Source organism: Zingiber officinale, chromosome 8A (genome assembly GCF_018446385.1).
Source record: "Zingiber officinale cultivar Zhangliang chromosome 8A, Zo_v1.1, whole genome shotgun sequence".
In the NCBI taxonomy this organism is placed as follows: domain Eukaryota; kingdom Viridiplantae; phylum Streptophyta; class Magnoliopsida; order Zingiberales; family Zingiberaceae; genus Zingiber; species Zingiber officinale.
In genome coordinates, this window is record NC_056000.1 from 1,370,490 (window position 1) to 1,434,834 (window position 64,345).

Here is a 64,345-nt window from a genome sequence, read left to right on the forward strand (position 1 = left end):
TCACTCACGGGACTTTCTCCTCTGCCCGGCTTCACTCACGGGACTTTCATTGCCTGGCTTCACTCACGGGACTTTCTCCTGCAAACTCCCTGTTTGGACTTTCCCGTGCCAAGTCTCCATACTTGGACTTTCCGCGTGTCAAGCTACCTTGGACTTTTCCCGTGCCAAGTCTCGTACCTCGGACTTTTCCGTGCCAAGTCTCCATACTTGGACTTTTCGCGTGCCAAGCTCCTGCTTGGACTTTTCCGTTGCCAAGTCTCCATACTTGGACTTTTCAGTCAAGGTCCAACCTTGACCTGGGTTGCCAATAATCTCCCAACCATCTATTCTTGTCTCACATCAAGAATACAACTCTTCCACAGTGTCAAACATCAACATGCAACTCAACTAGGTCAATCTTGACCTAAGGTTGCATCAACAATCTTCCCAAGTCAAACATCAAAATACAACTCGAGTCAAGTCAACTCGGGTCGGGTCAACCTTGACCGGTTGCACCAACAATCTCTCCTTTTGATGTTTGACAAAATCATAATCAAGTTAGGTTAACCGATAACCTAACTTAGGTTTTCAACCATCTTCCAATGTCCGATGTTCTTTCCTTGAACATTCTCTGGACATTTTCCCCGTTAACCGATAACCTAACTTGGGTTCTCGATAATTCTCCCCTTTTGACACACATCAAAGGTATTCCAATGTTCTTCCTCGAACATTCCTTGACATTCTTTCCTAGCTTAGGTTAAGCCGATAACCTAACTTGGGTTCTCTAATAATTCTCAATGAACACTCTCCCTTTTTGACACACATCAAAAAAAAGGGAATCAAGGTCAAGAGTTTCTTCTAATGAAAGTCCCATACCTTTCATTGAAACTCTTATTTTCCCTTGATACTAAGCTCAACAATCCACTTAATGATAATCCCATATCACTAATCCTCAGGAGTAAAACCCCTAAAGCCAACTCCCCTTGACCATTGCACCAATGTCTTGGAGAGTTTCAAACCTTTATAAATCTAAAAACCAAGCTGTCGGCGAAATTTCAGACATGCGGTGAATTTCAGACATTAACGCTTATCGAGACCTCCTTTGGATCGGTCACGGACCGATCCACAGCCTCTGGATCGGTCGGTGGCCGATCCAGCCCTCTGGATCGGTCCGCGACCGATCGAACCAATCACGAGTTTCGATTTTCTTCTCCGAAATTGAAACCCTAATAAATTCAGAAAATTCGAAAAATTGTGAAATTTTGAGGATACATTCCTCATAACATACATTATCATGGAAAATAGTTTTCTATGAAAATAGTTTCCATTTTCAAATCTTGATACAAAATTCGAAAACTTTGAAATAGTTCAAAGTTAAGTCATCTTTGTATCATCTTGCTCAATGAAGAATGCTATCACTAGGAAAGCTTCATCAAGGTTTTTCAAATCAATTTTAAAATGCTTTTAAAACCATTTGAATTTAGGACCATAATCTTAGGGCTAAATGTACATGACTTGTACACAAGCTTTCCCTATGATCCCTATTTTCTTGAATTAGGCTCATCTAGGTACAAAACCTATGCACCTTGATCCTAACTCATGATCCTAATATCTCACACACATCTAAAGTGTATCAAACACATCCAAGTCAATTTTGATGTGAGATATGGGTTAAGGTCAACTTAGGCTAAGTTCTCATGCATTTTCTAAACACCAATTTGATCTCAATATCAAATTATATGTTTGTCCTTAAATCAATTCAATTGATTATTAATGCAAGAGATGATGACATGGCATAAAATGGTATCATAAATGAAAACATGTGCCAATGTCATGATGTCATGGCATAAAGTTTGAAACACATGACATATAGATAACCTAAGCATTATCATGACATTTCAAATGATAATAAGATAAATATGATGTCATGGCATGGCATATGGCAACCAATCATGGTAAGTTAGCATAGATAAATATACCTAGATTACCTATCTAAGTATCCTTAACCACTTTGCTAACTTAAAATCTAACCCTAGATTGCCCAAAGTGCTCCAAGAAAATGTCAAAACCCAAATTGGCATTTCTTGATCTCTTGTTTGATTTATACCATTTAAGATTTTACAAGAGTAGCACTTCTAAGTTAAGGCCCGGACCTAAGAGAATATCAAAATCCCAATTCGATATTTCTCTAGGTTTTTCCAAATTGTGTCAATTTAAAGTAAGATTAATATATTCTTACTTTGGCACAACTTACTCTTCCAAGGAGTGAATGATAAAGATTATTCCATTTCATTTTCAAAGGTTCCCAAAAACCTTGAAAATGCTCCTTGAGTGTCAATTTCCTCAAAGTTGGGTTAACTACCCTTCTAATTGGAGTTGACACTCTCTAACCCATCTATGGGATAGAGAAGATGCTCCTAGGAACCCAATACCTATTAGAGCTCATTGGGTTCACTAAATATTCACTAGGGATAACTTCCCTAGCAACCCTCCTAATGACCCTCTTAGGCTTTGAAGCCTTGGTCATTTGGGTCTCATCAAGGTCAACTATAGGGGTGACTCCCCTTGTAACCTTGGTAATGGTCTTCCTAGCCCTAGGTTTTGTTCCATAATCGAATGGAACATTATGATAGGTGGGCTTGACCATTTGGGACTTAGGTTTGTGACCCAAACCTTTCTTGTCCTTGGACTTGGGTTTTTGACCCCTAGACCCTAGAGTCAAATCCTTAAAAGCCTTTTCTAGAGAGTCAAGTCTTGACCTCAAGACTTGATTTTCTTTCTCTAATACCTCAAGTTTTGGTTTGTCATTTTCTCTTGAGATATTCCTAGGCATGTGTCTAGTCTTTTTGGGATTTCTACCTAGGTTTTCCTTAACTTTAGAAGCGTTAATCCTAGGGTTGGTATTTCTAGTGTTATCCTTACCTAGGCTAACATGTTTAGCTCCTAAGCACATGTATTGGTTCCTAAAGTTAACATGCTTATCATTATTAACAATTGCAACAAAACTACTAGCATGAGTTTTATTAGAATTGCAATAATGAACCTTAGAGGTTACCTTAGGGTTTGCCTTAGCTCCCCCTATCGTTGTGCCCGGTCTCTTGCCCTTGTGAGGTTGCCTCCCCCTCGGACAATGGCTCCTATAGTGTCCCCTTTGCTTGCATTGGAAGCACACGATGTGCTCCTTGCCCTTGCGTTTCGGGACTCCGGCTTCCTTGACCTTTGGCGCCGGTGGAGTCTTTCTTACCCTCTTTGGACACTTACTCTTGTAATGCCCATGTTCCCTACACTCAAAGCACACAATGTGTAATTTAATTGAACTTAAATTGCTTGAGTTACCTAGGGTTGAGGGTGGAGATGAGCTTTCTTCTTCAACCCTTCCGGAGGTGGAAACTTCTTCTTCTTGCTCCGAACTTGAACAAGAGGAACTCTCCTCCTCTTTTTCCTTGGATGTTGAGTAGCCCTCAACTCCCAATTCGCTCCCTCCATGATGTGAGCTACTTGGCTCACTAGGCTCCTCTTCATGGCTTGAGGTGGAGCTCTCCTCATGGTACTTGGCCAAGTTATCCCACAACTCCTTGGCATTGTTGTATTTACCTATCTTACACAAAATATTAGTAGGTAATGAAAATTCAATTGTTTTAGTTACCTCATTGTTGATCTCGGATTTGTGAAGTTGTTCTCTTGTCCACTCCTTCTTCTCAAGTGGCTCTCCTTCTTTATCCATTGGAGGAGAAAACCCTTCTTGTACACAAAACCAGTTCAACATATTAGTCCTAAGAAAATACATCATCCTTACCTTCCAATATGCGAAGTTGTCGTTGTAGAAGGGTGGAATGGTGATGTCTTCTCCAAATTGATCCATCTCTAGCTTGTGCTCCCACGGGTGTGAATCCGATGAAGAGCGGCCTCGCTCTGATACCACTTGTTAGGATCCTTTGTACTCGGCTAGAGAGGGGGGTGTGAATAGCCGACCCCAATCGATCGTTTCTTTCTACAATGTCGAGTTAGCGCAGCGGAAATAAAACAATAGAAGCGACAAAGAAAGAAATCAAACCTCAAACTCGATGGATGTAACGAGGTTCGGAGATGAACTCCTACTCCTCGGCGTGTCCGTGAGGTGGACGAGCCCTATCAATCCGTCGGTGGATGAGTCCCCGGAGAACCGGCTAATAATATACTCCTTGTGGGTGGAGAAACCTCACCACAAAGTCTCTTGCAACAGCAAGATAAGTGTACAAGAAATACAGCAAGAAGCAAGAGCAATATGAATGTAAAAACAAACGCTAGCTTGCCTTCAATTGGTTTCCGTTTGAACTCATGGCGGAAGAAGCGGCGGCGGCGGCTGACAGTCGTAGAATGAAACTCACGCGAAGCTTCGGAGGAGCTCAACAAAGCTCAAGCACGACAGAACAGATCGTCAGCAGCAGCCCTCGACCCCTTTATACTGCGAAGAAGAAGAAACTGGCCGTTGCGTCGCAACGGCTAGAACCGATCGGCGAGGATCGGGCCTATCTTGATCGGTCCCGGACCGATCGGTTAGTGCACGAACCTTACGTGCGATGCGTGGACGATCGGACCTCGCTGGATCGGTCCACGACCGATCCACCGGTACTCTTCCTTCGCGGCGTCGTCTCTGATCGGTCCCGGGCCGATCGGGACATAACTGATCGATGCGTGGACCGATCGGCTGCTCTCTTTGCCTCGTTAACTGGCGATCGGTCACGAGACCGATCGATAATCCACAAATTCAGCACGTCCGATCGGTCACCGGACCGATCGAGGAAAGTATCTGGATCGGTCCGGTGTCCGAGCTTGGGTTTAGCCCAAACCAAGTCCCAAGACTTCAAACCAATATCCGGTCAACCTTGACCTATTGGTACTTCATCCCTAGCATCCGGTCACTCCTTGACCTGCTAAAACTCCACCCAGTGTCCGGTCAATCCTTTGACCTACTTGGACTTTCCTCAACACGGATGTCCGATCATCACGATCCATCTGGATTTTCCTGCACGCTTCACTTACGGGACTTTCACCGCTTCACTCACCGGATTTCCACACTGCCTAACATCCCGTTAGGACTTTCCCACGGCTTCACTCACGGGACTTTCACAGCTTCACTCACCAGGGACTTTCCCTTTCACCTAGCTTCACTCACTAGGATTTTCACCGGCTTCACTCACCAGATTTCCACTTTGCCTAGCTTCACTCACTAGGTCTTTCCCTGGCTTCACTCACGGGACTTTCTCCAATTGCCTGGCTTCACTCACGGGACTTTCATTGCTGGCTTCACTCACGGGACTTTCTCCTGCCGAACTCCTGTTTGGACTTTCCCGTCAAGTCTCCATACTTGGACTTTCCGCGATCAGCTACCACCTTGGACTTTTCCCCGTGCCAAGTCTCCGTGCTCGGACTTTTCCATGCAAGTCTCCATACTTGGACTTTTCGCGTGCCAAGCTCCCTGCTTGGACTTTTCCGTTTGCCAAGTCTCCATACTTGGACTTTTCAGGTCAACCAGGTCAACCTTGACCTAGGGTTGCACCAATAATCTCCCAACCATCTATTCTTGTCTCACATCAAGAATACAACTCTTCCACGAGTGTCAAACATCAACATGCAACTCAACTAGGTCAATCTTGACCTAAGGTTGCATCAACAATCTTCCCAAGTCAAACATCAAAATACAACTCGAGTCAAGTCAACTCGAGTCGGGTCAACCTTGACCTAAGGTTGCACCAACAGATAGTTTGTTAAAGGATGAAGTTATAGGAGTAGTTAGAAAAGGGGATAGAATTATAGCCCTTAAGATAATGATGGTGAAAGAAACTATGAACATAATTAGCGTATATGCACCACAGATAAAATTAGATGAAGCTACCAAATCAATGTTTTGGGAGGACTTAGATAAAATATTACAAAATATTCCACCAAATGAAATGATTTTAATAGGAGGTGATCTAAATGGGCATGTCGGAGTGAAAAATGAGGAATATGAGAGAGTACATGGGAGTTATAGGTTTGGAACGAGGAATGAGGAAGGGAAAACTATATTAGATTTTGCGATAGCATATGACCTTATATTAGCTAATACATTTTTAAGAAAAGAAAAGAACACTTAGTTACATTCAAAAGTGAGAATAATAAATCACAAATTGACTTTCTTATGATTAGGAAGAAGGATAGAAAGATTTGTAAAGATTGCAAAGTCATCCCTGGAGAAAGCTTAACTACCCAACATAGGTTAGTAGTGTTGGATATACGCCTCAAGTATAGTATCAATAGAAAGAAAATATATACGATTCCTAGAATTAAGTGGTGGAAATTAAAGGATAGGAAGCAAAATATATTTAAGGAGAAGAAAGAAGTACAAGCATTAGGTGAAATATATGGTGACTCTAATACAACATGGGATAAGATGACATCAAAATTGAAAATAGTAGCTAAGAGTGTACTCGGTGAGTCAAAGGGGCATACACCACTAAGTAAAGAATCTTGGTGGTGGAATGAGAAAGTACAAGAGAAATTGAAGGAAAAACGAATAGCTTATAAGGAATTATATATTTGTAAGAACGAGGAAAACTTAAAAAAATACATAATACCCAAGAAAGAAGCTAAGAAAGTAGTGAGTGAAGCAAAAAATAAAATTTTTGAATGATTATATTAAAAATTGGATACAAAAGAAGGGGAAAGAGACATTTATAGAATAGTTAAAGTGAGAGAAAGAAAAACAAGAGATCTTAGCCAAATAAAATGTATTAAAGATGAATGCAATAGGGTATTAGTAAACGATGGAGAAATAAAAGAGCGGTGAAAGAGGTATTTTCATCAACTTTTTAATAAAAGTTTAGTAACCAGCTCAACTTAGGTAATTTAAGTAGATCAAATGAGCATAGAAATTTTAATTTTTATCGTAAAATTCAAAATTCAGAGGTAAAACAAACTTTAAATGAGATGCACAATGGAAAAGTTGTTGGACTAAATGATATTTCGATAGAGGTATGGAAGTGCTTAGGGAAATAAGGTATTGAATGACTTACAAAATTATTTAACATGATACTAAAAATAAAAAAAATAATGTCTGATCAATGGAGGATAAGTACTCTAGTTTCCTTATATAAGAACAAGGGAGATGTACAAAATTGTGCAAACTATAGGGGTATTAAACTAATGAGTTATACTATGAAACTTTAGGAAAAAATAATAGAAAAAAGATTAAGGAAGGAGAGCACAGTGACAAAAAATCAATTTGCGTTCATACCTGGAAGATCGACAATAGAAGCTATACATCTTCTTAGACAATTAATTGAAAAATATCGAGAGCAAAAATAAAATCTATACATGGTATTCATTAACTTAGAAAAAACTTATGATAGAGTCCCAAGATAAATTATATGGAGAATTTTAAAAAAGAGAGATGTTAGCGTAACATATATTGAACAAATTAAGGATATGTATGAGGATGTAACGACCAGAGTAAAGACTTCAGGAGGAGTAACAGAAGCATTTCCAATAAAGATAGGGTTACATCAAGGATCAGCTCTAAGTCCTTATCTTTTTACACTAATTATGGATGAACTCACTATGCATATTCAAGACACAGTACCGTGGTGCATGTTATTTGTAGATGATATTGTTTTGATAGATGAAACATGTGAAGGAGTAAATGCTAAACTAGAATCTTGGATAGAAACACTAGAAGGGAAAGATTTTAAGCTTAGTAGATTAAAGACACAATATATGGAATTTAAGTTTAGAAATATTAGAAGTAATGAAACAATTGTTAAGATAGGAGAAAACCAGTTGTCCGGAACCGAGAGATTTAAATATTTAGGATCATTTTTACAAAAATATGGAGAGATTGAGAGAGATGTCTTACATAGAATACAAGCAGGATGGGTGAAATGAAGGGGAGCGTCGAGTGGTTTATGTGACCGTAAAGTACCTCTTAAACTTAAAGGTAAGTTCTATAAAATCGCAGTTAGACTTGCTATGTTTTATGGAGATGAATGTTGGGCTATGACTCGAGCACATGAGCAAAAGATGAGAGTTGTAGAGATGAGGATGTTAAGGTGGATGTGTGGATATACGAGGATGGACAAAATAAGAAATGAGAGCATTAGAGAGAAAGTCGGAGTTGAGTCTATTGAGGAAGAACTCCGAGAGACACATTTAAGATGGTATGGACATGTACTTAGACGACCAATAAATGCTCCAGTTAGGTGATGAGAAACTATATATGATAAACACACATATCAAACGAGAAGACCAAAAAAAAATTTGGTTAACAACAATAAAACAAGATAAAATTTATTTAAATATAGATGATGATATAATAAGAGATAGAGCTCAATGGCGTAAAAGGATCCATACCGCCGACCCCACCTAGTGGGAAAAGGCTTAGTTGTTGTTATTGTTGCTGTTGTATCACTTTCTCTCTTCTCATTTTATCATCATACTTTCTCTCTCCTCGTCCTCTCTCATCATTTTTTTCTCCCATCACATTTTATTTTCTCATTTTTTTTCATCATATTTTTTCTTTCATCATATTTTCTCTCTCATCATACTTTCTCTCTCCTTTATCTCTCTCATCACACTTTCTTTTCTCATTTTTTCTATCACACTTTCTCTCTTTTCATTCTCTCCCATCACATTTTTTCTCTTCTCATCCTCTCTCATCTTTCTATCTCATCCTACTCTCTTTCCTCATTTTCCTCATCATATTTTCTCTCTCTTTAATCTCTCTCATCACACACTCTCTCTCCTCATTTTCTCTCATCACACTTTGTTTCACTTCATTATCTCCAATCATATTTTCTCTCTCATCCCATTTTCTCTCATTATACTTTATCTCTCTTCATTATCTTTCATCACACTTTCTCTCTCATCTCATTTTCTCTCTCCTCATCCAGTCTTCCATGCTCTCTCCCATCATGACGGGGGCGCTCGGGACAAGCGTAGTTGCCTTTTGCCACCATACTCTCTCCCATCACACTTTCTTTCCTCATTTTCTTTTATCACACTTTCGCTCTCTTCAGTCTTTCCCATCACATTTTCTTTCTTATCATATTTTCTCATCATATTTTTCTCTTACATCTAATTTTTTCTCTTTTTTCTATAAGGATAAAAAGGAAATTTTTATTTACTCCAATAGGAAATATTCAACTTTAAAGAGAATTACAGGATTGATAGGGTCAAATCATCAAATTAAATCAAATTATTTTAAGAATTATTCTAATAATTATGTTTAAAAGAAAATTACTAGGAGTGACAATATCACATCACTAAATCAAATAAAATTAGTATTAAGATTATTAAAATAATTTTATTATAATTATTAGAATAATTCTTAATTTTTAGAATAATTCTATTATTTATTAATTGATCAATTCATCAAGTACTAGTTAAACATTATATATTATATTATTCTTTAGATAAATATTAATGAATAAAAAATTATTTTATTATTTTATTATTGTCTAGTTAATTTAATATAACATCAGAGTATAATTCTTTGTTCTTCTCGAAAAATAAGAAAAAAACTTAAATACTTTTTAGGTTTTACTCTCTCCTCCTTCATCCCTAATCTTTTCTCTCCTCCGTCGTCGCCGATTAAAAAAAAATGCACTGTGCATTTTCCTCAAGCCTCGTCCTGCTGACACTGCTTGCCACCTAGACCCGAAGTGGTCAACAAAAGTTGCCTATAAGCTTGGCGGCTTTCTTCTGAGGTGAATTTATCCTTTTCTATTCCTTTGATTTCTCTCTTCTTTCTCCCCTCTCTTCTTTCTTCCATCGAGAAGAAAAAAAAAATGATTTTCTCTCTTTTCTCTTCCTCTTTTCTTTTCTCCTTCCTCTGCTGCCAACACCAACTCTCTACTGCATCTTCTCTGTCGTCTAGCTACTGCTCCGGCCAAAGGAGGCACGACTGGCCAAGTCGTACATCACCTCTACTGTAAACCTCGCTGGCACACCTCTGCCGACCACAAGGTAGAAGTTCTTCCCTATCTCTGTCTCCTTGCTGCCAGACTTCAGCGAGCTTGTTGCTGCTGCCTAGTTTTTTGCCACTGCTAGTCAAAGGAGCATCTTCTTCACAATCTCTAGGAGTCAGCATCATCTACACGATAAATTATTTTACTTTAAATGTCAAATACTTAACGACATCAAGGAGGACAAAAATAAAATTCAGATTAATGTCAAATTTATCATATCATTAGTCATACTATAAATTAATGCTCTAGAAAATTTGATTGATCATATACTCGGGGGAAATGTCAAATTTATCTCAGAAATGAATATTTTGGCATTCAATATCCTAGATGTTTGACTCAAATTTTATTGGTGGTCTTGCAGCTTCAAGACAACCAACTGCTTCACAAGTCTATCTTAAAATCCTCTTATCTGTGTCTACTTGTGGTAAAATCCGAGAGTTTTCATCTACTGATTGGTATATTGACACTAGAGCAACTCATTATGTCACATCAGATTATAATATCCTTACAGACACAATGTTGTATAATGGCTTAGATACTATTTAAGTAGGTGATAGTTCGGGTTTATAAATTGCTAATCTTAGAAACAAATATATTCATTTATCTAATTGTACTTTTCACATGTTCAATGTCTTTCATGTTCCATCTATCACTAAAAATTTACTCTCTACGCGTCAGTTTTGTCTTGATAATAATATCATTTTTGAGTTTCATCATAATCATTATCTTATAAAAGATAAAGGAACAAATACTATTGTGTTTGATGGGAGAATCAAAAATAACCTCTACTATCTTCAAAGTTCTTCAATCAAAGCTTTGTTGGTAAACGCACAAATAAACCAGCTCAGGATGCTCAACGTGGTCATCCTTCTTTTCGCATTGTTCAATCAATTATCAATAGGTATGGTTACCTACTTCCTTTACATCCTTCCATCTCATTCATGTAGGGTCTGCATAAAATCTATAAATCATAAGCTATATTTTTCTTCATCGGATCATGTCTCATATTTTCTGCTTAAAATAATTCATTCAGATGTTTGGGGCCCTGCATCTATTTTGTCTAACAAATATTTTAAATATTATATTACTTTCATTTATCATTATAGTAAATATACTTGTCTCTATCCTATGAGAAGAAAATATGATTTATTAGATATATTTTGTACTTTTCAAAGTCAAGTTAAACGATATTTTAATCGTAAAATACTCTTTTTCATTATAATTGGGGAGGCGAATATCAAGTTCTCCATCGTCGTCTTGTCTCTTGTGAAATTGTTCATCGAGTTTCTTATCCTCACACTCCAGAACAAAATGACTCTGTTGAGAGAAAACATAGATATATGATTGAAACTGCCTTAGCTCTTTTTCATCATGCCTTAGTTCTACGTAAATTTTAGGATGAAGTTGTTAGCACTGCCGTATATCTCATAAATCAACTTCCTACTCCATCGCTTAATTATAAGTGTCATTTTGAAAAATTTTATAATCAAACTCCTGATTACATTTTCCTTCGAATTTTTTGTTGCGTATGTTATCCATAGTCACGTACCTACTTTAAACACAAACTTGTCTCTCGTGCACTATAATGTGTTTTCCTTGGTTATAGAAATTTGCACCATGGTTATTATTGCGTGCATATACTAACAGAACGAATTTATATTTTACGACATGTTACTTTTGATGAGTCTCTATTCCCTTTTTCAGTAGCTTCTTCGATCTTTCCTCCTGATACATGTATCACTTTTTTAATGTCACATAATATTATCAGAAGTGATGACATTCTATGTCCTGCTTTGGAGCTCTCTAATAACTCCCATATAAATCATCTCAAGCTGTTGATCTAATTTATGAAGCTTCACCAGTCGAAGATAATACAAGTCCATCATCAAAATCATTATGTCAGTCTCCTTCCTCTTTGCTATCAACAAGTGATTCAGATGATAATCCTCCTCGTCGCATGCTTCTCTTGAGTAACATATATGCACGATGTCCACCAATGACAACTCGACATCCTCTTCCACAAGCTCTAGTGGTGTCTTCAAAATCTATTGAGCCAACCTGTTTTACGCAAGCAAGCAAGAATCCAAATTGGCATAATGCAATGACTACAGAATTTGATGTACTTTTTCGTAATGGAGCATGGAGTCTAGTTCCGCGCACTTCCTCTATGAATCTTGTGGGCTCTAAATGGTTATTTCGTCTTAAACATCGAGTTGATGATTCTCTTGAATAGTATAAAGCTCAATTTGTAGCTAAATAATTTAGTCAAAAACCATGTATTGACTTCAATAACACTTTTAGCTCCGTCATCAAAATTACATCTGTCGAACTATTATTATTGATAGCTGTTAATTCTAATTGGCCTATATGACAATAAACATTTCAAATGCATTTCTCCATGATCATCTTGAGGAAACTGTATTTATGGAGCAACCACCTAGGTTCATTCATTCATAATTTTCGTCACATGTTTGCCAACTTAAAAAATTCTTATATGGTCTTCGACAAGTGCCTCGTGCATGGTTTCATCGACTATCAAATTGATTACAAGCTCAAAGATTTTCTGGATCAAAGACTAACTTGTCTCTATTCCACAAATATAATGATGGATCTATGCTATTTTTTCTTATTTATATTGATGACATCCTGATAACTGGTAATGATCATAAAGGTATCATAACTTTATTAAGTCTTCTCAATCAAGAATTTCTTACTTGAGATTTGGGTATTGCTCATTTTTTTTCTTGGTATTGAACTTATTTCACATGAGGAATGCTATATTCTCTCTCAGAGCAAATATATTACTAGGTTTCTCCAAAGAACCAAAATTGATGGAGCACGTTTGGTCTTTACACCAATTACTATAAATAACTCTATAACTTCATCCTCTCCTACTCTGTCTGATCCACAGATTTATTGAAGTATTTTGAAGTCTTATAATATGTCACTATCACACGCTCTGATATTATCTTTGTAGTAAATCATGCTTGTCAATTCATGAATACTCCAACTAAGCAAAACTAGGATAATGTAAAAAAAATACTTCGCTATCTCAAAGGTCCTATTTTCTATGTTCTTTTTTTTTATATCGTCAATCGTCTCGAGATTTACATACATATAGCGATGTGCATTGGGCAAGATCTCATGAAGACAAATGATATACAAGTGGATATGCAATATTTCTTGGACAAAATCTTATCTTATGAAATTCGAAAAAGCAACCTACGATATCTCGTTCAAGTACTGAAGTTGAATATAAAGTTATAGCCAATACAACGTTTGAAACTATTTGACTTCAATCACTTCTTTTTAACTACATTTTGCATCAAATATTGCACCAAAAATTTGATGCGACAATATTGGAGTAACGTATCTTACAACTAATCCAGTCTTTCATGCTCGTATAAAACATGTGAAAATTGATTTTCATTTTGTTCATGAATGTGTTGCAACTCAACAGTTATCCGTCTCTTATATTTATGTTGAAGATCAAATCGCTAATATCTTTACTAAGTCATTATCTAGACAATGTTTCAATAAGTTAGCAAGCAAACTCAATGTTAAAGATCTTACGCTAAATTTGTCGGGAGGTAAAATAGAATCTCCAATGATGCGGTGATAAAGGGGGTCCATCAAGTGCGGGTCAAAGGAAAAAGATAGCAGCCGACGTGGAGGTTAAAGTCAAGGAGGTCAACGCCAGAGGACCAACAAACCCACTAAAAGGTAGCTAAACGGAGTCCTACATTAAGGGCCGACCGGGCATATGTGTTGGATTGGATAAGTGCGATAGGGGGGGGGTGAATATCGCGCTTTTAAAACTATTCTTTTACTTTATAAAACAGAGTCATGCAGCGGAAAGTAGAATGAAAAACTCGTTCGGTTACTTGGTTCGAAGTTTAGGTTGACTCCTACTCCAAGGCCCGCGATCCTTGACTGCACTGATGGACAATACACTATAACCCTTCTTCCCGAAAACCTCAGAAAGAAGCAGTGCGTACAGATAAGCAAGATAGTAACAATCTACTATTCTACTAATAAAAGAATACAATGCAAACTAATAAACTGATATACCGACAAATGTACAAATTGAAGCTCGGTCGGTACTTTCGGACGGAGTAGCTTGAAGAGTTGTAGAAGACTTGTAGCACGAGAAGCTTGCATAGAGGAGAGCTTTGAGATGATCAGAAAGTGTTGTGCAGCCTCAGACCTCAAGCTTCTTTTTATAAGATCGTCGATGTTCGATCGACCGATCCCAAGTTCGATCAACGGAACCAGCTTTCTTCCTTCCTGGTTGAGATCCGATGCTGATTCGATCTTCGGCATTAATTGATCATTAAGGGTTCGGTCGACCGATCCCTTTGTTCGGTTGACCGAACAGACTCCTTCCCTGTTCATCGAGATTTGTCGTGATTTGCATTTATCGCGCCTGATCCTGTCCGAAAGCTGAATCAACGGACGCTAGGCACGTGGCGCTCTCCAAGCGGCTGACGTAGATCTGCTGACTATCCGCCCGGACCTCCGGTGAACCTGCACAAAAGTCGGGCCGGGAAGGGGTTCCCGGCGACGACCCTTCGACGCTCAAGTCAGGCAAAGCTCAACAAGAAAGTGGCTCCAAGAATCGTAGAATGCGTACCTCCGGCGAAGAGTGAGGGCCTTTATATAGGGCTGTGGAGAAGCGAGTGCACACACACCGAGGTGTACACGTGTCCTTCCCCATACCGTAGTGTGGGCTTGTCAGAGGAGCTTACCTGACACCATACTGCTACAGTTTGAGCACGTCTCTGATGGGATAGCGGATCCTTCTGTCGTAGGATTCTGAGTATGGCCTGCACGTAGAATATGCCCGCTGTCAGAAAAAGATGTCCCTTGTCCTTTGTCCCCTTACTCCCGACCGGGTGGCCGGCCGGCCAACCTCCGCCTTACGTCCGGCAGGACACATATAGTGGCCTACTTGGGAGATTCTTGGTAATGTGCTTTGTGGAGACTGTCAGCAGTATGCTACCTTATGTCTTCCGCCGAGCTTGCCATCCGCTCGGCCTTATCATCCTGTTCAATGAGCGCCGGGGCCCAACTTCCATCAGTTAGACACCGGTCGGCCGGCCGGACGGTCGACCCACCCTTCTCCGGTCGGGCACCTGCCCTTTGACTTCCACGTAGCGTTGACTCCCAGAACGGGGGTCCCCTGTTCTTACCGCCGGAGCACTTGCCTCCCCTTCAAGTCTAGTCAAAGGAGGCGATTAGTCCGATTGACTGGACTGCGAGTCTAGCCGGGCGGCGCCTTCGTGCCATTATCCTCCGCTCGGCCTACCGCAGGGATGGCCTTTAAGGTTAGTCAACAGCAACATTCCTTGAACCTCCTCGCACTCTGCGCCAATCTTCGACATTAAGGTTGAGCATGCGCTCATTAAATGCTTCGAATGGCTGAATGCCACGTGGCGCACTGTCGTCATCATACGACGGTGATGGCGTGGTGCTTTGATGGGATCGAAGCGGTTCGAAATGGACGGTGCGATGCACGCTTTGATTCCCGTGACCTGGATCCAATGGTGGAGGCCGCCCGGCCTCCACCCTATAAAATCTTCGTTTTCTCCTCCATCGCCTCACTCCTTCTTTCGCGTGCTCCCGATTATCCCTTGCGTTCTAGAGCTCCGGCGATCGTGTTCTCCTGCTTCCGTCAATCCCCGGTGTTCTTCCTTCGATCCTCCTTTTTCTCGTAAGGTTCTCCTCTCTTCTTTCTTGTTTCCGGTGCTTTCTTTACATTTCTTTCCCCAGTTTTCGCTCCCAGGGTACTCTTTTCGCTTGCTGTCGTCTTTCTTCTGCCTTTTTGCCTTTTCGATTTCTTCTGCTCGGATCATGGCTAGTTCTTCTCATCCTGAAGACCAGTCCCTCGGCCCATGGTACACTACCATGCAGTCACGATTTGACCAGCGTGACTTTGATATTCTGACCGATAATTTTGAAATCCCCGATGATTTTGAACTTCTTTTAGCCGGTCCCTCCGCTCGGCCACACAGGCCGCCGCGCGGAGCTTTCTGTGTCTTCCGTGACCAATTTACTACCGGTCTGTGTTTCCCTATATATCCCTTCATTATAGATGTTTGTAACTTTTTTGGTGTTCCGCTCGGCAGTCTAGTACCCAACACCTTTCACCTTCTCTGTGGTGTTGTCATTTTTTTCAAAATCCACAACATCCCCCTCTGACCGGAGGTCTTTTATTATTTCTATTACCCCAAGCAGTCCGAGCCGGGCACCTTCATGTTCCAAGCTCGGCCCGGCCTAGTCTTCTTTAATAAACTGTCTTCTTCCAATAAACATTGGAAGGAGTATTTTTTCTATATTCGTATACCCGATCAGGCCAATTTTCGGACCAAGTGGCAGGTCGACCTACCTCCCACTCCTGAGCTGAAGAAGTTCAAGACCCGACCGGACTACCTCCATGCTGTAACTATGCTAGCCGGTCTGCGACTTGACATCAATAAACTTCTTCGCGAAGGAGTGATGTACATCTTCGGCCTGAGTCCCATACGGACTCCCCTTCCGAGCAGCTTCGGTAAGAATTTAACTTGGGCATATGCTTTGATTGCTAACTGATTTCTCTTCTTTCCTTTGCAGCGGACATCGTCATGGAGTCGGTAATGACCGGCATTTTGAAGAAAAAGGCGGCAGCGCTCGAAGCCGCGGCAACCAGGGAGATGGAGGCGCTCGACATCCAGCCGGTCGGCTCACATGAAGAAGAGAGCGGGACACATGCCGGGGAGTCGGCCGCTCAGGCTTCTCTCCCAGAGCCAGCGGCTGGAGCAACCATCAGCCACGAGCCTTCCGCTCGGGGTGACGGCTCAGCTCCGGAAGAAGAGCAGCCTATCCCGAAAAGGCGCCGAGCGGAGACTCCCGTCCGCTCAGCCACGTCTGCTGTTAAACCCTCCGCCCGAGCCACCGCAAGTGCTCGCGAAAAGGCTCCGGAGGTCGAAGCCATTTCGTCCGATCGGACTCCTTCGGGATGGGACGAGCCGGCAGCCCCTATTGAGGCCATTCCAGTCAGCTCCCTTCTGCCCGTTCCTCAACCAGTCCAGCGTTCAACCATTCGATCTCAGTTTTCGACGCCAGCCTCTGATCCTCTTTCGACCGCCGATCAGACGACCCCAGGTCATGGCCGTACGATACGAGTCACTCTTCATCTTCCAACATGAAGAGTTGCTGCCAGAGGCCGACCAACCGACAGCGCCCGAGCATACCATCACTTTGAAGGGTCCCTTAGCTGAGATGTGGGCCGACGCTCGGGCACGCGTCGCTCTGATCCCCCTCCGAAATTTGGCCAATAGCCATATGCAGCAGGCCACGGGGGTAAGTTTATTTTCTCCCGAGTTTTGTATGCATTCCTTCCGATCGGCCAATAACAACTTCTTATTTTTGTCAGAGATAGGTGGAGGAGATTGCTGTCTCCAACCGCCTGGCCTTGGTAGATGAAGAACTGAGGCAACTGAAGGCGGCAGTCGGTCCGTCCGGCTCTCAAGGCCCTTCATATGCCGAGCTGCAAAAGGAGCTGAAGAAAGCTCAAGATTTGTTGGCGGCCGAGCAGAAGAAGACGACCGATCAGGCCCACGCCTTGGCCGAGTCCGAGCGACAGGTCAAGTCGCTCGACACAAAAATAACCCTGGCCACTACTCGAAAAAACACGGCCATCTCCGATCTAGAGAAAAAAAATGTGGAGGCTCGGGGCCTAGAGCAGAAAGTAAAGGAACTGAGGGACCAGCTCGATGGCGAGAAAGCAGGCCGCTAGGCTGATGCACTCAAGCATATAGACGAGCTGAAAACTTTGCAGGAGTCCCTCGCCACGTCTCAATTGGCCTTCAAAGAATACCAAGAGGCCGAGCCGAGTCGGGTAGCTGCCCTAAGACAAAGCTACATCCGCTCGCCCGAATTCTCGGAGAAAGTCTGCTAGCGGATGTACACGGCCTTTGACCTGGCTATGACCGCCACCACTCCTAAGGGTCTTCTTCCGGACTCTATTACTATTCCGGCCGGCGATCAAGTGGCGCTCCTGAACAACATTCCCAAGGACCTTTACGATTATATTGAGTAGACGTTTTTATATGTAATTAGGCCGCTCGGCCAAAAATGATCCTTTTTTGTACTTAAGCCGCTCGGTTTAAAGTTTTATTTTTAATGCAATGCTTTACTTTCGCGTACTTTGCCCCTTTGGCTAGCTAATATATGTGTTGTCCGCCCATCTATTATCACACCTCTAGCATCCGAAAGGGATTTTTACCAAGTATTTGGCGTGACCCTTCCGCTCGGCTAAATATGTAATATTCCGCTTTGATAGCAGAGATCGCTCGCTATATGCCGATGAAGTACTTTTGGGTTCTGAGCCGAGCGGAACGTAGAGACGGTCGAACGATATTGACGGCGAGTTTTTTGGACACTTGCAGTCCTTTTTATTGGTCTCATCCGCTCGGAGGGTTTATACACGCCGGCTCGTCTCTCGATATTTAACGTCGGAGCTCGACAGTCTTCCGCTCGGAGGATTTATAGACGCCGGCTCGTCTCTCGATTTTTAACGTCGGAGCTCGACGGCCTTCTGCTCGGAGGGTTTATAGACGTCGGCTCGTCTCTCGATTTTTAACGTCGGAGCTCGACGGTCTTCCGCTCGGAGGGTTTATAGACGCCGGCTCGTCTCTCGATTTTTAACGCGACGGCCTTCCGCCGGAGGGTTTATAGACGCCTCGTCTCTATTTTAACGTCTGAGCTCGATGGTCTTCCGCCGGAGGGTTTATGACGCCGCCTCTCGATTTTAACGCCGAGCTCGGCGGCCTTCCGCCGGAGGGTTTATAGACGCCTGCCCGTCTCTCGATTTTAAGCTCGATGGCCTTCCGCTCGGAGGGTTTATAGACGCCTGCCTCGTCTCGATTTTAACGCCTGAGCTCGGCGGTGTTCCGCCTTGAGGGTTTATAGACGCCTGCTCGTCTCTAACGTCGGAGCTCGACGGCCTTCCCCTCGGAGGGTTTATAGACGTCGGCTCGTCTCTCGATTTTTAACGTTGGAGCTCGACGGTCTTCCGCTCGGAGGGTTTATAGACGCCGGCTCGTCTCTCGATTTTTAACGTCGGAGCTCTAGACGCCGGCTCGTCTCTCAATTTTTAATGTCGGAGCTCGACGGCCTTCCGCTCGGAGGGTTTATAGACGTCGACTCGTCTCTCGATTTTTAACGTTGGAGCTCGACGGTCTTCCGCTCGGAGGGTTTATAGACGCCGGCTCGTCTCTCGATTTTTAACGTCGGAGCTCGACGGTCTTCCGCTCGGAGGGTTTATAGACGCCGGCTCGTCTCTCGATTTTTAACGTCGGAGCTCGACAGTCTTCCGCTCGGAGGCTAATTTTAACACTGTCATTCGGCGAAGGTATTAGCCATCCCTTAAATCATTTTTGCTTCCTGCATTACAGGGACATAGGCGACCAAAATATACACAAAAATGAGTTACATCAGTGCACCTTTCACCCAGCTCGATAAGGTTGGAGATGATTCGCGCTCCATGGTCGGTCCAGCTGTCGCCCGTCTTCATTCTCCAAATAATAAGCGCCTGAGCGGAGCTTTTCGATGATTTTAAAGGGGCCTGCCCAAGGAGCCTCCAGTTTGCCGACGTCGCCGACCGGCTTTACTTTCTACCAGACAAGGTCGCCTACCTGGAATGATCTGGGGATTACGCGTCGATTGTAGTTTTGCTTCATCCGTTGCCGGTACGCCATCAGCCGGACGGACGCCTTGGCTCGCTCCTCGTCGACCAAATCCAGCTTCATGTTCATTCGCTCGGCGTTGCCATCATCATAATTCTGGATCCGGACGGACTCGACGCCGACTTCGACAAGAATCACCGCTTCGCTGCTGTACACCAGATGGAAAGGCGTGACACCCGTTCCTTCCTTTGGGGTCGTGCGGATGTCCCATAAGACGCCAGGCATTTCATCCACCCAGCTTCCTCCCAAATGGTCGAGCCGAGCGCGCAGAATACGAAGAATTTCCCGATTGGCTACTTCGGCTTGACCATTGCTTTGAGGATACGCCACGGACGTGAAGTGTTGCTCGATGCCATAGCTTCTGCACCAATCTTCGAGTAACTTTCCTGTGAATTGCCGACCGTTGTCTGAAACAAGTCGACGGGGGATGTCGAACCGGCAGATGATATGTTGCCAGATAAATTTCTTGACCATCTGCTCGGTGATCTTGGCTAGCGGCTCGGCCTCCACCCACTTGGAAAAATAATCAACCGCCACTAATAAAAATTTCCGCTGTCCGGTCGCTATAGGAAACGGACCCACAATATTCATTCCCCATTGGTCGAACGGACAAGACACAGTAGCTGCCTTCATTTCTTCCGCCGGTCGGTGAGAGAAATTATGATACCTTTGGCAAGAAAGGCACGTCGCGACGATCCGAGCGGCGTCTGCTTGTAAAGTTGGCCAGAAGTATCCGGCCAGCAGGATTTTCTTAGCCAGCGATCGTCCGCCCGGATGCCCTCCGCAGGATCCCTGATGCACTTCTTGGAGGATGTACGCCACGTCTTCCGAGCTCACGCATTTCAACAGTGGGCGAGAGAAAGCCTTCTTGTATAGTTGGTCTCCAATGAGCGTGAACCGATCGGCTCTCCTCCTTAGTAGCTGGGCCTCATCCCGATCGGACGGTGTAGCACCCGAGCGGAGAAACTCCATGATGGGTGTCCGCCAGTCACTCGGGAACGAGAGGCCCTCCATCCGGTCGACGTGCGCCACCAAAGATACTTGTTCAACTGGCTACTGGATGGCGACCGACGTTATTGAGCTTGCGAGTTTGACTAACTCATCGGCCGCTTGGTTCTCCGCTCGGGGTATCTTCTGGATAATAACCTCTCTGAAGTCGGCCTTGAGTTTCTCGAAGGCTTGAGCGTAAAGCTTGAGCCGAGCGTTGTTGATTTCAAAAGAGCCTGAGAGTTGTTGAGCGGCCAATTGGGAGTCAGAATGTAGCATCACCCGTCCGGCCCCTACATGCCGGGCAGCCTGTAAGCCGGCTATAAGAGCCTTATACTCCGCTTCGTTATTTGTAGCTCGATAATCCAGCCGGATGGACAAGTGCGTCTTTTCTTCTTGAGGAGAGAGTAATAATACGCCAATCCCGCTTCCGAGCCGAGTGGACGATCCATCCACGAATATTTTCCACATGGCTTCGGGTTCTGGCCTTTGTACTTCGGTGACGAAATCTGCCAAGGACTGTGCCTTTATCGCCGAGCGGGGCTGGTATTTAATATCAAATTCGCTCAACTCCGTTGTCCATTTGATGAGCCGCCCTGACGCTTCTGGATTCAACAGCACTCTTCCCAATGGGTTGTTCGTCCGGACGATGACAGTATGAGCCAAGAAATAGGGGCGGAGGCGCCGAGCGGCGAGGACCAAAGCGAAAGCCAGTTTCTCGAGCCCAGTGTAGCGAGATTCAGCATCTTTTAAAATATGGCTCAGAAAATATACAAGCTCTTCTCCGCTCGCCCTTACTAGTGCCGAGCCGACGGCTTGCTCGGTTGAAGATAAGTAGATACAAAGTGGCTCACCCGCAGCTGGCTTGGCTAGTACCGGAAGAGAATTCAAATATGTCTTCAGATCTTCGAACGCCCGATCGCATTCTTCGTCCCAGTGAAACTTGGTGGCTTTGCGCAAGATTTTGAAAAAAGGCAGGCTCCGATCAGCAGTCTTGGAGATGAATCTGGATAGGGCAGCTATCCGACCGGTCAAGCGCTGCACTTCCCTCAGATTTCTTGGAGGCAGCATATCTTGTAAGGCTTTCACTTTGCTGGGATTTGCTTCAATGCCCCGCTCGGTCACTATGTAACCCAAGAAACGGTCTCCTTTTGCTCCGAACAGGCACTTCTGAGGGTTTAACTTAACGCCATATTTCCACAGCGTTCAGAAAGTTTCCTCCATATCTTTAAAGAGGTCGGCCGCTCGGATGGACTTGATAAGAATGTCATCCACATATACTTCCAGATTTCGCCCGATCTGCTCCTTGAACACTTTGTTCATCAAGCGTTGATAAGTGGCTCCCGCGTTCTTCAGTCCGAGCGGCATTACATTATAGTAGTAGGTGCCGTCGACTGTAACGAAGCTGACTTTTTCTTGATCTTCCCTGGCGAGCGGCACTTGATGATATCCTTGATAAGCGTCAAGCATGCATATCAACTCGCAGCCGGCCGTAGAGTCCACCAGTTGATCGATCCGGGGCAGGGGATAAAAATCCTTTGGGCACGCCTTGTTAAGGTCCCGGAAATTGATGCACACTCTCCACTTGTTGTCGGGCTTGGAGACAAGCACCACGTTCGCCAACCAGCTCGGAAACTAGACCTCGCGTATGTGGCCGGCCTCCAGGAGTTCTCCACCTCCGCTCGGATGATGACATTCTGTTCGGCGCTGAAATCCCTCTTTCTCTGCTTCACTGGCCGAGCATCCGGTCGGACATGGAGCTCATGTTGTGCTATACTTGGTGAAATTCCGGGCAGCTCATGCGTCGACCAGACGAAGACATCATGGTTTCTCTGGAGGCATTGGATCACTTCTGTTGGGGGATCGGTCGGCCGGCTTTAAGGGGGGTTGAATGGACGGCGCCCCCAATAACTCGCTTCCTACGTATTCGTTAGTGCGCAAGCAGAAATACAAATACTAATTACGAATACGAAAGCTAAAGACAAAGAAAAGAACTAGCAAACCAATACACGTTCGTTTAACGTGGTTCGGAGATGATGCTCCTACTCTACGGCTGTCCGTAAGGTGGACGATCCCGATCCTTCGGTGGATTAGCCCCCGGAAACTCCGGCTATCTCAAGTCGCTCCTTGTGGGTGGAGAAACCTCACCACAACACACCAAGTCCTCTTGGATTCCACAAACACTTGAGCACTTGTAAACTACTAATTAGACCTTAACCAAGTCTAATTTCGTCGCCTTGGCCGGCCATACCAAGCTCCTTCTTATAGAGCTTGGAACAAATCAGAACCTGATTTGCCCGTTACCAGTCGATTGGTCCACTGGTGCCAGCCAAACGGCTATCTCAACGGCTCACATAGCATCACCGATCGGTCCATACACCACCGATCACATGAATCGCATAAAGGCTGCCATAAAGAAACCCTAAAACTAAGATTTTACTCCGAGTACAATCTCTCATGCACTGTACCCTCACGACTCATTTGACTCTTCTTCAGCCTTGACCTCTTGCCTTCAAGCCTACTTCCTTGGCTCGTCCCTCGGATGCATCCAAGCCCGCTGCTCGTCCCCAATGCCATCCTTCGCATGCCTCAAGTCGCTTCCCTCGGCCCTTGTCCTCGCCGCCTTGTCCGGTCCCTCGGATGCTCCATCCTTCACCGGACCAAGCCGTCAACCTGAGTCATATGTGTCACCTGCAGTCCTGCACAACTCAAGTACACATATCAAATAACAAGGGTAAACCTAACTTAAACCCTTTGCCCAAACACCAAAACACATGGTCCCACGAACCATTGGGATTGCTCCAACAATCTCCCCCTTTTTGGTGTTTGACAATACGTTTAAGTTAGGGAAAACAAATAGCAAATAAACATGCTAATACAATGGACTTACGATGCCAAGGCTACACACTTGGACTTACTCCGCCGAATGGACTTACGATGCCAAGGCTACACACTTGGACTTATAATGCCGAATGGACTTACGTTGCCAAGGCTACATACTTGGCAACCGCCAAAACAATGCACCAAGCATTGGAACCTATCACAAGGCTCCCCCTACACCTATTCTCCCCAATGAGCTAGGATTTTTACAACGGGCTTTTTAAGAACCTATCCCAAGGCTCCCCCTACACCTATGCTCCCCAATGAGCTAGGATTTTTACAACGGGCTTTTTAAGAACCTATCCCAAGGCTCCCCCTACACAAAGGTACTTTCAGGTTTTCCCAACTAAACCTTACTTCTCCCCCTTTGCCTAACATCCAAAAAGTTCTCCAACAATATCCCAATTGTTGAAAATTTATCATCCAAACTGACCCTAAACTCATGTATTAATCCCCCTTGGATCCCATACATCTAAACGAGTTGACACGGTCAAGAACAGTGCTGAAAAACACTTTCAGTCTGGTATCAGTCGACTGCCCCAAGTACCAGTCGACTGCCCCCTTCGACAGAACCTTACAGAAGCATTCTGTGGTCGAAATTTACTGTTACCAGTCGACTGGTATCGACAAAATGAGCTTACAGAGGCATTCTGTACTCAAAAACACTGTTACCAGTCGACTGGTATCTGTACCAGTCGACTGGTACCCTATTTCTGAAAAAATCAACCTTTTCAGGCCAACTTCAGAAATGCACCAGAAATTCCCTAGACCTCCAAAAATCCCCAAATTTTGTGGAGAGGTCTATTGTATCATTGTCTACTTGGGAAAAATACATTACAAAATGTATCTATTACCAATCCCAAGATTGACACAAAATCCAAAACTAGCTAAATGGTTCAATTGAACCTTGACCTAAAGTCCTAGTTTTGGCTTCCTGTTGATGTATTTGCCCATACCAACCCACAATGCATCCCTAGCATTGGTTTATATGGCATCTATACATCCAAAACTAATTATCATGCTATATGACCCCAAATGTCATATTTCTTGCATGAAACACAATCCATGTGTGCCAAATCCCTAGGTTTGAGACTCAAATCCATCTCCAAACCATTTGGCACATTCCATGGCTCCTCTAGACCCCCAAGTAGAATCCACCTGAGATCCATTGGCCATGGGTCCCAAATTGACTCTTAGAGCTCCCCCTAGAGCTCTTTGCCTTAGTCACCTCCCAAGGTGACTCATCTACAATGGCTAGGCCACCTCGGTCCACCCCCGGTGACACTTGGCCTACAAACGTAACTTTCTTAACCTTGGACACCTTGTCCTTGGTTAATTTCTCCTTACCATTAAATGGCTTTCCCTTGCCATTTATTGGCTTCTCCTTACTATAGTCATATGCAACCCTAGCATAAGACTTTCCCTTAGCTTTGGAGGACTCTCCCTTGCCATGATCATTTGCTACCCTAGCACATGATCTCTCATTAGCCTTGGAGGGACTAGATCGGTATCTCAAGCCCGATCTATCATGGTTGGGTCTTTGGCTACCCAACACAATATTTAATTCCTTAGATCCAATAGTGAATCTCTTAAGGAATTTCTCCAATTGATCAAGCTTTGCCTTCAAAGCTTGATTTTCCCTTTCTAGGTTCCTAAACCTAGAGTCAACATGCCCACCATGGACATTCCTAGACCTACCCTTTCTAGGCATGTGTCTCCCCTTCTTAGGATTAATGCCTTGGGCCTCCTTAGGTCTACCATTCCTAGGTTTTTCATGAATTGGCCTCCTAGGGTTTTGATCTACATTAACCCTATTCCTATCATGATATTTAAATCCAAAATTTTGCATGGGTAAATAATGAGAATTATTCCTAGCATGCATGGAGGAATGAAAATTTGAATTGCATTTCAAATTAGGGTATACCTCCCTTACCCTTGAAGCTCCCCCTTGACTTGAGCTCTTCTTCTTCTTCTCCCACTTCTTTAGATGCTCCAACTTCTTGAACTCTCCCTTCCTCGAGCATCTTGTGTGGTAGTGTCCAAGTTCTCCACACGTGAAGCATCTAATGTGCTTCTTCTCCTTCTTCTTCCTACAACTCAAATTAGATTCTAAAGGAATTGAATTGAGTTTAGGAGATACCTTCTTCTTGCTCATTGGACACCTACTCTTGTAGTGTCCCTTCTCATTGCACCCGAAGCATACAATGTGATCTTTTGACTTTGCTTCGGTGAAGGTACTTACTAAGTTGACTTCCAAGACTTCTTCTTCACTTGTCTTGGATTCTTCCTCACCCTTTGAGGATGTCTCCTCATCCACACTAATGGATGCCATTTCTTCATCCTTCTCCTCCTTCTCCTCGGAAGTTGAGTGCTCGTCACCTTCCGGTTGCTCCCCCTCTACTTGAGCAACTAGACCCATCTCAATGGGTTCTTCTTCCTCTTGTGTAGGTTTAGGTTCTTCTTGTAGAACCATCTTCACCTTGCTCCACAACTCGTGGGCGTTCTTATACTCACCTACACCATTTATCACATGATTAGGCAAAATATCAATCAATATAGATATTACCTTTGAATTTGCCTCCGATCGTGTGGTTTGCTCTTCCGTCCAATGTCGTGATCGGAGCTTCTTTCCTTTCTTGTCTCTTGGGACTTCAAATGGTTCCTCGACAACCATCATTGTGTCCCAATCCGTCTCGAGGAAGTTCTTCATCCTCATCATCCAATACGTGATGTCCCCAAGGCTTCCTCCTTCAAATTTTGGAGGGACAATAGACCCGGCCATCTTGTGCTTCCTTGGCGGTTAGTCCAACGGAGAGCGTCCTCGCTCTGATACCACTTGTTGGGGGATCGGTCGGCCGGCTTTAAGGGGGGTTGAATGGACGGCGCCCCCAATAACTCGCTTCCAACGTATTCGTTAGTGCGCAAGCGGAAATACAAATACTAATTACGAATACGAAAGCTAAAGACAAAGAAAAGAACTAGCAAACCAATACACGTTCGTTTAACGTGGTTCGGAGATGATGCTCCTACTCCACGGCTGTCCGTAAGGTGGACGATCCCAATCCTTCGGTGGATTAGCCCCCGGAAACTCCGGCTATCTCAAGTCGCTCCTTGTGGGTAGAGAAACCTCACCACAACACACCAAGTCCTCTTGGATTCCACAAACACTTGAGCACTTGTAGACTACTAATTAGACCTTAACCAAGTCTAATTTCGTCGCCTTGGCCGGCCATACCAAGCTCCTTCTTATAGAGCTTGGAACAAATCAGAACCTGATTTGCCCGTTACCAGTCGACTGATCCTTGCACCAGTCGACTGATGTCAGCCCAACGGCTATCTCAACGGCTCTCTGCTACAGTGCATCAGTCGACTGGTCCATACACCAGTCGACTGCTACAGTAACTGCTACAGTAACTGCTACAGTGCGCTACAGTAAAACCCTAAAACTAAGATTTTACTCCGAGTACAATCTCTCATGCACTCGTACCCTCACGACTCATTTGACTCTTCTTTGCAGCCTTGACCTCTTGCCTTCAAGCCTACTTCCTTTGGCTCTCGTCCCTCGGATGCATCCAAGCCCGCGGCTCGTCCCCAATGCCATCCTTCGCGTATGCCTCGAAGTCGCTTCCCTCGGCCCTTGTCCTCGCTGCCTTGTCCACGGTCCCTCGGATGCTCCATCCTTCACCGGACCCGAAGCCGTCAACCTGAGTCATATGTGTCACCTGCAGTCCTGCACAACTCAAGTACACATATCAAATAACAAGGGTAAACCTAACTTAAACCCTTTGCCCAAACACCAAAACACATGGTCCCACGAACCATTGGGATTGCTCCAACAACTTCCTCCTTCTGGCTCGCCTCCAGATCGGACGCGATGAATGTCGTGGCCTCCGATCGGGTCGGGTGAATTTGCACTTCCTCTTTTTCTTCATAAATCAAAGAGGGTGGCTTTTCAGTGATAGCGTTCACCTCGATCCGGGGCGTCTTCCGAGCGGCATTGGCTTCTGCTCGGACCATCTCGACGTAACATCGCCGAGCTGCTAGTTGATCTCCTCGTACTTCTCCCACTTTGTCCTCGACAGGGAACTTGATCTTCTGGTGGAAGGTGGAGACGGCCGCTCGGAATTCACCGAGAGCTGGTCACCCCAATATGACGTTGTATGCCGACGGAGAGTCCACCACGACGAAGTTTGCAGTCCGCGTCCTTCTGAGCGGCTCCTCTCCCAGTGAAATAGCCAATCGGATTTGTCCGACCGGCTGAACTTCGTTGCCCGTAAACCCGTAAAGGGGGGTCGTCATGGGCAGCAGCTCGGCCCGATCAATTTGCAGTTGATCGAATGCCTTTTTGAATATGATATTGACCGAGCTTCCTGTGTCAATAAAAACGCGGTGAATAGTGTAATTGGCTATTACCGCTTTGATGAGAAGAGCGTCGTCGTGGGGAACTTCAACCCCTTCCAAGTCCCAGGGCCCGAAACTGATTTCGGATCCGCTCGCCCGTTCCTGGCTGCAGCCGACCGCATGGATCTGGAGCTGCCGGACGCTCGCCTTCCTTGCTCGGTTGGAATCTCCTCCGGTCGGACCACCAGCTATGATGTTGATTTCGCCTCAGGAAGAGTTGTTTCTATTCTCTTCTTCCCGAGTGGACGGTCTAAGCCGCTCCCTAGACATCCGAGGATTGTCTTCACGTCTTGGAGTATGCTGCCGCTCGGGAGTTTGTCTTTGTCGGCGATCAGATATAGTCCGATCGGCTCCGTGAGTTCTCTGTCGCCTATCGGACGATGGCGATCGGCGGCCGCCACTCCGGGGAACGGGATGGGCGATCAAGGGAAGACTCCGATAATCTCTGGTGTTGTGCGTGTCCGTCTGGTGGAATGAGCAAAACATAGGAGTCCATTTCTTCTTTTGCTTGGGCCGTTCAGCTGCTACTTCTTGGACATGAGATCTTGGATGATGAGAACGAATTGCCTCGGCCCGCGGTCCTCTGGGCGGCTGGTGAGCAATGTGAGGCTTCCGCTTGGCAGGAGGAGCCCTCTCAGTTGGGATTTCCTTTCTTCGTGCCGCTTGGGCTTCCTCCACGTTGATGTATTCGTTGGTCCGGTGCAGCATATGGTCGTAGTCTCAGGGTGGTTTCCGAATGAGTGATCGGAAGAAATCCCCATCCACGAGGCCTTGTGTGAAGGCATTCATCATTGTCTCCGAGGTGGCTGTTGGAATGTCCATGGCCACCTGGTTGAACCGCTAGATATAGGCTCGGAGCGATTCCCTGGGCTCTTGTTTGATGGCGAATAGGCTGACACTCGTCTTCTGTGAAGGCATTCATCATGGTCTCCGAGGTGGCTGTTGGAATGTCCATGGCCACCTGGTTGAACCGCTGGATATAGGCTCGGAGCGATTCCCTGGGCTCTTGTTTGATGGCGAATAGGCTGACACTCGTCTTTTGGTAGCGTCGACTGCTGGCGAAGTGGTGGAGGAAGGCCGTACGGAAGTCTTTGAAGCTTGTGATAGATCCGTCCGGCAACCTCCGAAGCCACCGTTGAGCCGATCCAGAGAGAGTGGTGAGGAAAACCCGACACTTCACCCCATCTGTGTATTGATGCAGGGTTGTCGTGTTATCAAACTTACCCAAATGATCATCCGGGTCGGTGGTTCCATTGTATTCATCGATCGTCGGGGGCACATAGTGCTTGGGCAGAGGGTCTCGTAGAATAGCCTCTGAAAATTGGTTGTTGATCCGCTCGGGCGATGCGTCCGCTCGGGGGGCTTTCCCTTTTCTGTTATCTCGTCTTGGCATTTCATCCGAAGAAGATCCCCGATCTTGATTAGTTGCTGCGGCTTCAGGAGTGCGGAATAGGGCTCGATGGAATGCAACGGTGGCCTGAGGTGCTTCCGCTCGGCCGCCTGATGCTGATGTTGCTTGCTGCTCTGCCCGCTCAGCTTGTGACTTTTGTCTCTGTTCCATAAGCTTGGCGGCTCTTGTCTCGATCAAAGCGTCGAGTTCCTCCGTGGAGAGCATCACCGAGTGCTGTCGTCCAGCTTCGTCCATTGCTTCCGATCGGATGCAGGAGTGTTTCCCACAGACGACGCCAAATTGATCCTGTCCGAAAGCTGAATCAACGAACGCTAGGCACGTGGCGCTCTCCAAGCGGCTGACGTAGATCTGCTGACTATCCGCCCGGACCTCCGGTGAACCTGCATAGAAATCGGGCCGGGAAGGGGTTCCCTCCGACGACCCTCCGACGCTCAAGTCAGGCAAAGCTCAACAAGAAAGTGACTCCAAGAATCGTAGAATGCGTACCTCCGGCGAAGAGTGAGGGCCTTTATATAGGGCTGTGGAGAAGCGAGTGCACACATACCGAGGTGTACACGTGTCCTTCCCCATACCGTAATGTGGGCTTGTCAGAGGAGCTTACCTGACACCATACTGCTACAGTTTGAGCACGTCTCTGATGGGACAGCGGATCCTTCTGTCGTAGGATTCTGAGTATGACCTGCACGTAGAACATGCCCGCTGTCAGAAAAAGATGTCCGTTGTCCTTTTTCCCCTTACTCCCGACCGGGCGTTCGGCTGGCCAGCCTCCGCCTTACGTCCGGCCGGACACATATAGTGGTCTACTTGGGAGATTCTTGGTAATGTGTTTTGTGGAGACTGTCAGCAGTATGCTACCTTATGTCTTCGGCCGAGCTTGCCATCCACTCAGCCTTACCATCCTGTTCAACGAGCGCCGGGGCCCAACTTCCATCAGTTAGACACCAGTCGGCCGGCCGAGCGGTCGACCCACCCTTCTCCAGTCGGCCACCTACCCTTTGACTTCCACGTGGCGTTGACTCCCAGAACGAGGGTCCCTGTTCTTACCGCCGGATCAGCACCTTTAATATTGGTCGTTCGGTCGACCGATCCTCTGGTTCGGTTGACCGATCAGTATAGCTTCCTTCTGCTTTTGATTGTTGCTGATTAAACTGGCCTGTGATGAGTCATCCTGGTTCGGTCGACCGATCCCTACATTCGGTCGACCGATCCGGCCGAACCTGCAACACAGAGTTAAACAAAGTATCCCTGCAACACAAAGGTTAGCACAGTAATATATAATGCATGAGTAATATTAGACAGTAGAACTGTCTTGATCTCAACTTGAAAATCTTCCCAGGTTCTTCAGTTAGATCAACGGCCTTAGGTTGTTCCCTTCAGGAACCCGACCTCACTGTCGCTCCTCCAGTTGTTTACCTCAACTTACCTGCCAAACATGGTCCTCCAGATATGTTTGGACTTTGCCTGCTCAGTGTCTGATCACCTGATCCACAAAGACCTTTCCTGCAATACTATATTAGCCAACAACAATAATAATGTAGAATACAATGGTAAACCTAAACCTAGATTTACTGAGATCTGTTGGTCAGGTTGATCGTGTGCGGTCGACCGAAAACCATCCGATCAACCTTGCTTGGAGTTCACTCCTCCAAGACTTCTCGTTACTTAAGGTTATCTCCTCCTAGGGTTTTCACCACTTGGCTTCACTCACCAAGATTCAGTATTCAGCTACCAAAGAATCAGGTCCTCCAAACCTATCCACCTGGCTTCCACTATATACCGAGATTTTCCTTGCCTAAGTATTCGGCTACCCAGGGATTAGGTCCTCCAGACCTATCCACCTGGCTTCAACGATCTAACGAGATTTCCCTTGCCTAGCCTGCAACTAGGACTTCCCTTGCCTAGCTTACAACTAGGACTTCCCTAGATCAAGCTTCATACTTAACATACTTAAACATATTTGTCTAACATTAAAACTTTGGAGGTCGATTGCACCAACAATATGTCTCCCGACCGACAATGGAATGAGCCAAGCGAAGGTGCATGTAGATGAACGAAGCGCTATTCCGGTCAGGCAAGAACATACTATCGAGATTCGTCGTCACCGGGAAGAGTTGCCGAGCAGAGGAGTACTTGGCTGAGCGGCTATCTCGCTCGGCCGATCGACGGGAATGCTAGCGTGTATTTGGATATACTTTTGGGAGATGACGCTGATGACACGTGGCACGGTTTATAGGTGGATCATACGACGGATAAATCGGAAAATGTGCCCACAACCAATTGGATAACGTGTCTGTGATCATGTGTCCAATGACTAATTAGAAAACGTATCCACGACCAATAGGAGAACGTGCCCACGCCTTGAAATGCACATACGTCGCCCGCCAAGGTATTATATAAAAGGTGGTTCGTACATCGGCAAGGATATGTATTTTTTACTGTTTACACTCGCACTACTGTTTTGTCTTCTTCCTTCTACTAGTGATTGACTTGAGCGTCGGATGACCAACGCCGAGGACTTCTTCCCTGACCCGACACTAACATTTCTTGTGATTGCATATCGGTGCACGGTCTACTTCCGATCAACGCAACAACCACATCCCTAGTTTTCTGTCTCCATGATTTTTGGACAGGATCATCTAGGATTGACCAGATCAAATCACTAAATCAAATTAAATTAGTATTAGGATTATTAAAATAATTTTATTAGAATAATTTTTAAAATAGTTCTTAGAATAATTTTATTATTTATTAATTGATAAATTGACAAATATTTTTTAAATATTATATATTACACTATGTTTATGTTTAGGACAAATATCAATCAACAAAAAAATTTATTTTATTATTTCTTCTTTATCATCTAATTAATTTAACACTACTAATCGAATATTACTTTTAAAAAATAATACTCGTTCTCTATTCATTTCCATTTTATAATACTATACCTTTGATTTTCATTCTTAGGAAAGAAACCAACGACACTTAATTTATCCGTACTAATCTCTCATGCATGCATGTTGCTGAAGAATTAATAAGAAAACTGGATTATTATTGATACCCAATCAGAAATTTACTGTATGAATCAATCGCGAGTTTTATATTCACTATTTTGACACTTTTTAAAGAATTTTTTTTTTTACTGTTTGATTATTTTTCTATTCGCCTGGATAGATCTTTTACTTCTCCGCTTCTCTCGTTAATGGGCCGGATGAATTGATAAAACGTGCTGCTTCAGGTTTGCTTACTAGCCAGATATGTTTGAGTAATTAATGAAATATCTCATAGATGGCCGGAAAATTGAGCTGTCTTATATACAGAGTGTCAAGTGTACAGTCCGAGTTGTAGAAGACTACATACTACTGAACAGTGAGGGATCTAGGGAGAGTGGGGTGTGTTTGAATAATCGCTTGCTCCTGAAAAATTCTATCAGTATATTACAATCCAAAGGATAGTGAGAAGGAAGACAAGCTCCAATTCATTTCTTTCAGCATCTTTTTTTTTTTTTTTTTCTAATCTAGTTCCACCACTACTACTGAGTACCCGATTGCTCGATGGAGAGAGGAGATTTGCACCGTTGTATACTCACGTACGTGTAATATTAAACCTCTCTCCATATATTTAATCACACTTTCTAGGTAAATGACTCCCTTATGTGTTGGTCATTATTCCAAAGATTAGTAGTCATTCATGATTTACCTTCTCCGTGTTGACCCTGTGACGAATTGACGGAGGCGCTGAAGACGAACGTATTCATCTTTTTTTTTACCACCAATCACACCATCGATAAATGTGCAACAATAGCAACATGTTATAATACATTTTTTTTCATTCACATTTCTAACATTACCTTCCGCAGCTGATACCGATCGAAGTCCTGATTCCCCATCAACAACTTTTCATTTGAAAAGTAGTGTACGTTTCTCTCTATATATATTTTGTTTGAAACACTGACTGAACTTACCCAAACTATTTAATGCTAAATATCGAATCTAGGAATCGATGCAGAAAGACATCACCACCTCCACTGTGCAAATTGCATGCCTTTAGAATTTGAAGTCGTTTTCTGGTTTGCCTCAATTATTCAGTATATATGCTCTCCACCTTTCTTTTATCAAGTCAAAAGGTACGTAGCTAGCTTTATTCTCCTGTCCGATTAGAATCGAATCAAATTTTGGAAGATGTATTTTTACAGGTTTCGATCTTGAAATAGACATTCTGATTCTAAATGCTCGTGACGAATTGTGTTCTCTCCTTCAGGCTCGTAGCCAATAATAATATAACTGGAAAACAGAACAAATCTTGGTGGCTTAGCTAAATCTATGGGTAAGGAAGAACAAAGGAATAAACTTTTTTTTATTTCGCTCATTGATTTGCCCATGCACAAAGAATAAAAGAATAATTTCTCCTTGCAAATTATATTATCCAGAGAAAAGTTTAAAAGAAGTGAAAAACTCATAGATAAAATAATTATGAACATCATAATTTGTAGAGTAAAAAAAATTTCTATAAATATGTCGTAATTGGGGTTCGAACTACGAGTACCTAAAAAGCAATCTAGATATCCTACCATGGCATCATGGCCCCGAGGACATAATTTGTAGAATCATGATCCTATATAGAATTGATTTAGGGTTAAAATCAGATCGATCGGGATCGGATCATAGAATCGTATGATCCTATTAACAACCTTTAAAATTTTATCATAGATAATTAATAATTAGAAAAAATATCTAAAAAAACTTATTTACATATAAATAGATAATTAATTTTACATATTACACTCAACGCCTCATATTACATTAGTACATATACAAATTTAAATTAACTAATAATTTAACTACCATTCTCACACAATAATAATATTTATATTTTCATATAATCAAATGAAAGAATATAAAATTTCTATTAACATAATAATAATAACACATTCCACCTAAATTATTAAATAATTATTAAGATCATAGTTTGTAGAATCATGATCCTACATAGAATTGAGATCAGATTATAAAGATCCTATTAACAACTTTTAAAATTTTAACATACATAATTAATAATTAAAAAATATATCTAAAAAAACTTATTTACATATAAATAGATAATTAATTTTACATATTACACTTAGTACATTTACAAATTAAAATTAACTAATAATATTTATATTTTCATATCATCATATGAAAGAATATAAAATTTCTATTAATATAATAATAATAACACATTCAAGCTCAAAAATATTTCCTTGATTTATAAGATGATCCAATTTAATGGCTAACGTACATGACAGAAGCTATTGAATCATTTGATTCAAATATGAATGCCGGAAATAATCTTTTAAAAACTGGTTGATGTCACACAATACTAGACAATAAACATCAAAAAACTCATCCATCATATTTTGAGGAAAAGAAATGACAGAATATAATTGATAAAAAACTAACTAAAAAATGATTAAACATATGTTTAAATAATTTAAAACCCTAACAAGATGAAAAAAAAAGATAATAAAAAAAAGATAAAATCTTCTGGATCTTCAAAAAGGATTTAAATGATATTTTTGGATTTAAAATAAAGTGGTTAAGGATAAACTTTGAAATTTATTAAAGATTTCTGAACGAACTTTGATTTGATATATTTTAAGTCTCCTGATTCAATCTGAGTCAAAAGTTATGACCTCTCAAAGCTTCCACCGATTCTGCTCCAATCTTGTTATGATTCTACCCATTTTGTTCTGATCTTACTAATTCTACCGATTCTGCTCCGATCCTACTGTAAAAATCGAATTTACACGATCCTGGATCGATTTGTGCTTCTGAATCGTAGGATCGTATCGGATCGCGATTTTACAAGCATGGATGGAGATAGTTCATTTTGTCCATTGCTTTCAGTGACTTCTTTAGCACATATATTGCCCCAAGGTGTAGCACAGATGATGAATATGTCATCTCTGGCATAATAGTGAGGGATTGATTCTCAAGAACTGATGATCTACGATTTATCCCATCATGTATCTATGACCTGTATTTATATATATCTCTTTTCATATCTATGAGATTGATGCGAAAGGGCCATTAAGATAGTAGATTTATTTTTTTTGAAGCACATATATTTGAATAATTAAATTAACCGATATTTTGCATAAGAAAATTTAATTTCATAGAAATTTTATTCAATATTTTGCTTCAGGACCGTATGACAATAATCAGAATAAGATATTTACAATTTAAAAGGAAAAAGAATTAAAGAATAAAATATTTTAATTTTTTGGGTTAAAATAATTTAATAGATAAATGCAAGACGAAACGGTAATTGGTGGCTGGTTTAGTGGTAACGTACGGAGAAATAAAAATAATATTTTAAATAAAGAAACGAGTTAATAAAATATCGACACGTGTGCGGCTAACAGTTGATATGCGTATTTCTCACGCCCAATGGGCCCCAGGTCACGATCGTTACGTGAATCCAGAACGAATCGACCGTCCGGCGAACTGACTGCCATTAAACCGCCTATCGACAATATACGCTACGATCTGGATCGGACGGAGAAGTTGTTCGATGAGGTGAGGGACCGACGACCTGCCCTCTATATTAGAACACGGCGGAGGTGGCCAAGGCAAACGCAAGCATCCTCCCAGATTTCTCCCTCTCCTCGCGTCTCACCCTCTGCGTTTCTCTCTCTCTCGCGCGCCAAGGTAAAATTGTTCTTCTATTTTCCTTTCTTGTGTAGATTTTTGTTGTTGTTGTTGTCGTAATTGGTTGGTTGTTGCTTTCTTGGAATGGCTGGTGGTGAGGATTCTTGATTGGTTCTAAGGTATTGATTGCAAAAGACTCGACCTTTGAGGTTGTGCTGGTTATTCGGTTTGGATGTCCGGCGGATTTTAGGTATGTAGGTTTGCAAAGGCGTCAATAAGGTGATGATTAGATAATTGGAGCAAATCTACGGTCATTGGTCACGGCTGTCTCGACGTTTATATATGATATTTTTTTCCCCTGCATGCTCGAGTGAACGGATTGTTATGTTGGTCTTGACTATGTATCTCAGTAGTCACCTTCTTATTTTTCTAGCAGTTTCCTATTTCTTCGTTTTTTGGATGAAGTCAATCTTCTTTCGTTGTTTTTAAGCTATCTTATTAAAGATTATATTTAAAAATCTGTATTTTTAAAGGAATAGCTTATATTTAAATGTCCAAGTGCAAGCTATCTCAGATTAGTGTAACAAAAATCAAATAATTGTGTTTCTTCGTAATCCATTATTTGTGATCGTCGCCCAAAAGCTTGATTTATACCAATTATTTGGAATCAATTTTCTTTTTCTTTCCCGTTTGTCTTGTAGAAGCGGAGCCTTGGCGCAATGATAAAGTTGTTGCCATGTGACCAAAAGGTCAGGGGTTCGAATCCTGGAAACAACCTCTTGCAAAAAGCAGGGTAAGGTTGTGTACAATGGATCCTTCCCCGGGACCCCGCATGACGGGAGCTTCCTGCACCGGGCTGTTTTTTTTTTTTTTTTCCTTTTGTCTTGTATTGTACTAACACATGGAATTGATTTTGTTCTTCTATTTCCTGCACGGAGCTCATCAGTTCCTTGTATGATTTTCTCTCGTCAATTTAATAATACTGAATTTGACGTTTGTTTCCTTCTGATGTTAAAAATCTGGCCAATAAGATTTTTCGTTATCATATATAAGAAGATCCTCTACTATATAAATGAAGTATTTTGGCTTCAGGTTATTTCTAGAGTCATTTTCAGAAATATTATGGTTGCCCTCTCTGATATAAATCCCTTAGCTTGTACAACTCTAATATTCCATTATGAAAATAACCACCTTTTATCAGTTGAAGCAATAAACATAAAGGAATGATAATCATTGATATACACGACGAATATAATTTATAGTTTTATAGATATAAGCAGTTTACGGTTAACTAAATATTTTATGTGGATTTGATAGTAAGCAAAGTGCTCAGAATTTGTGGCTAAAATTGGCTCTCAGATCAGCAATATCATAAGGTTCATATGGCTACATTGAGATGCATCTACAAGACTTGCCCTGTTGTTTTCTGCTTGGTTACTTGGCTTCTTTAGTTTCTGGATTTATTTTTGGAAGAATTTAGTATTAGTGTTTTGTAAATTATTCCATACAAATGTTATGTACTTGAACTATAAAAATTGCTTTCAACACAAATACATTTGTTTTAATTTCTCATTTTTTTTCTATAATTGAAGAGATGACATGAGAAAAAATAATCCTGTAGTTAATGCTGGATGCTGAGTTCAGTTTCTTTTCATGTGTATCAACAAGCTACAATTTGTCATATGGGCCTTATTGTGGCTGATGTTCCTGCAAAACATACCATATTCAACAAGCTACATTTTTTGCTTATGTAGCTCAACAACAACCTGTCTAGTCCTTGCTTAAAGTATGAGATATAATTACAATACATGCATTAATGTCTCAAACCATCTCTAAAACTGATATATTGGTATTGCTTTATATCATTTTCATGTGATTGAAATTAGTAAAGGAAACTATGCTGACCCCTGATTGCTTGTGTTGCAGCTTGCAGAACATTGTGAGGAGCTAGTCAAGGAAGTTTGTCCGGCCCACCCAAAGTCAAGAGCCAACTTTCATGTCAGATCTCAACGTACAGATTCCAACTGCCTTTGGTATGTTGAACATAGACTACTTTCCAGACAACGATATATTTTTTGATAGTTTAGGCTAGTGGTTATTTCTATTTTTTTTTTTCTTTTTAGTCCTATCTCTAATCCTTTGGATGAACTCAGAAAACGTGTTTGCTTCTGGCATCATGTTTATGATGCTTATCTACTAGGTCCTAGTTTATATCAACGAGTTTTTGAATATTATTTGCCTTGGTATAGTTGTAATCTGAAAGAGACAAATTGGTCTCATAAATAACATGCTCTATCATTGTCTATTAGATAACAAAATGCTATTATTTGGCATTTGGCTAGAGTGAATTACAATAGGAAGATCACCTTCAAATAGTTTGGTATATATTTTAACCACCTTCAAATGGTTTGGTATATTTTTTAACCTGCTAACAGGATTTCTCATGATTCTTTTATGCCATTCAGTTAATAGTTATGGCATGTATGAACTAAAAAATGAGAGTATCTGAATGGTGCTGGTGATTCTGTTACCATTGGTTGTCAGATGGGTAGTCTAACACTGTCTCCTTTTATTTCTTTGATGAGTTTTCTCCTTATCTGCAATAATTTTTTAACAATCCAACAAAAATAATTTTTTCTGCCTCTCGGACTTCTAGTGTGGCAGTGCACTGCAATATCACCCTCAAATGCTTAACTGCCACCAATCCTGATCCTCACCCAGCTTAGGAGCTTATAACTTTATTAGGTCTTATTTTAAAAATAAACTGTTAAAGTGTTTGGGTAAACTTATTACAATCAACTTAAAGATATTGATGTGTTTGGTATTATAAGATCTTTTTATTCATAAAATTACCAAAAAGGGTATAATACTATTAATAGAGGGTTTTGAGTTTTTTATTAATAGAGAATTTTGGGCGAATTTCTGCATCGGTGGAGAGAAAATTGGACAGAGGCGTTGATGGAGAAGATGACAGCGCCGGAAGAGAAGTTGGCGGAGATGGAAAGATATTATGTTTATAAAAATTTATGGAGCATAAGATGATGATTTATGAAATTATATAAGGAGATTTTAGAGAAAAATTATTAAAATAAGATTTTTTTATAAAAAGTATGGTCTTCCATACTTTTTTAAAAACAACTTATAAGCTCCAAAACAGCTTATTTTGACAGCTTATAAGTTGTTTGAAAAAAAATTTACCAAACAAATTTGAAGAGCTTATAAGCTCTAAAACAGCTTATAAGCTATTTTAGAGGGCTTATAAGCTCAGCCAAACGCCCTCTTAATCTAGGTAACATGTCTATCTTTACTGTTTATACGAGAGAGGATTTATAAATCAGTGTTACTCTTGTACTCCTGGTAATTAATTTTTTATTCAAATCTTATTAATTTTGAATTAGATAGTCGACTAGAATTTGTTTATAAACTTGTGCATGCTAATTGCTGAAGTGTAGGCAGAATAAATTTGAAGCTTGAAATGTTGAGAGAGACTTTATAAATTGAAGTTTTAAATAAGTAGAACTAAATATAGGTTATGAAATATAATTCATTTAACAATAAAAGAAGTAAGAATAAAGTTAACCTTAAAATTCATGTAAGTTGAAAGAGCTGGAATTGAAGGTCAGTTGAACAGAGAGCTAAATAAATTTACTTGACAATCAAAAAGGTTAGATGGAGAACAAAGAAAATTCAATTTAAAACAATTTAAAGGGGCTATCTTGATATGGGAGTTCGGCCTGGCGTTATGACTTGTTATTTCTTAATAGACATGTATGATAAAAGAAAAGGAAAATAGATGGATAACTTTCCTTTTCATGGGAATAACATCTAGTTCACGAATTAGAATTTGATCTGTCCCAGCTGTAGTTATTCTATAGTTAAACTAATTCCCCTAAACTTCAACAGATCCATTTGCTGAGGCAAATGCTGACGACTCTGGTACTGGAACTAAGGAGTATGTGCATGTACGCATCCAGCAGCGTAACGGAAGAAAGAGCTTGACTACTGTGCAGGGTCTAAGGAAAGAATTCAACTACCACAAGATTCTTAAAGATCTGAAAAAAGAATTCTGCTGCAATGGTACCGTCGTCCAGGATCCTGAACTAGGCCAGGTATTATTCCTTGAAACCACCACGGTACTAACTCATTTTCATTTTTCTGACTTCAACCAGATGGTAATTAAAATCCGTGCGATAATCTTGCAGGTTATTCAGCTGCAAGGCGATCAGCGTAAGAATGTCTCGAACTTTTTAATTCAGGTAATGTTTGGAATAAAATTCTCTCCGTAACTGATCGTGGTCTGTCTATTGATGAGTAATTTACGCCTGGTGCTCTTGTGCCTTCTCTGTGATCTTGATCCAGGCTGGTATAGTGAAGAAAGAACGCATCAAGATTCACGGTTTCTGAAGACTATATGCATGCATCTGCAAGTCGTGTGAAAGTATATATCTTTTCTGTATTCGTTATATAAAGAGTGCACGCGGTGACCATATAAAGAAGCTTGTGAAGGGTAACCAGTAGCCCTCCTTTGTTTAATTTCTACTGCCCGATGCGACTTGCTGGTTGCGTCCGTGTGTCTTGTGACCTTAACTTATTATGGATATATAGGCCATCACATGAAGTGATGAAACCCCATTTAGTATCTATCGTGCCTGATCTGCATTCTTATTTTGTCCCATTGTAGATCGTGTGAGACAGAATTCTGTGTGAATGTTTTTTTTTTTTTGGTTTTTTGTTAAAAGATATCAGACAATCCAAGAGGTTTTAATTAATTAATTAATTAAACAGTATTAAAACATCTAATTTATGCAGGTAAATTGAGTTTTTAGTAATAGATTAGGCACGATCCTAACGACATCACCATATGTGATATGGAAATACAGAGATTTTTTTTTAAAATTTATTTAAAGTTAAACGAAAATAATGTTTCCTTTTCTTTCAAAAATGCCCTCTCCAGTCTCCAGCTTATTTTTAGCAAATTCAAATTATAAAAGGCTTATATTTTTATAAATTATTTCCCCATTATCAATTTGGAAAATCTACTGCGCCAATCAACAAGTGTCTCACCTTCCCACGTCTCTTCCATCAGTTAGTCGTCCATCTAATCAAACTTTGAGCAGTCATTGGCCGAAAAAACCAACAGCACATTTTAAATTTCTCTTGAATTCCACATGGGCCAATAGGAAATTTACAAGAAAAAAACAACATTAATTGAGTTTATCACCTCACTTTTTTTTTTACGAAGAAAGACCAAAAAAAACACGAAAAGGTTAACTTAAACCGGATCGAGTCAACCAAAGAAACCGGTCTGACTCCAGACCGCGTCGCGTACACGTCTCATATCCCGGCCTTTGAGCGTCCGGCCGACGCCCTCCAAAACCGATGTTGCCGCGCTCCGCCGCCGCGCCCGCGCCAGGTACTCGTGCGGCGGGATCCACTCACTGTCCCCGGAATATTCCTCCTCCTCCTCCTCTTCATCGGCTTTCCTTTCTGCCGGAGAACCAGATTGGAGCCAACTCGGCCAGACCGGCACGTCCATGGGCGCCGACGCCGCTGCCCGATGCCCCTCGCGCGGCTGAGATGGGTGAGCCGCCGCAGGAGAAGTTCCCTTGCGGGCGTCCTCCAAGGCGAGGGTTAGCCCGCCGACGTACCGCCTGCCCAAGCTTCTGCGGCGGCTCCGTCCCATTCTCCGGGCCGGAGCACGGCTTCCATCGTCAGCATCAGCGTCGGAATATTCGATGTGATCCCCAGAAGCATCCTGTAATTCAGGCCACACGTCGCTCTCTTCGAGTTCGGGAATGCCTTCCGTGACGTCGCCGGAGAGCGCCGGCGCGGCGAGAATCCTCGCCGCTCCCTGTATCCTTCCCTTAGACATGCTATATCCCTCCCTCCGGAGGCTGAAGAAAGCTCCTCTTCAGGCGGTGAGTTCGGTGTGCAGAGGCGGAGAAGCACACGGCAGCAGGAGTTAGCCGGCGGCGCCGCCCATTTATAGAGCGACTGCATCGACCATTGGTGCTGTGCTCCGTCAACGAAGGGCCCCCTCCGTACGATTACCACGTAGGCACCCGACCGTGTGAGCTTCACTATTGGTCGATCCCCGGCAGCGATATATAGTTAATTACAGAAGAGAATTGTAAGTGGTTTTAATTAATGTGGGATTAGATTTGGTAGGTTAATTAGATTGCACATTGGATTACCGAGGGATTTAGATTTGAGTGGCCAACTCCAACTTGGATTTCTGCTGCCTCACTATGCGTGCTGTGTCCATCTTTGCTAGGATTACTAAATGATTCAAAAAGATTATCCCGGAACTAATCAACCTGTATTATAAGTTGTTAATTAAATTAAACAGTAAGAAACAAAATAAGAATGAGACAGAGAAACATCCGCGCGAGTCCTGTTTTTCTTTGTTTTTCTTGATCGTCGTAGTTCATTGGAATTGGAATATAGAATCCACTTTCCTGTTGCACTGAATAATTTAGCTTGTCTTCTGTGACGAATTAGGCATTTTTATTTCCTGAGCATTGCTGGGGAAGTAGCGGAACATGCCGTTGAATGTGATGGATTGGATTCTTGTGGTGCTTAATTTGCACATGTATGGAGAATGTATGTTTCAGAGTGTGGTACGAAGAAAATTCCCGTGACACGCAGAATTTGGTAGGGCATGCGTGTTTAATTCTCCCATGCTTAATTAAAGGGCGAACAGAGCAGCTCAATTATATGTAATAATTGCAAACTGGGAATTCAATTCCTCAACGGGTTTATCTTCGAATTTAGCTTTTACAGCTTCTAAAATGGGATGATAAAAAGCACAATCCATTAAATGCCATGTTGAAGAGAGAGCCAAGAATCGACCTGCGTTATGCTCGGGAGATTCACTCTGACCTCGATTTAGTCCCTCTCATCGATACTAGTATGATTTAGCTTCTGTTCTTGTTGTTTTGCTGCTAAAATATAGTTTAATGTGTTTGCTAATGGTGTCCATGCTTCAACCAAAGTGTACAATCAGTGCTTCAACAAATGCAAACCCAGCCAAAGAGCTACCGTGTTTAATTGAGCTGGACGTGATTACAAACAACTACATTTCAGCGAAGTCCCTTATTGATTGCTTATTAATCTCTAAGATACAAGGGGCTCCTGCGTGTCCCCCCACTTGTTCAATCTCTTCTTAGCCTCTGCTACCTGCAGCAAGCAGCAACAATATAATTAATTAATAGCAATTAATGAACTGATCGGCACTGTTAAGATTGATAGTTAATTACCTCCTTGTTCCAATCGGTTCGGTAGGTGACCCAAATCAGGATAAGCGTTTGCATGAAGGTACCGCCGATCATGCCTCCCCAAATCCCCTGCAAAAACAGAGTATTTTATTTATTTATAGTGAGGTGGAATCTATTGACATTTCTAGTCATTCAAATGAAAGTAAGAATTGGGATGCAAAGATCAAATTGACCTTGGCTCCTAAACCAAACTTGAAGCCGAGGAGAGAACCAAGTGGAACACCAACTACGTAGTAGCAGCCGACGTTGACGTAGGCCACAAAAGCTTGCCATCCGCATCCAACAGCGACGCCTGCGGTTCAATTTGCAAGGCCCGTGTAAGTTCGATCACAATTTGATGATGGGCGAACTGATCTTCGTTAATTACCGGATAAAACGGGTTGGATTCCGTTGAGGATAAGGGTGGTGGCGAGCAAGGGGCAGAGGTCGGAAACGGCGCGCGCCACCGTCTCCCCCTCTGTGAAGGCGTAGCTGATGTAGTCGCGGAGGGCGAGTATGATGAGCGCCGCTATCACCGATATGATGAACGACATGACCGTTACCACCACCACCGAGAACGCCGCCGACTTTGGATTGCCGGCGCCCAGCTCGTTGCTTACCCGCACACTGCGCATGACGCGTTCAACGGTTTCAAATTAATTAATGATTTATGGTGATGATCACTGTCTCACTGACCTGGCCGCCGCGTTGAATCCGACCGAGATCATGAACACCCAGCCAGAAATTGTCATGCTGCATCAACGATGAAAACAACACAAATCCAAGTCAATCCAAAGCGGTGGCTTGTTTGAATCGATCCACATTCCATGAAATTTTTAATTACCAAACGGAGAGCGAATCAAGAGCGAGTTCGGGGTTATCGAGGAGGCCGGCGATGAGAACGAGGATCTGGAAGTACCAGGTCTCCAGGCAGAGCATGACAGCGGAGGCGGACGACAGCCGGAAGAACTCCGGAAGCCCGGTGAAGGCTTGCCACGTGAACCCGGTCCAGGTGTTCCGGCACCGGCGGCTGGTGGCGATGTACACGAACTGCGCTGCCACGATGACCCACCACGAGAGACTGAGGACGAGGGAAGCCCCCAGAAGGCCCATCCCCAGCTTGTACACTGCCAGCCAGCTCACCACCAGGTGCATCACCAGCGTAGCCCCGGATATGTAGGCGCTCGGCGCCACGATGCTCTGCGCCTGCAGGAACTTCTGGATGGGAAAGTTGGCGGCGTAGGCGAAGATCTGCGGGATGAGTCCGTAGACGAATATGGACGCCGCCTTGGCGATCTCTGGCGACTCCCCCAGCAGGACAAGAATGGGGCGAGAGAAGGCGTAGATCACCGCCAGTGGAACGCCGGTGGCCATCAGCAGCACCGTCGAGCGCTGCAGGTACACACCGAGCAGCTCGTACTTGTGCGCGCCGTACGCCTGCCCGCACAGCGTCTCCACTGCGCTCCCCATTCCCAGCTGCGCAGTGACTCATTGTTAATTGCTCAAAAACAAGATAAATGGTTCCCAAATTTTACAAATTGTTGCAGTTTGGAACAGAGAAGACAGTCATCCATTGAACACGAAAGGAAAACATATAAATAAGGGCACATAATTTACTGATTGTTAAATTATGGATGAACTATACATACTGCTATATCATCTATCGCATTGGGATGATTGAATAAATAAATTGGATGTATACCTTTTGTTCTGTAAAGTAACTAATTATTAATGATGAGCACGGCGATTCAGAGGAAAAGGAATTTTGGTTAAACAATCACTTACCATGAGACCGTAGGCGAAAATCTGGATTCCGGTATTGCCGAGGGAGGCCGCGGCGAGCTCGAGGTTGCCGAGGTGGCCGGAGAAGATCTGGGTGGCCATCGACATCACGTAGTTGAGCATGTAAACCATGACGGCCGGCGCCGCCAGGTAGACGAGCAACCGTATCTCCACCAACGTGGCCATCCACATGCGGCGCGCCCTCGGCAGGGAGTCATCGCTCAGGATGCTCTCCAGATGGCCGCTCACCTCGCCCTCCGGAGGCGGCGACGTCGACTTCGGCAGAGGTACATGGTCGGAAGAGGCCAAGAGAGGGGAGGAGAGCTCGGAGGCGGCCATGCTGCAGCCGATTAGGAGAACATATCTAGCACGATCGTCTAGTCGCTAGTTGTGGGTATAAATGAATAAAGAGTTGGCAATCGCACGTATGAGAGTTCCGTGTGAGATGCGGCCGACTCCCTTTCTCTTTCCCTTTCTCTTCAATCTGTTCCGATCGATCCTGAAAATTTTAATGGGCGATAGTTGCTGAATATTCCACCCGCTAGTTAACAAAGATTGTGAGTTAATGGATGACATCAGCATTTGGCGTACGCTGCATGGAGTCAACGTCCGCCGATGTTGAATTACTCAATCAGGGACAGAAGCGAACGGTGCATGATTATCCACGTCTTGTGTCTTGACTCTCGAGGAGGAGATTCCAAGGGGCAGAGATCAAGAGATGTCCCAAGTCGTGGATGGTTTTTATAAGGTCGTCAATATTACTTGTATCGAGGTGTTTCTTCCCAAACAATTTGTTTGGACGACAAAGGCTGTGCATCGCCATTGACGTCTGAATCTAAACAACTCAAATATGATTAAGGGTGTGCATTCGATTAATTTGAATCATAAATTAATCGAATTTATCAATTTAATATTAACTAATAGAATTAAATCAAAATTTTAATTATTTTATTAAAATTGAATTAAATGAAATTAGTTATTTCAGTTAACATTAAATTAATTAAACTTATTTAAAATAATAATATAAAATTATATAAAATTAATATCAAATTAATCAAATTAATAGAATATTTACCCCTAAATATGATGACCTGCCTGTTGTGATTTAGGTCATTGGACGGACCAAAGAATTGATTCACATTATTTTATTATATGTGCTGGGTAAAGATCAATGTGTAAAGGCAACTCTTTTGTGTTTTTTTAGAGCAATTAATGTCTTATATTATTTTTTTATCTGGAAAAGAATTTCAGTATTATTATAAGAGCTACTTTGGTAGTTGCACACTTGCACTGCCTCTAATTTTTTTTTTCTTCAAAAAAAAATCTCATTTGATGTATATATCTAGTGCATTTGGAAGAAAGAAATCTGTAAACTGTAATTCCAGCAGAGAAAGAAAGTAAGAAAGAAACAGCTTCTTCCTTCACGTAATCCAATTAATGGATATATCTTAACCAGTTCTTAATCTTGTAATTCAATCCGAGAAAGAAATTAAGAAGCTTGATAATCTAAAAATAAAATACAAAATATTCATCGTAGTTGTTTTGAGTTATTTATTATACCTAGAGTACTTGATTTTTTCCAAAAGTATTATAAAATATATATAATTTTTCTTTTGAATTTTTTGATTTAATAACTCTAGATGAATAAGTTTTATTCGGATCCGAAACTGCTACACTGCATTGCAACTTGCAAGACGCCGCTTACCGGGTGTCGGATGGAAGTTTCACATCCGACCCGTAGCTTTCATTCCCCACCTGTCCTACTGGAAGAATCACTCCCCTCTCAAAACCCTAGCAGTAGTTGGAATTCAGCAAATACTTATTTCGCGCCGGCGAGATGGCGTCGTCCGTGACAGGGCTGGGTTCGGTTCTCAAGCGGAAGGATTCGATGCCGTCGGCGACGGCGACGGCGACGGCGAGGGAGGACGACCAGCTTATCATCACCCCGCTGGGGGCGGGCAATGAAGTGGGCAGATCCTGCGTCTTTATGTCCTACAGAGGAAAGAATGTCTTGGTAGAAAGCTGTAACCTTGTCTATTTTTGCTTGTATATGATGCATTCCCCACTGCCTTGATTCATTGCTTCATGCGTTTGTCGCTGTGCGGTAGAATATAGTCTGAACTTGTGTCTTGGTTCTGATTGACAGTTCGATTGCGGGATTCACCCGGGATACTCCGGGATGGCTGCGTTGCCTTATTTTGACGAGATCGACCCCTCAACCATCGATGTGCTTCTCGTCACGCAGTATGCCCTATTCCCCATTTGCAACCCCTTTTCTTAAAAAATTAAAGAAAACATGACATAAAGGTTCAATATTTGGGCGCCGTTTCTACTTTCTAGGCTATCAGAATGCACCAAATTATCAGTGTTCTCGGTTAGAGTTTATAAATAGGAAAAAAATTATTATTGCCTCTTGGTTCCCTCCTTCTATCACCTGCTGATTATCTTCTTGCAAAACACTGATTGAATAAGTCACTCCTTGCAGGTTTTCCTCGTCATTGTTTAGTAACATCACTGGCTTAGTTTAATAATGTAAATGATCAGTTTGGATGTATCTGCTGATGCCAATCTCTTTAAAACAAAGATGTTCCATTTTCATCTGATGTTAAAGTTCAATTTTGTCTCAATAGATTATGATTTTTTTTCGTTTTATGTATTTCCAAATGATGTTCATTTCCAAATATAGTTATGCTGGATATTAGATAACTCACAGCTTCTAATGAACTTGTGAGAAACTGGATCTAGGAAGTCTAATCTCATATAGTCCCTTTAAGCTCAATACTAAAAACATACATATTTTTTAGTTGTTGATTTCTGCTTATTCACTGTTGGGATCAAACTGATCTAATTTGATTGAATTTTCCTGAACTTACAGCTTTCATCTTGATCATGCTGCATCTCTTCCATATTTCTTGGAGAAGGTGATTTTTTTCTAATAAAATTCAAGCTACCTTTTGACATGAATTTGCATGCTTAGATTTTAGGAATTCTATTTACAGACTACTTTTAAAGGTCGGGTTTTCATGACACATGCTACAAAAGCTATATACAAGCTTCTTTTGTCAGATTATGTCAAAGTGAGCAAAGTTTCTGTTGAGGATATGCTATTTGATGAGCAAGACATTCTACGATCAATGGACAAAATTGAGGTATGCTTGATAAAATCATGGTCTATATTACCCCTCAAAACAATAAATATGTTAATGTTGTGACATCCATACCCTTTCTTTACCAAAAATTGGCATACATTATTGTTATCCGTGTAGAAATTGTATTTATATATTTCCACGTTGAGTACTTTGATTTAGTTGAATATTTTTTACTTCCATGAATTGCTATTGTTTTAAGGGTGTGCTTCTCTCCAGTGAAACAAATCATGAATTGTTTTAACCAAATTAAAAACAAATAATTGCAAATATGAATGAATTTAACGTAAGAAATATGGTTAGGGAAGAATGACATAAATATACCACAGATGAAAGACCTGAAAAGAAGATGAAACATCTGGGAATCTGTCTCTGAGATTTTCATGGCCTTTGTAAAATGTAAATTTCTCAGTATAACAAGAAACCGTCTTAGGTTGGCACACATATCATGTTTGAAGTGGATGAAGAGAAAGTTGCTTTAAAAAGTCATCATTTAGGCTGCTTATGCGACTGTGTTGATGGATTTGGAAAGGGACCCCATAGCATATTGGATATGTGACCCCCTCTAGGCTATGAAGTGCATATGCAGACCACATATTCAGGCTAAAAGTCTTATTTAACTCTAAACTAATTTAGATCGAACCAAATTGACTTAAATGTTAAATCCCAAGCTGCATATTTGCCTATTTGATAGCTTGTAACTTGCAAGTGCTCAAGTTGTTAACTTCAAGTGATAAACTCTTTAGATGGTAATTATATGCACATGATCTACTTAGCATTGTTAATTATTGTTTATATTGCCCCCATATTACACATACGCTCTATGCAGCTAACACTGCCTGAAAACAATTTCTGAAATCCTAGAAGTGTACATTTTCTTGTCAGTTCTTAGTTTTCATTCACACAAACTAAAGTGAAAAATGTATGAATAAAAAATGATTTGTTTTTTCCTATGTATCTGCCATTTTATGGTCGAGACTCGAGAGTAAGAACTCAAGTGCCCTAAGCATCTTTGGGATGGTATTCAGCCTTGCTGCATACAACTCTCATTCCATATTCTATGTATCTTTACTTCTGCATGAAGATAGATATTTGCAAGATCTTATATTTACTGAATATTTCTTTGGAATGATTATTACTTCCATTTCAGGTCATTGATTTTCACCAGACGCTGGAAGTCAATGGAATTCGTTTTTGGTGCTATACTGCTGGTCATGTCTTGGGTGCTGCCATGTTCATGGTTGACATTGCTGGTGTCCGGATTCTCTACACTGGAGACTACTCCCGTGAGGAGGATCGCCATCTCAGAGCTGCTGAAATCCCGCAGTTTTCTCCTGACATCTGTATCATAGAATCCACTTATGGTGTACAGTTGCACCAACCACGCCTTATTCGGGAGAAGCGATTTACTGATGTTATCCATTCAACAATCTCCCAAGGTGGTCGGGTGCTCATCCCTGCTTTTGCCCTTGGAAGAGCCCAGGAGCTGCTCCTCATCCTTGATGAGTACTGGTCAAATCATCCAGAGCTCCATAACATTCCCATATATTATGCTTCACCCCTTGCTAAAAGATGCATGGCTGTCTATCAGACCTACATAAATTCAATGAATGAGAGGATCAGGAACCAATTTGCAACTTCAAACCCCTTTGACTTCAAACATATTAATCCTTTGAAAAGCATTGAGAATTTTGATGATATTGGTCCCTCAGTTGTGATGGCGAGTCCAGGTGGTCTACAAAGTGGTCTCTCAAGGCAACTATTTGATAGATGGTGTGCAGATAAGAAAAATGCATGTGTGCTTCCTGGTTATGTTGTCGAAGGGACCTTAGCGAAAACTATCACCTATGAACCAAAAGAAGTCACACTCATGAATGGTCTCACTGCTCCTCTTAACATGCAAGTATACTATATCTCCTTTTCGGCCCATGCCGACTTTGCACAGACAAGTGCCTTCTTGAATGAGCTTATGCCACCAAACATAATCCTTGTACATGGAGAAGCCAATGAGATGGGAAGACTTAAGCAGAAGCTAATTGCTCAATTTGCTGATAAAAACATAAAGATTTTGTCACCTAAAAACTGCCAGTCAGTGGAGATGTACTTCACTTCTGAGAAAATGGCTAAGACTATTGGAAGACTAGCTGAGAAAACACCAGAAGTAGGAGAAACAGTTAGTGGCTTACTAGTCAAGAAGGGTTTCACATATCAGATAATGGCACCAGACGACCTCCATGTCTTCTCTCAGCTGTCCACTGCAAACATTACCCAGCGAATTTCTATTCCTTATTCTGGTGCCTTTTCAGTTATTAAACACAGACTAAAGCAAATTTATGAGAGTGTTGAGGCTCCTCCTGAAGAGCCTGATGTGCCTACACTAATCGTGCATGAGAGAGTGTCTATACGGCAGGAATCTGAGAACTATTTGACAATGCAGTGGTCATCTGATCCTATTAGCGATATGGTGTCTGATTCTGTCGTAGCTATGATCTTGAATATTAGTCGAGAAGGTCCAAAGGTGACGGCTGTTGCAGAAGTCGAAAAGACACAGGAGGAGACAGAGAAAATGGCTCATAAAGTAATCTACAGTTTACTTGTTTCCTTGTTTGGGGATGTCAAGGTCGGAGAGGAAGGAAAACTGATTGTCACAGTTGACGGGAATGTTGCACGGCTTGATGGAAAGAATGGTGAAGTGGAATGTGACGATGACAGTCTCAAGGAGAGGGTGAAGATAGCATTCCAGCGGATACAGAGTGCTGTGAGGCCAATTCCTCTTTCGGCATAAAGTGCCAAGCTGACCAAGATGTATTGTTTGGAAGAACTGATCATCACTTAATAGTTTAGTTTATGATTTTTCTTGCACTCGATATTACTAACCTACTCTTTAGAGTTGTATGTGGACAATATTTGATCCTTATAATTATTATTTTTTTTAAAAAAAAATTGTATGCGGATAAGTTCCACAAAAAAATTAAGACACGACGGAGTAATAACAAAAACGAAATCCGGAAAATTTATTCTTCTAGTCCTTTTGCGTATGTTCTCAGGTTCTGATACCTAACTCCGGCCATCTTCTCCACCTTAACCTGATGAACAACGTGGGCAGTCGAACACATACTGGGAAGGAACCGTCCGTTGGTTGCAGTTGCCAGTTGCTTATCCTTCTTTTTCTTCTTTACCGCTGGTGCATTTCCTTTTGCTTGGTTTTGTTTTCGTTTGGCGAAATCATGATCTAGTTTCATCCGTCGAAGGTGCTCGATCTCTCGTGACATCAACGATGCGATGGTCCCTCGAGCCCCAACCTCGACCGGATTCAGATTCGGATCCAGTGTTGGCGTTGCCATCGCCGTGAACAATGATATCCTCAAAGTGTCCGGTCTTATACAACCATGTAGAGTAGCGTAGAAACAGAAATGTGGAGTTAGGTTGTAAATTTTGTCTGCCTTTCTTTTTGTGCTCTGGCGATGCTTGTGTCTCTCTCTATTAATGGACATTTCCGTTGATTGGCGTAGACTAGTGGTGTTTCCCATGACAATTGTCGGAAGTGCAGTTGGATATTTTCTTTCCTCTCTTGCCGGAGGAGTTAAGGAACATGGTGGTTCGGATCCTCGACACAATAAAGTTTTTTTTTTTTTTTTTGTAATTTTGTGCAGATGAAGTGGGAATAAATTGGTTGGATTAATTAATAGATCTTTTACATAAACAAAAGCTTGATCCTGCAGTGTTGCCATCGTCGACATGGCTCCCGCATCTCGAGGCCGCAATCTGTCACCGCCACCGTCTTCCAACGCCTGCGGCGCCTTTCTCCATGAAATCACCAGCTGCCTACGAGCAGCTCTCCCTGTTTCATTATCCTACATCTTGACGAACCGCTCCAATGTCTCCCTTTTTTAATGCCTCCCCTAGCCCTACGCGCGGAGAACGAGGCCTTGAGCCGAGCGACTGCAGCGATTCCTGGAAACGGAGACCTCACCACCCTCATTTCAATCACCTTGCTACTGTGACGACCGTCTCCCTAGTTGCCGCCCTCAATGGCGAACTGCCGCTATCTGTTGATTCCGCTCTTCATCCTGCATTCGGCTCACACTGCGCGCTCCTCCGACCCTCTTCTTTCGCCCAAAGGCGTTAACTACGAAGGTAAATCGAGATGCTTTGCTCCTCTACTGTCAAAAATGTTCCTTTGTGTGACGGTCGAAGAATGCAGTGGCGGCTCTGATGTCGGTGAAGAGTAGGATGAGAGATGAGGCCGGGGTGATGGGTGGCTGGGACATCTACTCCGTCGACCCTTGCACGTGGTTCATGGTCGGCTGTTCCTCCGATGGATTCGTCATCTCCTTGTCTGGGTTACTCTTGTTGTTTCTCTCCTTCGTGTTTTACATTTCAGCTAGGGTTTTTGACTCTTTTGTGTTGGGAGTGCAGGGAAATGGCGAGTAATAGCTTGTCCGGGACGCTGTCGCCGAGCATTGGCAACCTAAGTCACCTGCAAACTTTGTAAGAAATACAAAAGGAAAAATAAACTAATATTTAGCATCTCAAAAAAAGTAGCGAAATGGCAAGCATTAGAGACAGACTGAATTAGATCTTTCTAATAATTGAAAAGTTGAGGAAATATAGAAGTTGCCCTTGGGCCTCATTTGCACGCAAGGCCAATTGCAAAGCTATAGCTAAGATTTTTGCTATCTTACCGAGGATCATATTTTTGCCAAAAATCACTATAATTGTTCACATGTCTCTAAATCTACAAGTAAGGATATGAATGAACTATTGGAGCATCATCAACGCTATTCTTTATCTTATACTCCTATTTTTTTACCACTCAAAGACCATTAAGCTGTTGCAGCCAAAACACCTTCATTATTTTCCTATACAAGAATATATATTGATGGTTTTTGGTTTTTAGTGGTAAAAATGACAATATGAAACCATTATTATGTTCATGATGCTCTCATGGATCCATTCATACCTTTCCCCATTGATTTTGGCCAATAGAAGGCTATCAAGGTAGTTTGGCTAAAACACTTCAATAATCAATAATCATTAATCATTCATAGTCCTAATCACAGTGACAATATGAGACAACTATTTGTGATGCTCCTAAGAGTCTATACATGGCCTTTTTTTTATTTTGATTGCTAGAGGATGATTAAGGTGTTTAAAGATTTTTCAATGGTCAAAATGACAATAAGTGACTGTCTTGCATATCACTTTTAGAATTTTACCACTAGAAGACCATTATGATGATTTAGCTACCATTGAATTTGTTGTGCTTTTAGAAAATAATTCATGCCATTGTTAATTTTAGTCACTGAAAGATCACCAAAATATTTTTTGAAAAAAAATTTAGATGCATTAAAACGATTATAGATATTTTGAGAATCAGGTGTCTTATAGTTTCCAAGTTGTGATGTGTCTTTTGGTAAGTATCAAACATTAAGTGCGCCCTTTCATAAAATGACCTTAGATTTTTATTAGAATAACTTGAGAAGAGAGGTAGATAGACAGTTCTGGCTTTACATCAAACTACACTATCTGACCAAATAATGAAAATATCTTTGATTTCAGGCTATTGCAAAATAACAAAATATCAGGTATTATTCCTCCAGAAATAGGAAAGTTGTCACAGCTGAACACCCTTGACATCTCTGGTAACCAGTTCACTGGACAAATTCCAAGTGCTCTTGGGCTTCTGTCTCAGTTAGTTTACATGTATGTGAAATTTTGAAATGTAAAGGTTCTTTATTCTTGCTGTTAATGTTTTAATTGTTATTACTTTGCTGTTCTTCAGGCGACTTAACCGGAATGGTTTGTCTGGTCCGATTCCTGAAGCAGTTGCTAATCTTTCGGGTCTCTTATTCTTGTATGTTCCTTTTCAGATTATTCTACACCTCTGTATTAATTCCCAAGTAAATCTTATGTATAGATTATTGCAGAGATGTATCATTCAATAACTTAACAGGTCCAACCCCAAAGATACTTGCAAATGATTACAGGTGAGAATGATAAATCCAGATATTATATAATTCTTATCACCTGTCATTTTGTTGCTTGAGAAGCTTTTAAAAATTAATACTACAATGAAAGTTACCTATTTTTAACTCTTCGGCCAAGTTTTCTCTAGTTAAATAAAGATTGCACTTTATGCTATGTTTAAGATAAAAAATAATGCAATTTGCTCAGTTCCCTGTTAGCTATTTAACTTTCTTATGTTTAAATATGATGTAGCATTTCTTAAGTTAGCATTGCATAACTTATTGTAAGATAAACTAAAGCTATAATTGCACGTTCCATCAAATCTTAATCTTGATGCTGATCTAGGCAACTAGATGTGGTGTTTTTTTTATTACTCCAGTTTCTCATTTTGTTTCAACCTTTGTAAGCAGTGGCTTGCAGAAATAGTGGCTTATAATCTTGTAAAAAATATTAGATGGCTGAAAATTAACCTAATTAATGAAACTACCTTGTTCCATTTACATCTTGGACTGCACTTTTGTGAGTTGGAAAGGTTGTAAGGAATAGGACGGTGGTTCAACTTACTATAGTTGATTAATTGAAGTTGTGGGTTGCTAGGAGCAATATGTACAACAAGTTTATTTTACTCATGTAATAACGATAAGAATGCTAAGATGGATGGAAAGGTTAGAAAAACTAATATCAGGGGCAATTAAGTGTAGCTCAATTAGTTGGTATAGTTTGAGAGAAAATAAACTGAGTAGTATGTACATAGTCAAAAAATGAAAAATTAATTTTATAGTTGAAGACTTGAATTTATTAGAGTGGTAGATCCTGAGAGTTCGATAAATATCCGACACAGCACTGGCCAATATAATAAAAAAATATTTTAATTAATTTGCATATTATTAATGATATACTTTGCTTAGAGCTCAATCAAGGAATAAAATTTATGTAGCCACTTTCAAAAGTTGGGGCAAACACAGTTTAGTTTGATGTTGTTGACGATGATAGGTCTGTTAGAATGTTGTTTCTGGGTTGTTTTCCTCCATTTTTCTGGCAAATATTATCAAAGATATCGCTAATGAATAATTTGTAACTCTCTCTGGAATGTATAGTCTTGCAGGTAATAAGTTACTCTGTAACACTTCTCATTTGCATGGTTGTGCACTTGTAACGCTAACAAGTAATGGTAATTCATTTTCTTATCTGGATTTATCACTTGTTGTACCATATCATAAAGATTTGAACCTGTTTTTATTCTTCCTGCAGAAACTAGAGCTTTGGAACATTCTAACAACCATCAGTTGGCAGTTGCAATCCCTTTAAGTATTGGTTGTACCTTAATATTATCTTTGCTACTGCTTGTTTTCTGGTTACGTTGCTGCAAATGGAGCATGAATTTTGCTGGAGATGGTATCTTTGAGTATTCTATTTTGTGATCATGAAGATAGACTGGTTACTCATATACTGAATTCTCTGCAGATCAAAACTATGAATTTGAAATGGGACATTTGAAGAGATTCCCTTTCCGTGAACTACAAATCGCAACAGAAAACTTTAGTGCCAAACTTGTATTAGGTCAAGGTGGGTTTGGAGTTGTTTATAAAGGCCATCTCAGAAATGGAACTGTGGTAGCAGTGAAGCGATTAAAGGATCCAAATTTTACTGGAGAAGTACAGTTCCAAACAGAAGTTGAAATGATTGGCCTAGCTCTGCACAGGAATTTACTCCGACTATATGGATTTTGCATGACCACAAATGAGAGATTGCTTGTGTATCCTTTTATGCCAAATGGGAGTGTGGCTGATCGTTTAAGAGGTCAGTAGTCTTGTTACTTTGGTTGTTTTGAGATATGGGGATATAAGGAATGATTATACAAGTCAGTAAACCACATTATCAGATGGTTTTATCGAGTTTGTAGCTTTGAATTCCTCGGGAAAAAGTTTCTAGCACCAGAATTAGTTTGGTTTCTTTCATGGAAAATGTATCTACATTATTATCACTTGACTTGCTCTAGTTGGACATGCAAGAAATATTTTGCCACACAATTATATTGTGATTATTCTTTGATGATTTGAATGATTTAGAGTATAATACTTTGCATTATGGTTAGTCAGGGATATTGTCCCTTGGTTAGAAATTTGTGCTCTTTTTCCATCCATTCATCTCAGTACATGGGTTTCATTCATCTAACCGTTTGCAGATCATTCTCATAGTAAACCATCCTTGGACTGGAACAAGAGAATGCGAATTGCAATCGGTGCTGCTAGAGGGCTCTTATATCTGCACGAACAATGTAACCCGAAAATAATTCACAGGGATGTTAAAGCTGCAAACATTCTACTTGACGAATGTTTTGAAGCGGTGGTAGGAGATTTTGGATTAGCAAAACTTCTAGATAGGAGAGAATCTCACGTCACAACTGCAGTTCGTGGCACTGTAGGACACATTGCTCCAGAGTATCTCTCTACTGGGCAGTCATCCGAGAAGACTGATGTTTATGGATTTGGCATCCTACTATTGGAATTGATCATAGGCCAAAAGACCATGAGTTCTGGAAATGGTAATTCCCAGAAAGGAATGATTCTCGACTGGGTGAGTGTATTCTGACAATTGTTTTATCCTACCTCATTTGTTCACATCATCCAATTTTAATAATGCTTGAAAATAAAATGAGATGTTTTACTGTATAAGTTTGTTATTTGACACTATTTACTATCAAAAGTATGATAATTTACCCACATTTATGCAATTTTTGCTATCCTAGTAGCTATTCTGCTACCCGTCTGGTGGTCTTTATCTATTAATTGGTGAACCAATGTCTAATGCAGATCAAGACTTTACATGAAGAGAAGAGAGACGCTGAATTGGTTGACAAGGATCTCAACGATGCTTTTAATTCTGCTCAGCTTGAAACTGCCGTGGAGGTTATTCTGCTCTGCACTTCTTCAAATCCTGCCCTTCGGCCAAAGATGTCTGAAGTTGTTAAAACACTTGAATCTATTTCTGGGCCAGCAGAACAAAGTGAAGAAACTCATGGGGAAGTAACTTGCTGTAGGTCTTGCAACTCCTCCAGAAGCTCTGATGGTGCTAATGAAGCCTCTTCTTTCATCATCGAAGCTATTGAGCTCTCAGGGCCCAGATGATTATGACACTTCCAATCAGATTTTTAGAACCAAGTGTTTCTTCTCATACATGTAGATGTAGACGGGTTTGATCATCGTGGCTACTGGAATGACTAATGAATGGAAAAAAAATGTACATGAAGATCTTACTGTATTTAGGATATAATTTAAGCCCTCTGAAAGCTGAATTCATATCGAATTTTGATGTGTACGAAGTACATGAACAACTAGTGCCTTTTTTCAATACATCTTGAGAATAGGCATTAAATTATCTCTGACTCGAGCGAGAAATGATAGGGAGTGTTGGAGAAATAAAATGTATCACAGCGTCTGCATTCACATGGCTATTTAAATCTGCAACACTACCAAGCACATTTTCTGAAAATCGGTTGCATTAGCTATAAGCTTGCATCAAGATCAAACACATATATAAGTTTAATATAGTAGCAGCAGCAGGATGGCCAGCATTTTCAGCAACTAGTTGAACTCCAGAGGACTCCTGGTTACTTTGACCCTCCTTCACTGACATCGCCTGAGTCGAATCAGAATAGGCAACACTGACATTGGTCAGCTGAAAATGGTTGTGTTCATTCACGGTTAGCTTTCCCATCTTTCTCACATGATTCTTGTGAAGGAAATTAAATCAAGCATGTCCATTATCCAGGCAATTAAGCATACTTGGAAGCACAAAGTATAACCGAACGAGATCGAGATGACTCATTCATCAGGCAGAAATCCATTGCTGTCACGGACGCAATGAAAAAGAGTCGATCTTCAAGGAACTGATTAATTGCCAATATTACTTTGATTGGAAAGAGATACAGCTACAGACTACAGTGAGCTAAATATGCTGACTACTGATAAACATTGAGAGGTAATTATTTTGCTTCTCGCCCCAAGTCCAGGAAAATAAGGAAATTAATTAATCCACATGGAACGGGCATCTAAGATTCAATCGATCACATAGGAACCTTGTTGTCAGCTTAATCATGTAGGCAATGGAATTTTAACACAATAAAAATAATGAAAGAGTTTTGGATCAAGAAAATGATAAATGGGAATAATTTCAACAATTAGCGAAAAACTATTCTTTTTGAGCTCCTCCATTCCTCAGTACGGTATACAAGGTTGAGTACTCTTTTGCTTAAGTACTGGTACTATATATATTTATGGAATCAGATGCATAAATCTGATCCATTTTATCATCATTCACAATGGAAAATAACTGGGTGGGTGATTTCAAATAAGAACGAAGAGGGCTCAATAAAGAGGCTATCTGCTTGACTTAGTAAAAACAAATACCGCCTATGGCAGAACTTACACAGCAGCAAGCTCAGTTGGTGTTGTACAAGGGAGTAAGAGAGTTTGCTCGGACATTAATACCACCCCCTCTAACGGACAAAGAGGGCCCCCTGAGTGAGTCGGCTCTGCTAACAAGATTTGTGTCGAGGAACACAACTATTACAATTATGTCATCATGAAAATGCCGACGATCAATCTTCTTAAGATCAGAGTACCTCATCTCCCCTTTTTTTGCAGCTTCTTGTAGTGCAGCTTTGACAAGCCTTCGAGCACTTCCCTGCGTGATTGGAAAGATAATTGTTTTTTTTTTCTCTCAATAGATTAGTAATTTAAAAAACTGCAGCTAAGATTGAAGTCGATATGGTGGGCAGATATTGGATATGACCTCTAACGCCGAGCATAAGATCACATGTTCTTATGTTGAAGGTTAACCTTATCAAACTCTCAAGGCTTATTACTAGCAAATGTATCTTTAAAATCTTCAAGTATCAAACTTTATAGAGGAATCCATAAGATTGACAGCAGAATTACTTCTAAAACTGTTTGATGCTTCACATCAACTTCTTTTGACAACCTGATGCTGTGCTTCAACATTACAGAACGTGTTTTATAGCCAAGGGATAACTCAAAAAATTGATGTAAAGAATATAACAGTTAAATTCTTAATAATAATAGCAGAGACATTCTTAGAAAATTTCTGGAATATTAAATATTTATATTTTTAATAATTTTATCTATCGAGGAATTTAGTTTGAAAACTTGCTCATCCTTTATATATATATATATATATTTTTATTTAATTTATCTGGCGACAAACCGTTAAAATGCTTCCGCCAAATGCGTCCATTGGGGCTGGACTCCGTCTTCTTCTCACTCCCTCCACCCTTTCCTTTTCCTCTCTCATTCCTCGATAAAAAAAAAAAAAACTCTTCTCTTGAATTACGATCGAACTAGGTCAGATCCGCAATGCCGTCCCGGATCCCTGTTCTCCCGGCGGCCGCCCTCTTGCTCCTCTGCCTAGCAGCCGGCGCGCGCGCGCAGGACTATGACAACAACGACGAGGTGACGCAACCGCCGCCCAAGGCGCAGGACAGTTGCAATGGCGCCTTCCTGACCTACAACTTCATCTCGCGCACCAAGGAGTTCCCCCGCGTCAAGAACGCCTCGGCGCAGTCATGGGCGTTCAAGGCGCAGGCCACCGTTCTCAACACCATGGCGCAGGACCTCCAGGCCTGGAGCATGTTCATTGGCTTCCAGCACGACGAGATCCTCGTGTCGGTCGGAGGAGCCGTGATCACAGACGGCACTGACTTCCCGGCGCACGTCGGGAACGGAACCACCCTGTCGGGGTACCCGCAGACGGACCTGTTGACCTCGATCGAGACGGCGGGGGACATGTCGCAGATCCAGGCTGTGGTGGACCTAACGGGGACACAGTTCGGGGTGAAGCCGCCGGGTACGCCCATGCCCCGGACGATCAAGCTGGAGAATCCCGGCTACAAGTGCCCTGCCCCCATTAAGAAAAGTAAAACATCCTCACAATCTTGTCTAAATTACAATCTCCATTAATTATTCTTTGAGGCGATCACGTTGTTGGCATTGATGTAGTGACGCAGATGTACGTGTGTTGTGTGAAAGACCCCAAATTTAAGCCCAACAAGACGGACAGCCGCCACTTCCTCCCCCGCCGGTACGGCGACCTCACCTTCGCCTACGATGTGCTGCAGGCGTACGAGAGCAACTACATGGCCCAAGTGACCATCGACAGCAACAGCCCCCTCGGCCGCCTCGACAACTGGAATCTCACCTGGGAGTGGAAGCGCGGCGAGTTCATCTACACCATGCGCGGCGCTTACACCCTCCGGAAGGACTCCTCCGACTGCTTTTACGGCCAGTCCGGGAAGTACTACCAGGGCCTCGATTTCGCCAACGTCATGAACTGCGAGACGAAGCCCACCATCGTGGACCTCCCTCCGGAGCGCGCCAAGGACAATAACATCGGCAACCTGCCTTACTGCTGCAAGAACGGCACTCTGCTCCCGCCCACCATGGACCCTTCTCAGTCCAAGGCCATCTTCCAACTGCAGGTCTACAAGATCCCGCCAGACCTCAACCGCACCACCTTATACCCGCCCACGAACTGGAAGATCAACGGCGTGCTCAACGCGAATTACGTCTGCGGCCCGCCGTTCCGGGTGAGCCCCATGGAGTTCCCCGATTCCAACGGGCTCATGTCGCTGTCGGAAGCCATCGCGAGCTGGCAGGTGGTCTGCAACGCTACCCGCCCCAAGAAGGGCGCCACCCAGTGCTGCGTCTCCTACTCCGCCTACTACAACGACTCCGTCATCCCCTGCGACACCTGCGCCTGCGGCTGCAACGACAACTCAAAATTCCGGTCCTGCGATCCTGACGGGCGTGCTCTGCTTCTGCCCCCGGAAGCTCTGCTCATCCCAGCCGAGAACCGCACGGCTAAGGCCAAGGCCTGGGCCGAGATCAAACACTACAAACTCCCCCGGCGGCTGCCCTGCCTCGACAATTGCGATGTCAGCATCAATTGGCACATCGTTTCCAACTACCGCAAGGGGTGGACGGCCAGGATCACCCTGTTCAACTGGGAAGAATACAGCTTCAAGGACTGGTTCGTGGCGGTGCAGATGGACAAGGCCTACCGCGGCTACGAGAGGGCTTACTCCTTCAACTCCACGAAGCTGATAGGCCCCGGCGTCATCAACAGGACCTTCTTCCTTCAAGGATTAGAGGGACTCAACTACCTCATCGGCGAAACGGACGGCAAGAACCCCCAGGTCGACCCGAGAGTGCCCGGCAAACAGCAATCAGTAATTTCCTTCACCAAGAAGGAGACGCCGGGGATCGACATTGTGAAGGGCGACGGGTTCCCCACCAGAGTTTACTTCAACGGAGAAGAATGCGCGCTGCCGGGGAGGATTCCGGCAGCATCTGCAGCTCGTCAACGTAGTGTTGTTAGCTCCAGGATAGTGATGCTGCTCGCTGCCGTCGTCGCTCTTCTATTGGCTTTGGATTAATATTGTTGAGCTAGGTAGCAAAACAACACGACGAAACTATGGCTTGACTCTTGAGCAGGCATGGTGGTATGTCGCCAGTGTCATATTCGATGAGATGGGAGGAATTTTAGGAACTTTTGTGGCGATCGTGTATATGACACAACGCCTCATTTTTGCAGTGGCCGGCACACAGCCACGGCTGAATGATGCATGAATACAGCTGAGCTTAGCTGAGCAAATCATTTAACGTGCGTGAAACTTCAAATCCTTTAGTTGCATCAAAGATCTATATGTCAAGCAGAAGATCTATATAGTTGTATCATCAAATTTCATGTGATGAATAGAAAAAGTCGGATTAATGAGCTTTCATATGTAATAGTCAAAGTCGAATAGTCGGCCTAGTAGAGTCTCACACTCTTGATCGATCGTGCTGATCAGATAAATTTTTTGTGAACCCCACATCCAAAGCGGACCTGACTCACGCTATACTAAACTCCCACACTCCCAATCAACCAAACATGTAGGAGCAGACTGAGTTAGTATTATTAGGCTGTTTAGTACCAGGCTGGTATGGCCCCATACGGGCGCCTGGACAAAGTTAGCACAGAGTTAATTTTATCTTGCTACTGCTTCGGTCACTTGGGTGATTCTCCAGCCATCCAGAGTTAAGCTCACCTGAATCCAACTCCGATCTTCTCTTCTTGAGCAGTCTTCAATCAACCAAACATGTAGGAGCAAACTGAGTTATTATTATTAGGCTGTTTAGTACCAGGCTGGTATGGCCCCATACGGGCACCTGGATAAAGTCAGCACAGAGTTAACTTTATCTAGCTACTGTTCCGGTCGCTTGGGTGATTCTCCAACCATCCAGAGTTAAGCTCACCTGAATCCAACTCTGATCTTCTCTCCTTGAGCAGTCTTCTATTCTGATTTTTCGTCCCTGAAAAGCGTTGCGCGCGTCCTTCTCCCTCCACCGGTGAACTCTTCCTCAGCTTCCAGTCCCTCGGATGCACCGAGTCTATCGACTCGCTTCTCATGACATCCTTCTCGTCCGCTGCGTCTTCCGCTTGATTTCTTGTGTTCCTAAGTGTTGGGGTTGCAAGGTAGTAACAAAGTCGTCCTACATTGAAAATACATGAAAAAGATTGTGGATTTATAAAAAAAAAGATATCTCCATTGGTATGAGATCTTTTAGATAAAGCCCTATATCAAAATCACAAGGACTAAGTTTCAAAGTGGACAATATCATACTATTATGGAGATATCAGAAATCTTTTAGTCCTAACAATTAGTATTAGAGCAAGGTCATAGTCTCACGTTCAAAATACATGGGAAAGATCATGAGTTTATAAAAAAAAAATATCTCTATTGGTATGAGGTCTTTTATATAGAGCCTAAGACCAAAATCATAAGGGTTTAGGTCCAAAATGAATAATATTATACTATTCTAGAAATATCAAAAATCTTTTAATTCTAATACTAAATTCCTGCACACTTAGACACAAGACATCAAAGATGTTGAGTCTAACTTAACTTGATTGATCACATTAAAACTAACCCAAGGTTATTATAATTTTCCCCTTTTTAATATGCATCAATCTAAACTCAGTTAGGGTAATAAAAAATAATAAAATAAGTGATTATTGCAAGTAAGTATAATAATTTAGTAATAAAATAATAAAAAAATTATATACCCCTAAACTTACTTCCTAATTTGTTACCCTTTGCTCACATTAAAAATAGGGGTATATATCAAATAAAATCTAAATTTTTTTTAAGAGTGATTGAAATAGTTAGCAAGTTTGAGAAAATTTTTTGAGAATTATTTTCTGAATATTCATATTTATAAAATTAAAAACTAGATTTATAAAAAAAAAGTAATTTAAAAATTATTTTAAAGTGTTAAAAATATTGATTTTTTTTTTGGTCAAAAATAATAATAATAATTTGTGAACATGATAAAAATTTCAAGTATAGAATATTTTTTAATTTAACTATAGAAAATATTTTGAATAAAGAAAATTTTTATCAAAAATAAATATTTAAAAATAATTTTATAATCATAAAAACCTGGTTGATTTTTTAAAACATTAAAAATACAATAGTAATTATCCAAAAATATCAGATTTTTTAAAATTTATCTCCAAAAAATTTTAAATTTTTAATTACTTTTTTAATAAAAAATTAATAAAAATTATATATTCGTTAAAAAATCCTAAAATTTTAATACTAACTTATTATTAATTTTTTGTAACATAGGAAAAAATTTCAATAAAAATATGAATAGAAGTATATGAAATACTTAATTTTATAAATAAAATTAAAGTAAATTAAATTTGCAACATGTAAAAAAATTTATTTAATCTAAGAATGATTTAGGAACCCAAATAAATTTTTGCCTACTGTATTAATATGATATTTTCTTGAAATATATTTTCATATCACTTTTTTAATTTGATTCTTATGAAATTTAAAATACTAGTTAAGCCTATGAGAATTTTTAAAATATTGGACATTTGAAGATGAATGATTATTTTTCTATTTGATTCTTCAACTTTTCATTTTTAACCTTTAATTTATTGAAATCTTCTAATAGACATGATTTTACTAACGTAACTCATAATTCTAAATTCTCATTTCTTGATTGTTTGTTTTTTCTTTCAAGTTTACCTGAACTTCTAAAAAGTATTTTGATAAATTTATACAATTTATTGGGAGGTAGAGAACATACCTCACTCATCGACTCGGTCTCGTTATTCGA

The 64,345-nt window shown here is 41.8% G+C and overlaps 6 protein-coding genes across 11 annotated transcripts; 4 read left to right on the top strand and 2 right to left on the bottom strand.

Annotated features, from left to right (window-relative positions):
- The first annotated feature begins 35,843 nt into the window (after positions 1 to 35,843).
- On the top strand, positions 35,844 to 40,639 carry LOC122011787 (protein translation factor SUI1 homolog 2-like). 2 transcript variants are annotated; one of them, XM_042568167.1, is made up of 6 exons: positions 35,844 to 36,058; positions 36,178 to 36,248; positions 37,925 to 38,031; positions 39,902 to 40,107; positions 40,201 to 40,254; positions 40,358 to 40,639. In XM_042568167.1, exons 3-6 carry the CDS (start codon positions 37,995 to 37,997, stop codon positions 40,400 to 40,402), a joined length of 342 nt encoding a protein of 113 aa, XP_042424101.1. In that variant the 5' UTR covers positions 35,844 to 36,058; positions 36,178 to 36,248; positions 37,925 to 37,994; the 3' UTR covers positions 40,403 to 40,639. The 2 variants fall into 2 exon arrangements, with proteins under 2 accessions (XP_042424101.1, XP_042424100.1); XM_042568166.1 differs by lacking the exon at positions 36,178 to 36,248 and having other exon boundaries at positions 35,845 to 36,058.
- A 646-nt stretch (positions 40,640 to 41,285) lies between these two features.
- LOC122009466 lies at positions 41,286 to 41,870 on the bottom strand. Its single transcript, XM_042565636.1, has one exon. The coding sequence runs from the start codon at positions 41,868 to 41,870 to the stop codon at positions 41,286 to 41,288; it is 585 nt and encodes a 194-aa protein (XP_042421570.1).
- Positions 41,871 to 43,007: 1,137 nt separating this feature from the next.
- On the bottom strand, positions 43,008 to 45,520 carry LOC122011790 (protein DETOXIFICATION 40-like). Its single transcript, XM_042568175.1, has 7 exons — positions 45,040 to 45,520; positions 44,099 to 44,730; positions 43,951 to 44,007; positions 43,643 to 43,881; positions 43,449 to 43,567; positions 43,258 to 43,344; positions 43,008 to 43,177 (listed from the first exon to the last, which is right to left on the bottom strand). The coding sequence occupies exons 1-7, from the start codon at positions 45,373 to 45,375 to the stop codon at positions 43,115 to 43,117; spliced, it is 1,533 nt and encodes a 510-aa protein (XP_042424109.1). The 5' UTR covers positions 45,376 to 45,520; the 3' UTR covers positions 43,008 to 43,114.
- A 1,306-nt stretch (positions 45,521 to 46,826) lies between these two features.
- On the top strand, positions 46,827 to 51,044 carry LOC122011788 (cleavage and polyadenylation specificity factor subunit 3-I-like). Its single transcript, XM_042568169.1, has 5 exons — positions 46,827 to 47,050; positions 47,183 to 47,280; positions 47,912 to 47,957; positions 48,036 to 48,185; positions 49,333 to 51,044. Exons 1-5 carry the CDS (start codon positions 46,874 to 46,876, stop codon positions 50,965 to 50,967), a joined length of 2,106 nt encoding a protein of 701 aa, XP_042424103.1. The 5' UTR covers positions 46,827 to 46,873; the 3' UTR covers positions 50,968 to 51,044.
- A 119-nt stretch (positions 51,045 to 51,163) lies between these two features.
- Positions 51,164 to 57,530, top strand: LOC122011789 (probable LRR receptor-like serine/threonine-protein kinase At5g45780). Of its 5 annotated transcripts, XM_042568172.1 has the most exons (13): positions 51,164 to 51,607; positions 51,695 to 51,780; positions 51,905 to 52,319; positions 52,387 to 52,525; positions 52,602 to 52,673; positions 53,745 to 53,888; positions 53,968 to 54,039; positions 54,113 to 54,172; positions 55,250 to 55,323; positions 55,404 to 55,547; positions 55,617 to 55,952; positions 56,338 to 56,729; positions 56,966 to 57,517. In XM_042568172.1, the coding sequence occupies exons 3-13, from the start codon at positions 52,214 to 52,216 to the stop codon at positions 57,278 to 57,280; spliced, it is 1,854 nt and encodes a 617-aa protein (XP_042424106.1). In that variant the 5' UTR covers positions 51,164 to 51,607; positions 51,695 to 51,780; positions 51,905 to 52,213; the 3' UTR covers positions 57,281 to 57,517. The 5 variants fall into 5 exon arrangements, with proteins under 5 accessions (XP_042424106.1, XP_042424105.1, XP_042424104.1 ...); XM_042568171.1 differs by having other exon boundaries at positions 51,164 to 51,777; XM_042568170.1 differs by having other exon boundaries at positions 51,164 to 51,333; positions 51,434 to 52,319.
- Positions 57,531 to 59,527: 1,997 nt separating this feature from the next.
- On the top strand, positions 59,528 to 61,924 carry LOC122009472 (COBRA-like protein 10). The gene is made up of 2 exons (XM_042565642.1): positions 59,528 to 60,086; positions 60,170 to 61,924. The coding sequence occupies exons 1-2, from the start codon at positions 59,528 to 59,530 to the stop codon at positions 61,603 to 61,605; spliced, it is 1,995 nt and encodes a 664-aa protein (XP_042421576.1). The 3' UTR covers positions 61,606 to 61,924.
- Positions 61,925 to 64,345: the final 2,421 nt, after the last annotated feature.

Excerpts from the sequence above, each read along its gene's own strand:
- LOC122011787 (XM_042568167.1), top strand. The coding sequence starts at position 37,995 with ATGTCAGATCTCAACGTACAGATTCCAACTGCCTTTG. Across the intron at positions 38,032-39,901 it reads ACAGATTCCAACTGCCTTTG|ATCCATTTGCTGAGGCAAAT; the intron begins GTATGTTGAACA and ends AAACTTCAACAG. Across the intron at positions 40,255-40,357 it reads TCTCGAACTTTTTAATTCAG|GCTGGTATAGTGAAGAAAGA; the intron begins GTAATGTTTGGA and ends ATCTTGATCCAG.
- LOC122009466 (XM_042565636.1), bottom strand. The coding sequence starts at position 41,870 with ATGTCTAAGGGAAGGATACAGGGAGCGGCGAGGATTCTCGCCGCGCCG.
- LOC122011790 (XM_042568175.1), bottom strand. The coding sequence starts at position 45,375 with ATGGCCGCCTCCGAGCTCTCCTCCCCTCTCTTGGCCTCTTCCGACCAT. Across the intron at positions 44,731-45,039 it reads TTTTCGCCTACGGTCTCATG|CTGGGAATGGGGAGCGCAGT; the intron begins GTAAGTGATTGT and ends GTCACTGCGCAG. Across the intron at positions 43,882-43,950 it reads GGATTCAACGCGGCGGCCAG|TGTGCGGGTAAGCAACGAGC; the intron begins GTCAGTGAGACA and ends CGTCATGCGCAG.
- LOC122011788 (XM_042568169.1), top strand. The coding sequence starts at position 46,874 with ATGGCGTCGTCCGTGACAGGGCTGGGTTCGGTTCTCAAGCGGAAGGAT. Across the intron at positions 47,051-47,182 it reads ACAGAGGAAAGAATGTCTTG|TTCGATTGCGGGATTCACCC; the intron begins GTAGAAAGCTGT and ends TCTGATTGACAG. Across the intron at positions 47,958-48,035 it reads TTCCATATTTCTTGGAGAAG|ACTACTTTTAAAGGTCGGGT; the intron begins GTGATTTTTTTC and ends TTCTATTTACAG.
- LOC122011789 (XM_042568171.1), top strand. The coding sequence starts at position 52,214 with ATGGCGAACTGCCGCTATCTGTTGATTCCGCTCTTCATCCTGCATTCG. Across the intron at positions 52,320-52,386 it reads CAAAGGCGTTAACTACGAAG|TGGCGGCTCTGATGTCGGTG; the intron begins GTAAATCGAGAT and ends CGAAGAATGCAG. Across the intron at positions 54,040-54,112 it reads CTTTCGGGTCTCTTATTCTT|AGATGTATCATTCAATAACT; the intron begins GTATGTTCCTTT and ends AGATTATTGCAG.
- LOC122009472 (XM_042565642.1), top strand. The coding sequence starts at position 59,528 with ATGCCGTCCCGGATCCCTGTTCTCCCGGCGGCCGCCCTCTTGCTCCTC. Across the intron at positions 60,087-60,169 it reads CCCTGCCCCCATTAAGAAAA|TGACGCAGATGTACGTGTGT; the intron begins GTAAAACATCCT and ends GCATTGATGTAG.